This window comes from Clytia hemisphaerica, unplaced genomic scaffold (genome assembly GCF_902728285.1).
Source record: "Clytia hemisphaerica strain Z4C2 unplaced genomic scaffold, Clytia hemisphaerica genome assembly, whole genome shotgun sequence".
Lineage (NCBI taxonomy): Eukaryota > Metazoa > Cnidaria > Hydrozoa > Leptothecata > Clytiidae > Clytia > Clytia hemisphaerica.
Genome location: NW_027103917.1, coordinates 1,128,468 through 1,199,899, shown reverse-complemented (window position 1 = coordinate 1,199,899; position 71,432 = coordinate 1,128,468). Strand labels below are relative to the sequence as shown.

Below are 71,432 nucleotides of genomic sequence, written 5' to 3'. Positions count from 1 at the left end.
AAATAATCAAGATTACTGCTTTAAAGGAAAACCCACCATATTCTGCGAGAATTTTGGTCATTCCCTCGTTTTTTGAAATTAGAAGTTCGGGCGAAAAAGTCACTTTTGGACTATCTCTATCTGTTCAATTTAATCGAATATTTCAATTCGGGATGGGTTTATCAACTTCCAGGCTATATTCTGAGCCTTATTGGACCATGTTTGACTTCCAAATTGTTTGTGACTAAGATTTCTAGATAATTTCCCTTTTTTTCAAATATTACGATAATGATATTGTAGCTGCTATGCTATCGAAAATGGAATGAGATAACCAGCTTTTCCGACTTACTCTAAGCATAGTCAATATAAAAATCCCCGGTCTGGAAAGCTTTTTGTTAACAGTTAGAGCTTGCGTTCGCAAATCGTCTTGTTTTGCATAGATTTTTGATCATGTGATTAGAAATTAGACCAATCCCAAGAGTAGTATTTGGAAACGTGATTAAAAAGTATGCAAATCGCAACTTGCCTTTTATTCATAACAAGGGAAAATTTGACAAAAAAGTTAAAACAATACATTGCTAGACCAGAGTTTTATACAGGGTGTCCCTAATTAAAGTATCGAGTTTGAACATGCGATTGAGCAGAAAAGTTTGTGTGTGTTATCGCTAAAATATAAGAACGTTCTCCATCACACAGGCTTATTACAAAAGGTAGTTACAACGTATAAATTAATCGTAATGACAAAGAAAAAAAAGGGAGAGCTTAAAATACAATTTTGTGAAGGGGGGGGGTTTCAGGGGGTACCTGATTCCGCAATTCCGCCAATTTTTTCTCCAACTTCCGTCAAACCGTCTTAAATTGAACCAAAATTCCGTCACCGAAAATTCCTTTGAAATTCAATATTTTTGTCGAAAATTCCGCAAATTTTGAATATCTTTCACCAATTCCGAAATTCCGCAAATTTTTTTGCTAAATTCCGTTTTTCCGCACTAAAATTGTCTAATTTTCCGTCTCCGTCAGAGAACCCAATTTCCGTAATTCCGTCTAAATTTTCGCCAAATTCCGCGACTCCGTCCGAAAAAAGGGTCGATTCCGCTCCTCCGCCAACCATGAAACCCCCCCTGTGAACACGCACATAAAACTTTCTACTCATAGTTGTGTTTCGACTCGATACTTTAAATAGGGACACCCTGTATAATGACTATGCTCTAAGGGAAGAGTTTGAACCATGCAAAATTTCAAACTCAGTGGCTAATTAAATTTCTTTATCTCACACTATTTAGGTGGACTGGCTATTACGTTTGTAGTAGAGGAGTCTCGGAGGAGTCCTACTCCGACGATCTAGGGGAATCTATCAGCTAACGAAGAAGCTTTCATTTGAAATACACCCATGTGCTACGCACCCAGCTGGACTCCTACTACACACTGGAAAATTTTGCTGAAATTTCGAGAAAAATACCCTACAATTTCAGCCCCACTAGAAAATTGACTGTGTTCTTAACCCCATTTAAAATTCACTATGGAAAAAGCATCAAAAGAGATTGCACTCCATAACTATCCCCACTGGACTTGACCTGGGAACATAGAATTATAATTCCCATTGGGATTTCGATAGAAATTGTCATCTACTGTGGGAAGATGTTCCACCGGGGCTGTGAGACAGGGGTGTTGAAATATTAACACACCCCCTGATATTAGTTAATGGCCCTTTGAATTTAAAGATTTGATAATGAAATTACAAATAACCTTGGGTTTGCGGGGGTATTACTCAGGGTTAAAGAATATCGGATATGGATGCCTCTAAACCTTGAGCCTAGAATAACAAATTCGATGAGAAAATTGACACGCAGTGGAACGTTGAGCAATTTCGTAGCCAGTTGTTTTTTATTTTGTTGATGGACGTGGTACTATCGTGAGCGTTATCATAGTTCGTAATTTTGTTGATGGACGTGGTACTATCATGAGCGTTATCATAGTTCATAAAATAACGAACTAAGGTCCTGGCTTCGAGTTTGTTATCAGAGGGGCTTTAGAAAACTATTAAAAGTGGAAACAAATCTCGAACTAAATTAACTCACCACGCATTTGATTGGCCTTTCAAAGCTTCCGTATTGTTGCAAAGCCAAGTATTTAGATCGTCATTGGTTGGCTGGAAGGATGCAGCAGTATCAAGTGCTGGATGAAGACCATTTGATGGTGTTATTGTTGTTCCAGTTTCTTGGTATAATAACCCGTTCAACACGCTCAAAATGTTTGGGTCCATCAGTGCCATTTTGGATTGCAAGTTTTGATATCTTTTATGTTCTTATGGATATTTTGAGAAAAACCAAACGATTTATTAGGTATGAGAATCACCGACCCGTGATAACTGTGAATTAATAATAATCGGTGAGACGGGAAGATGTACAGAGATCAGAGATATACATCAAAATCATTTCATCCAATTCGAAAAAATACTATATTCGACATTAGAAGAAGAGCCAATTGTTTTTCCAGCGTTAGCAATCCTAAATTACGACATTACGATCCCTATGAAATTCCAAGGCTGGTGAGACGGGGTTGTTACATCCCCCAGTTGCCCAATGGCGAGTATGGCAAAAACTGTTGGGTACAAAAGAATTACACGATTTCTTTTCAATAACATATTATATAGTAGTATCAGAATATTCTTGATGGAATTGAACAAAAAATTAAGAATGTGCTAAGAATGCACTGCTCAAATAAATACCCTGGTAACCAGGGTAGCTAAGAACGTCACCATCATCATATTCATCATTGATGTCTGAACTAGGATTATCCTTTTTAATTTTTTTTTAACTTCAAATTGCCTACCTTCGCACATTGATACACTAAACTTTCACAAATACCTTTTTCCAAAGCATTACGCCAAAAAGAATTTTCATCACGCCATCACACCCACAAAATGATTTTATCAATCACCTATCCTTGGTAAATCATTTAAATCTAACCTGAAGAGATTATCAGTAAGCGAACAAAAGCGTAAACATCCAAGACGTAGAAATTTGTTAAGACTTACCAACTGGCCAGACAAACCAACTCATTTTGCTCTCCTTGAGCGAGAAAGAGGCTGGACTAAAATCTACAAACCCTGTTTGAAAGATCTCCTGCTAATTTCAATTGTGTTTGTTAAACAGTCTAATATGAAAGCTCTCTTGTTTTCAAAAGTTTTAAGTGTACCCACGAAAAGTAAATTGTTTTATCCGATTAAAATTAAGATTCTCAAAATAGAACTTCATTTTTGCGAAATCCTAATGTAAATTTAATTCATTCCTTAAAAACCCAAGGTCATTAGTTTTTTAGGCTCAGCGAAAAGTGACAGTGACCTTTCTACGAGACAGGGATAATTTGCGATCAGTGACTGAGCCGTGTAATGTTTATGTTTATGTTTATGTTTCTTTTCTTTAAAGTTGATGTAAAGTAGTACAATGTATACTTAGCTCGAGGGTAATCAATATAAACTATTATCAACTATTACAAATCTATCTAGAAGGTTGATACTCAAGATCAACCTAGTCTAGAGATCCAAAACTATGATTTCTTCTCTACTGATGGCGAAATGAATAGTATGGTTTTGGCTATGAATTTGAATTTTCCAGCTCCAAACGACAGTTGAAAACACAGCCAATCAAAATTCTTCTTATTTCACTTTATTATTTCATTACTTTCTAAGAAAAACAGCAACTTCCTTAAGTAGTTTTGATTTTTGTCAGTGAGGATAGCGCTAAATTCGAATTTCCTACCCACTTTTAGAGCATTTTATCATTAAATTGCCAATATTCCCCAGCAATGCTAAATGGTTCCACAAAAAATGCCAGATCTTTGAGGTATCACATGCTAGATTTTGGCTGAGTTTGGATCCAAATCTACGAATATCGTAAGAATATTTCAGGATGATTTTTCCCAAAAAGTTAAAAATATTCATGATGAATTGAAAAAACACCATTCTTATAAAAAAAGCGTGTACATTAAAAAATATACAGGGCGGGCCTTCTCTCTATGTAATGAACGAACTTGCGATAAAATAATCAAATCTTAATGGGACTATTCAAAACGAAAACAATTAAAAATCATTAGCCATATAGTGAAATTTTTCCAAGAGTCTAAAGAAAAAACTCCGAGCTCAACCACACAAACAAACAATCAGTATAAGATCTTTTGATAAAAAATCCTGAGAGGCAACCAAAACATTCGAAAAAATAGAAATAAGTAGTTTTTGAGCTCCTTCTTGTAATTTATGAAATCATTCTACCAGTAATGGAAATCTTTAAAAATGTTAATGGAAGAAAACACACTTTCAGAATGGAAGATAAATAACAATAAAAACAGGAAACCAAACATACATGCACAGTGGTCGCGCGGTTAGACAGCGCGTTCGAATCAATACGCCTACTGTGACTACGAAGAACAGATGATAGACGAAATACAAGGTTTAATACTTTATTAATTTGATATAATTCCAGATTTATTTATACCAACAACATATTTTCACTTCTAAAAGCTTCTTTCTTTGCTATTTGTTTTCAAACACTATTCAAAAAGATTTACGGCAGAACAGAATCTTATCTGATGATGATCACATCTCGTTCAACATTAAGCATAAAAGCCATTAAATTATGAAAACCAAGAAATTAACACAATTTACAGAGTGGTTCAAGGCGTAACCTAAAGTTTCCGGTTCAGCCACTACACCCCCTTCTCACAGACACACTGGGATCCCTACCCACTGGAAAATTTTACCAACATATCGTGTCTCCGGTGGAAAATTATCTTCCAATTTTTCTCCCCATTGAAAATAATCAAATAAATCAATCCTCACTGCAAAATATTATGCTATTTTTTCCATCCCCACTAAATTTTTTGACTTGAAAACAAAAGAATTGAATTCCCCAGTCATAAAAAATATGGGAATATCATTCCTCATCGAGTTTCACGAGTCCGTTATTTTTATCCCCGCTGGAAAAATTCTACGGTCTGCGAGAAGGGAGTGTACCACTTCAGAAACTCCCATAGTTGAATTACCAAGTCTCATCGAAAATTAAGGAATGAATGTCATGAAATTTTTATTAAAAAAATAAAAGTTCTGTTCGTAGATCTACCCTTATTTAATTTCAACTTGTGATTTGATTCTTTATGCATTAAGCATTTCTTTTCTCTTTTTACAACTTTTTTCGGAATTATATTTTTCTTTTTTTGTTTTAATTTTTGGCTTGGAGAGCATTATGAGCAAATTTCTTATGTCATGTTCGGAGTTTGTCATGGGGGTAAGTCTTAGTCAGTACAGAGCATGCATCGGATTTTTCAATATTTTACGCCTTAAATATCACAAGCTTAATCCCTCCTGTAGTTTTTTCATCTTACAAAATTTCCTTTTTACACTCATATTTTTATGCCTTATTTTGTCCGGAGATATTGAGGTTAACCCTGGGCCGGAGAGGGAAACCACGCCAAGCATTTGTCATTGGAACCTGAATAGCGTCTGGGTTGAAGATTCTATGGGAGATTTTATTAAGATTAAACAACTTTCTGCATTTCTAAACATTCATAAATTCGACATTGTCTGTTTGGGTGAAACTTTTCTGAATTCTGAGATAAAAGATAATGATCCTAGGCTGGTTATTGATAATTATGAGATCAAAAGATGCGACCATCCCTCTAATAATAAGACAGGAGGTGTTTGTATATATTTTCGAGATCATCTGGGTCTCGATGTGAAACCACAACTCACTACTTTGGACGAATGTCTTGTAGCTGAGATGAAAACCGGCGCGAACCGGTTTTTTCTTTGCGTCTGTTACCGTTCCCCCAGTCAGACTTCTGATGAATTCGATGTTTTTTCTCGCAAATGGGAGGAGACTATAATAAATATCCAAAATTTTTCTCCTACTGCTACAATCTTTCTTGGGGATTTCAATGTCAAGAATTCTGACTGGTGGAGCGGTGATGTCACCAATCCTGGAGGTAGAGAAATTCAAAATCTACTTACCCAGCATGGTCTGAAACAATTAATTGATGGGCCTACTCATTTCCTTAATAATTCAACTTCTTGCATTGATCTAATTTTTTCATCAGCAGATCATTTGGTTCTGGATACTGGTATCCTCCCATCTTTGCACCCTAAGTGCCATCACCAGATAACCTTTTGCAAGCTAAACTTTAAAATCCCCTTCGCTCCATCTTATGAACGAAAGGTTTGGGACTTCTCCAGAGCAGATCGCGTTCTAATACGAAGGGCGGTAGACATGGTTCACTGGGATAGGTGTTTTAAGGGTACTGATATGGATGGCCGGGTCTCCCTCTTGACTGAAACCATCATTAATATTATGTCAAACTTTGTGTCATAACCATCAGGAATAAGGATGCGGTATGGATGACGGCTGAGATAAAGAGAGCCCTACTTGTAAAATCGAAAGTTTATGAGCGGTATGTAAAAAATGGGAGGAGGAAAGAAGATCTCAAAAACCTTCAAGAACATCAATCTAGGTGTAGAAGGGCTGTCAGGGATGCTAAAGATTCTTATTTTTCCCGCTTAGCAAATAACCTTAATGACCCAAACTTAGGTTCAAAGAAATACTGGTCTATTCTAAATCAATTTCTTCATAGGAGGAAGTCGCCAAGGATTCCACCTGTTCGAGATTCCAGCAATAATCTTATTGCTGACGTCGCTACAAAAACAAATATATTTAATCAGTTCTTTGCTAATCAGTGCTCTCTCATAGACACTGATAGTGTTTTACCGCAACAAAAATATGTAACTAATCTTAGAATAAACAATATCGCTCTTGATGAAGCCAAAATCTTAGCCCTCATTCGCGCACTTACGACTAACAAAGCGCATGGTTGGGATGACATCTCCATACAGATGATTAAAATCTGTGATGAATCCTTGGTTAAACCTCTTATGAAGATCTATCAATATTCTTTAGATTTTTGCATTTTTCCATCAAACTGGAAAAGAGCAAATGTTGTTCCTGTGTACAAAAACAAAGGGGACAAGAGCGTGGTAAAAAATTATAGACCAGTGTCTCTTTTGCCTATTTTTGGAAAAATCTTTGAAAAATGCATCTTTGACTCCGTCTACACCTATTTCGAAAACAACAATCTTTTCACAAATTCCCAGTCTGGTTTCCGCAAGGGTGACTCTTGTGTGTCTCAGCTGTTATCCATAACACACAACATCCTGAATGGTTTTGATGTTGATCCACCCCTACACCCATACTCGTGGAGTGTTCCTTGATATTTCCAAAGCTTTTGACTGAGTTTGGCACGATGGTTTAATTTTCAAACTTAAGTCATATGGTGTTTCTGGCTCCCTTCTTTTATTAATCCAGAATTATCTACACGGGAGACGGCAGCGGGTTGTTCTTGATGGTCAAGCTTCTGATTGGACGGAAGTCTTGGCAGGTGTACCTCAGGGATCTATTCTCGGACCGCTCTTTTTTTTGATTTACATTAATGATTGCTGATGACTCATCCTTGTTTTCGCTTATCCTAGACCATATTCGCTGTTCTCAAGAACTGAACAGTGACATGCAGAAGATAAGTGAGTGGGCTCATCAATGGAAAATGTCCTTCAACCCGGATCCTTCTAAACAGGCAGTTGAAGTGTACTTTACCCGGAGGTTAAATCCAGCTGACCCTCCAGAAATTATTTTCAATAATGCAGCCATTGCAGTTCAGGATCATCAAAAACATCTTAGTCTCATACTTGATCAAAAGCTGGCCTTTGACCGTCACCTTGATGAAAAAATAAAAAAAGCTAATCAAGGTATTGGTCTTATTCGCAGACTTCGTAAGTTTCTACCCAGGGAATCTCTTGTCACTATATACAAAACCTATGTTAGACCACACCTAGATTATGGAGATATCGTATATGATCGTCCTGGTAATTCTACATTTTCTGAAAAACTCGAGTCTGTTCAATATGATGCCTGTCTTGCAATTACTGGGTGCTTCAGAGGAACATCCAGAGAAAAAATATACCTTGAGCTAGGCTTTGAAAGCCTGGCAGACAGACGGTTAATCAGAAGACTCGTATTTTTTTATAAAATAATCAATGGCTTTGCTCCTGCTTATCTTACGAATATTCCTCCTCCCAAGAGAGGAGAGGAAGAACCCAATGCAGGGCGAAGGATAAAACCACCACTCGAGGCACCTTTCTGTAGAACCGAGCGTTATCGTGCCTCTTTCTTTCCTTTTTGCATAAATGAATGGAATAACCTCGGAGATCATATACGAAATCTTCCCACTATTAAGTCTTTCAAGCAAGCAATTCTCCGATTTCTCAGACCCAGTGCTAACTCAATTTTCAGAGCTAGTGACAACGATGGTGTTGTTCTCCTTAACCGATTAAGGGTTGGTTTCAGTCATCTTCGTGAGCATAAGTTCAGGCATAATTTTGCAGACACAGTTGACCCCTTCTGCAACTGTCGACAAAATTCAGTAGAAACAACACAGCATTTTTTGATGCATTGCTCTGATTACTCTAATGACAGACTTGTGATGTTTGACAGCCTTCTTCAACTTGACATAACCTTGTTTCCATTTAATCCCAAAACATTGTGTAGAATACTTCTTTATGGCGACCCCGATTTTAGCATTGTCCAAAATCACGATATATTGAGTATAACAATAAAATTTATCTGTGATGCCGTTTTGGGGGACCGTTATTTCAGTCTTTTACTCTAACTGCTCCCCAAGCTCTTTTTGTTTTTGTTTTTTATTTTTTGTTAGTATTTATCCTCTGTAGTAAGTTTTCTTTTTTTTTCCATGCATTTATCAATTGATTTATTAATTTATTGTTAGCTTAGTTTGGGTTCCTTCCTCCTGGCGGTATGATCTGATGGTCCTTTTGCGGGAGGTTAGGAACCCTTAGTTTTTTTACTATTTGTTCGTGTTACATATACTATAGATAAAAAAAAAAATTCAACTTGTTCTCAGGCTTCTTATTTTGAAAATATGATCTTTTTTGATTCATTTTTGATTCTTCTTGTTTAATCTTCAGAAATCCCACCTAAGCCTACTTCCCCCAACTCAAAGTCAAGAATTTCAAGGTCCTGCCTGGTCATTTTTGGCCCAAAAATACAAACTCCTCTCCAGCATAGTGAAGGGGGGGTTGGACATTATGATGAAATCTGCTAAAAATAACAAGCAACATGCTGAATGGACCTACCTGATGATGAAAGTTAGTTAGCAATGCGAAAAGAAAAATCAAAAAAATCAGTCAGAAAATATAGCATTTAGCGAAAATACACAACACCATAAATTCATCATTGATTGTTGATGGGGGGAGAGAGAAGGGTTGTAGGGAAAAAATAAATAGGAAGTTCTGGTCGCAAAAATCAGTTTTACAGTTGGTGCTCTCTAATTCGACGTTCTACTATTCGATAGGCTCCCTTATTCGATGAAATTTAAAGTCCCCTTCAAAAAGAAACTCTCATAAATGACGCTCCCTTTTTCGATAAGCTCTCTTATTCGATGAAAGTCCAATTCCCCTTGAAGATCGAATTAGAGAGCGTCAACTGTATTGACAATTGAATCATGCTTGATGGTGAGCATTGTTATAAATAATGTTTTTGTGTGAAAAACATAGAAATACAAGGAAAAAATCCAATGAAAATCTGCAAAAACGGCAATTTCCGGCAACCGGAAAAAAATTTTTCTCAAAAATCGAACTCGGCCATTTTTTGAGCATTGCGAATACACATCTTTCTGCAAAAAATCAGAAAAAACTAAAAATGAAAATTCGAGAAAAAGTCAAAAAAACCGGTTTTTCCGGCATATTTCCGGCATTTTCGGCCGGAAAAAAATGTTTTTCGAAAATCGGGCTCCGTCACATTTTAGGTATTGTCATATTGCATCAGTGTGCAAAATTTCATAAAATATATAAAGTACAGCTCGAGAAATTCAAGAAATGCTGTCTTTCCGGCGAAAATAGGTTGTTCCGGCGACTTTTAAAATAGTTCCGGCTTCAAAAATCAATTTTATTGAAAATTGAAACATGCTTGATGGTGGGAATTGCTATTGATAATTTTTTTGAATGAAAAAACAACCAATTATGTGGAAAAGTCCAATGAAAATCTAGAAAAATGGCGATTTCCGGCATATTTCAGGCATTTTCCGCCGGAAAAATTTCTTTCTTAAAAATCGGACTGGGCCTTGTTTTGGGCATTGTTAATACGCATCTTTAAGCCAAAAATCAGAAAAAACTAATGATAAAATCTCGAGAAAATGCCAAAAAACCCGTTTTTCCGGCATATTTCCGGCATTTTCGGCCGGGAATGAATTTTTTCGAAAATCGGGCTCGGGCTTAGGTATTGACATTTTGCATCAGTTTGCAAAATTTCATGAAAAAATATAAAGTACAGCTCAAGAAATTCAAGAAATACCGTTTTTCCGGCGAAAATTGGGTTCCGGCGATTTTTAGAAAGTTCCGGCTTCAAAAATCAATTTTATTGAAAATTAAAACATGCTTGATGGTGGGTATTGCTATTAATAATCTTTTCGAATGAAAAAACAACCAATTATGTGGAAAAGTCCACTGAAAATCCAGAAAAACGGCGATTTCCGGCATATTTCAGGCATTTTCGGCCGGAAAAAATTTTTTCTCAAAAATCGGACTAGGCCATGTTTTGCGCATTGTTAATACGCATCTTTGAGCAAAAAATCAGAAAAAACTAATGATGAAATCTCGAGAAAATGCCGAAAAACCAGTTTTTCCGGCATATTTCCGCCATTTTCGGCCGGAAAATTTTTTTTTCGAAAATCGGGCTCCATCACATTTTGGGCATTGCCATTTTGCATCATTGTGCAAAAAATTAGAAAAAACTAATGAGCCGATCCCGAGAAAAGCTGGCAACAGACGAACGAACGAACGGACGGACGAACGAACGAACGAACGAACGGACGAACGAACGAACGGACAAGGGTTAATTTAAAGGACTACCTTAGGTGGGTCCAAACAATAGTTGAACGTACGCAACGCACTGGGCTCAACTACAGTATTTTTCCAAGTAACTCAAAGCCCCGATTGTAGATGCTCAAATAATGGGGCGGAGGAACTCGCATGAAATTTAAAAAAATAACACGCTAAAAAGACTTTCGGCTGCCGAAATTCTCTAATTCAAATTTTCTTGAATGCAACAAAAAATTGAGAACATTTGGCTAAAAACTCGTCCCCAGGCCCCAAAAAGTTCCCCAAGATATTCACCCAAGGAACAAGTGTGTCAAATTTCAGCCAAATCCGACCAGGCTGTCCTAAAGTTTTTGTGTCCGACAGACAGACAAACATTGTCAGGTTCCAGCTCAACTGAAGCTGAGAATACTGGAAATATTGACTTAAATAACGAACAAAAACATTTAACTGAATCGAACTTTTCCTAATATAATAAAAAGGATCAACTCGTCCCCAGTCCCAAAAATCAAAGTTTTCAAAAAATGAAAAAACGCCCACAGATATTCAGCCAAGGAACAAGTGTGTCAAATTTCAGCCAAACCCAACCATTTTTGAAGTCTTCAGGCTTCCCGAAAGTATTTGTGACACATAGACAGACAAACAGATAGACAGATAAAAAATATTGTAAAAATCTTGAGAATACGTTGAGAATACTAGAAATATTAAATAACGAAGAAAAAAAATCTATTAACTGAATCGAACTTTTCCTAATAAAAAGGATCAACTCCGAGACTTCCCAACTGGTGTTCGGAAAGAAGTTAATCAATTATACACACCGTAAAACTTAATTTCCAAAAACCCTTTCCATGGTGTCCTTCAGGGTCTGTCCCGCCTCCAAACCTAAAGTGGAATTCTTCCATTACCCCATTCAGTTTTCCCCACACTGGCTCCCAAAAATTTCGAGTCCCCCCACCTCAGATCAACTTCCGGTCAAAAATTTTAGTGTCAAAAAAATTCCAGCAAAAACAATAGCAATGGGCTCAAAATGCCTTCAATTTTGGATTTTAGATACTTTTTACTAATAATTTTCATATCTGAAAGCAAGAAAAAGGGTCTTTACCCAGAAAATGTTGTTTCCCTCGCCTGGATGATCCTTATCCCCTCCCTGAATTTGTCCCAACTCTGGCTCCAAAAAAGCTTCTTCCCCTATACTTGGTCTTCTTTATAAAATCCATCCCCCTGAATCACCATGCTTCTAGAGACGTCTTTTTGAGGTAAAAGCGGATCTGCATATAATCGAGCAAGAGTACACTATGTGACAAACTATTTCCTTTCATAGTCAAAATTTGTTTTCATAATCAAAATCGCATTTCAAAGATCTTTAAATTGCGTTCAGACAACGTAGAGAAGGATAGTAATATATTGTTTATCTAACTGAGGTTACGAATAAATACTTGCGAAGGGATCAAGGGAGACATCAGACTGTTATCAAAGGATTGGAAACAGTTACTATGCTACTGTGCATGTCAAAAATAAAACATAATACCAAAAACAATTAATCATACCAACGGATTAGAATAGGTGGATTAACTTCTCTCGTTGCTCCCAAGAGAGATCCATTGTCTTCTCATTGTTACAAGAAAAATCTGTAAATGACTCTGCGCACTCCTCGTTTAGTTTTTTCATTGTTTTTATAAGAACAATTTTCCAATTTATACAGTTTCGAAAACGAATTTGTCCTATGATTCGATCAATTTTGATGATTTTGCAAATATTTTAAATCCTGCACTTAAGTTTTAGCATCAACAAACGCTAGACCAGTTTTAATGTAAATTTTTAATCTTTTGTCAATGGCAATCTTCAGATAAGTGAAAATTAACGTATGGTCTATAACTAAGAAACTATCGATGGGTCACGAATGGGTTGCATACTGGTGAAAGAAGACTGTATTTAGAATTAGGAAAATAAATTTCAAATTATTTGGCTAATTTCTGCATTGGATAGAAAGGGCTAAAAAAGTGCATTTTCTTATTTAAAATGTACCACGTGATACGTAATGACCAATGAAAATGTTGAAAGTAATGATTTTTTACAACTTTTTTACAACTTATCAAGTTTTAATTGCTAGCAAACTCGTAAAAAAGTTTGATAACCTAACGAGGAGTGTTTTCTATGAGTTCTTAATCCACCTATTCTAATCCGTTGATCATACATCTTGTGAAGTATGTGGGCATTTCATGACAATTTTAAAGTAGTTTTTTTACTTCAATACAAAATTTCGAGGAGATTTTAAGTCAAAGGAAACATAAAATTAGCTTAATAGCCCTATTTCTTACACAGCCAGTTAATGAGTACCACAAATAGTTGGTAACTTGCCATTACCTCTGGTTAGAATCTCTTCAACTCAAATTCAAAGAAAGCATTATAAGTTAATGGTCAGTCTCCCCTCGACCACCTCCGCTAAAGGCTCAAATATTTATCCAAAAATTGAAAGACAATGCTCATATCTACTTTACCTTCCTATATGAAGGTTTGGAATTCTTTTCATAAAACTTTGAAATCTTATATATATTGCTATGTGCTTGAGTTACAGAATGGTTATTTACAAACTATAATTTATGGTAAAAATTTACAGACCAAAAAAATTAGAGTAAAAATTACATGGAAAACTCACGTAAATCCTCCAAAAAATAGTTTGACTGTTCATGATTATATTCTTGATTGACATGCTCTCCTGAGGTTCAGTGACATATGACCAATGCTTTGCTATGCAAGATGAGTCCATAAATAAATTGACGAATCAAAGTCGACTTGAAATTATTGTGTGATATTACTTTGGTCTCCAAGACACACTATTCAATCCTTGAAATTGTCTTTTGAGTTGACTAGAATCAGACCATGCTGAATTTAAATATGCATCGCTGTCCTCCGTTTCAAGTTTCTGAGACGAAAAGGAAATGGAATGAAAATACATTCGAACCTGCTGAGTAGATTATTCACATGACCAGTGTCGCAATCTAGTTTGAATCTTGATGAAAAAATCAGATTTTTTATTTAGTTGGTCATTTAACCAAAATCCTATCAACTTAGAAGACAGGAATCGAATACATGTTTTTTTCTATAAGCATAACGTTTACAAGCATATAAGGGTCAGTTTTTGGTACCTAAACAATGGCTCTATTGTTTGAGAACAATAGAATGCTAAGCCTAATGCGAGCCTGATATAGGGGTAGACACTTGCAGACACGTATTCATTCGTATCTCAATAGACGATATCGACTTTCCGAATTCTCCCCGAATGATTAACCATGATGCATTGCGCAAAAAAATTACGGAAAGTCAATATCGTCCGTGATTTTTTTTGCGCAATGCATCATGGGTAATCATTCGGGGAGAATTCAGAAAGCCGATATCGTCTATTGGAAGGATTTTCGTTGCGTTAACTTTGAAATATTGTAACATTGCAAACAAATGCAATAAGCTGGCAGTACAAACACCATTAAAGTACATTTTATTTTAGAATTTGTAAATTCAATCAGATTCAATATATGTCAAAAAATTAAAAATCTGTCATTGATAGATCTACAGGACTCGATGGGACCAATCTCCAGAGATGTCTTCTCCTCCATATAAGTGAAGGTGAAAAAGTTACAAATAGCTGGTTTGTGTCGAAAAGAGGCTCACACATTGTTGAAAGGCATTGTCTTATTCATTTTATTACACATTTAAAGGGCGAAAATCTACAAAAAAGTTTTACCTTTAAATCTTCTTGTCGCTTATGATAATACGCCATCATTCTTTTTTGTTCGTCCTCTGAGACAGCTGGTTCACGTTGAGGTGCTCCTTGCCCTTTCTGGTAAACGAGAGATAGAAAATGACAATACAGGGTTTTATACTAATAGTTTGTGGTTCAATGCTGACCACTGTGTGAAATATGGGCTACCAAGATATTTTCTTTTGTTGTTACATTGACCTTTATTTGAAAATTCTCATTGTATTCGGTGTTTGAATTAGAATTTCATAATTTTCTTCCTCAAAAGGGAACAAATTGAAAGTTACTTCCGAAGAACTTAGCATCAGCTTCAATATGTGTACTTATTTCGCATCCACCGTAATCGAGTTACACTTATATTTTCTTTCCCGGCTCTATAATTCGATATTCACTACGCGTTTATCGGATTAATGAGGCTTTCCACTATGCACTAATCAATACACTCCTATAACCAATACCCATTTGAAAATTGCAATAGAGAGCATTTTATCGACAAAATGGACACTAACCTTTTGTAGTTTAACAACGATTTTAGTTTTCTCGTTTTTACCGATGTAATCTTTCAGTTTTTTATCATTAGTCATTTCTTTACTCGCCCACCATATTGACGTATTGGCTTCGTCTAGCACTTCTTTAGAAGCCTAAAAAATTGTACCGTAAGAGGATATTAAATTAGATATAATGACTTAAGCTATATTCTAAAATAGTGCAAAGAATATCCCTTGAGTATCTATTTCTTGGTCTGTTTACATTATGTGCGATTTTAACTGTGATGAATTTAACATAAAAGTTTATTTTGGGTTTGTTTGACCAATCAAGGGGTCACTGGGCAAACTATCATTACAAATCCATACATGATTGTCAGGAAAAGTTTTCAAAGGGCTTAGGATGTAGCCTTAAAACCCTTAAAGAACATGAAAGTAAAAGATACTTCTTTGGGTCAGCTTTCCCTGCTCGATTCACAGTATAGAAATATCCAGTGCTAAAGAATACCAACTTGTGTTCCGGTGAGATCTTCTTCATTATCAAACTCCATTTTGATTGGATCATGGGGAGGCAATCCCATTGGATAAACGATCATGACACTTCCTCTCATCTTGTCAATTGCCTCTTGAACATCTTTCTCTGTCAAACACTTGTTGGCTGTTACTGAGTCCTTAAAGGGATGGAAAGGTTTTTCATCGAAGTAATCGAGACAGTCCTACAAAACTAATCTATAAAAGCAGGCAGTCTACAGAGTATGGACAAACGAAGATGAAATCCAGGTATGGTAATTGAAGAATAAAAACAAAGTCACCCAGTAGAGCAAGGAATTTGCATGTTACAGTATAGATGACCAATAAAGTCATATGTTTTTTTAATTTCAAGACTTTTATACATTATCCTACCAACCTTAAAAGTTACGTATGGACTGGAGAAGTCTTTTTTTAAAGATAACACGAACCTTAGAGACTGTTGTTCTTGCTTCTTCTCGCGTCTGATGAAGAATGTCAGCCATTTTATCACAAGGTGCTTTACCATTTCTCCTACCTACAGGATCCACAGCCGATTTGCTTTCTCCTCCCTGAGGAATACAGGTTTTTGACCATTTGTCTTCTAAGTGTAACTCCTCTATCTGGTCATCTGTTAACCCTTGCATATTGGGTGGTAATGTTGTACCATGTTTCGCCAGTGTCTCCAGTTCTGAAAAGCAAAATGTAAGCAACTAGATATTAACAAGCAACATGCTGAATGGACCTACCTAATGATTAAAACATCAGATGAAAATAAGAAAAAAGTGACAATAATTGTACAAAAATTCAGAATGGAAAAATAAAGCTTGTGTGTTGAATAATGTAAAATGATAAAAAAGAATTTCCCCAAATACGAAAATCACTTAAACCATTCAGGCCCAAAAAACCTTTTAAGCTGTTTTTGGCCCAAATTTGCCCAAAAAAAATTTCCTTAAAAATCTGGCTCTATCACATTTTGGGCATTGCCATTTTGCATCATTGTGCAAAAAATCAGAAAAAAATTATGAGTCAACATTGAGAAAAGCTATATTTTCTTATTTGGTTAAAGGGAATTTCCCCAAAATACGAAAATCCATCTTTTAAGGCGAATAAGAATTTTCCACGAAAAACCACTTCAGCCATTCTTTAAAGAATCTTGCCCTCCATCTTTGTACAAAAAATCAGAAAAAAGTAATAAGTCCAAAAAACCCTATTTTTAGGTAGTTTTTGGCCCAAATTTGCCCAAATAAATTTTTTCTCAAAAATCGGGCTCCGTCACGTTCTGGGCATTGCCATTTTGCATCATTGTGCAAAAAATCAGAAAAAACTAATGAGCCAATCCTGAGAAAAGCTGGTAACAGACGGACGGACGAACGGACATGGGTTAATTTATAGAACCTCCACCGGGGTACCCGGAGGTAGGTCCAAAAATCAAGAACTGAATGAACCTGGGGTACTAGGGGGTACTAGGTTGTTTTAAGCTTGTCGGTTGAGTGGTGACCAGACCTCTAACAAATTATCCTTATTTAAGAGATAAAAATTAACCTGAGACAATTTTTGTAACATTATCCATAGAGAGACTTTTTATTCTTAGTGAGACTATGGAATATGAAAACTTACCATAGAAAAGTCTGTCAATTTTCAACCGGCCATTGAAAATCTCAACCAATTTGTTTATCAATTCTCCAATATTTTCCTCTACTGTTGTTTCATAGAGAAATTGACTTTGATCACCTTTTTTGACATGGAGTTTCACCATTTTTTAACTAACTATTACCTTAAAATAAATTGAAACCAAAATAATGTCAGACAACTATGATAGGGAAACCATCAGTATCTTCTGTTTAAGTGGTCTAATTGACTCTCCTTCAGAATTATTTTTGAAATGCAACCATTCCAGTTAGTAAGTTCGCTTTTCAGAAAAATTCTGTTTCAGTCTGTTCAATATGATGTTTGTTCTACAATAAGTGATTGCTTCAGAGGAACATTCAGGGAAAAAGTTATCTTGAGCTAGGACTGAAAAGCCTAGCAAACTAATAGATTCAAATTTGTTTATAAAATAATTAATGGATTTGCACCTGCTCATCTTACAAATGTTCTTCCTCACCCAGAAAGGAGATGAAGAAAGTGGGACAAGAAAAAACCTCCTTTTGAGGAACCTTTTTCTAGAACCGAACACTTTGGTGCCTCTTTCTTTCCTCTCTGTACTAATGAATGGAATAACCTAGCATAGTTCGGACCCCCCCCACCTTTCTTAAGGGTGGGGATAACACCTTCCAAAAAAGTGAAGAAGGGGGGGGATCAGAAATTTTCATTAAAAAGGGGGGGGGATAGCAAGGAGGGGGGGGGGTGGGTCGTTTAAGAAGGGGGGGGGGCTTACATATATTGTAGATTATTTTCCAGCACTGTTATGAAATTTGGTCTGTATGAAAGGAAGTTCTTTATATTCACTAAAAAGTGGTATTATATTTGCCTGACTTAATTTTTCTTTACTGTTTCCCTTCCCTTTTTACCATAGAAAATTTAGCCCCAAACCCTGGGGGATAGGCATTTTTAAAGGTTGGGGGGGATGCCAAGAAGGGGGGGATCATTTAAGAAGGGGGGGGGGTCACCCCTTTCCGCACTATGCCTGATTGAACATAATACGGAACCTTCCTATTATTAATACCTTTAAACAATCAATTCGAAAATTTTTAAGACTTAACACTAACTTGGTTTTCAGAGTTGCTGACAACGTAACGACAAAACATTGTTTTCCTTAACCGATTAAAAGAGTTGGCTTAAGTCATTTTCGGGAAAATAACTTTATATATAATTTTGCAATTGTGTAATCGACCCTTCTGCAACTGTCAAAATAATTTTGTGGAAACAACATTTCTTGGAGTATCGCTCTGATTACTCTAATGACAGAATTGCGATGTTTAACAGCCTTCATCATCTTCACATAACCTTGATTCCGTTTAATCCTAAAACATTGTGCAGTATACTACTTTATAGAATTAAGTGCTGAGTTTAAGGACACAAAAACACAAGTGTATGCCCAACTGTCTTTCTTTTGAAATTACAATTTTGGTTTCCCTTAGTCATGTTTGATTCCAGGTTTTTTCTTCAGGTAGTCATTTTTCTCTAAAGTTTGTTTTTGTTTTCTTTTGAAAGTCTATGCAGGTCTATAGAGAGTCTTGATTTGATAAAAACCGTGGGAATTTTTTATGTCTATATGGGGATTCAATGAACTGACGTTACTTTTGTTATTTCAAACCGGAGCTAGAAACTTTGCATTGGAGCTGTCAAAGTTGAAGACTGCGGGCATGCACCTCAAATGGTCTAAGGTCTTCTTTTTTTCTCAGTGTCTCGAATGTTTTGATTGCAATGTTGAGTCTTCTTTTTCTTATTTTTGATTTTGGTGGTCGCACTCTGGACGACTAATTTCGAAGCTGATTGCATCAACTTTTTATCAATATTTCAGAAAAACTGTATTGGGCTGATCTTTAAGGAAATGCTTTCTAATATACTCATCATCTTGGAAAAGTATTTTTATGAATGGCAGTTTAAAGTACTTTTTATTACAAAGCTTTTTTTCAATATGTAGCTGTTTTGTATGTCTTCAGCCTCCACCGTTTAACCTGATAACAGCTGTTCATATTTTTCTTACGCGCACGGTAAACCTCTGAAGGCGCTTGACAATTAAACATCTGAGGAAAATAGTCCTCTCGCACAAAATTTTAGAACAAAAATCTTGTTAGTATAGACCTAACTCTTCATCATACAAAAATTACGGGAAACGTATGTTTGGACTTTGTACCCTATGCTGCACGCAAGCACTTAAGCCAAAGTCCTGCAAAGGCAAAAAAAATGCAACACAGAAGATCTTTCAAATTCAGTATGTGAATAGAGCAGTAAAAAATACAACTTTTCTATTTACCTTTTTTTTGCAAAACTTCTAGGGATGAAAATAAAGGGATAATGATAATTGACCACTATCCATTGATGATCTGCGGCACTATCGTAAAGCTAGAATCACTTTGCGTACTTTTCGCTTGAGAAAACGATTGACAGATTGAAGTTTTTCACCTGAGCGGGAGCTGGCAGGCGTTCTGCGAGCGTTCTCGGCTCAATCCTCCGCGCTAAAAATGGTAGACCGAGCTGTGATAGATCATTTCAATGGAAGTTGTTGGAATGTTTACAAGGCTCTTGACAGAAAATTGTTTGTTTTATGTCAATGATGACAATGCAGTTATTAATTTTGTTAGATCTGACAAAATTGATGTTTGTAAGACCAGACGGTGTCAATCGAACGAATCGAACGCCGAATCAATCGAACGCAATTGAACGCAATCGAATAATTGCAATTCGATTGTCGAACGCAATAGAATATTACCCAAGATTTGCTGTTCGATTGCTTCGATTACGTTCGATTGTATACGTTTACCTTCGTTTGTATTTGATTACGTTTGATCGATTCAATTGTATTAGATTTTATTCGCTTTGGTATGGTACTTCAAGCACTCGGCCGCCCACGCTAAAAAGCTCTAACAGAGTGATCCAATTTGATTTAATCGCAATCAAACTCATCAAACATAATCGTAATCGAATGAAATCGAAGATTAATCCAATGTAATTGACAATCAATCGAACCAATCAAACATAGTCAACTATTAATCGAACCAATCTAACCTTACTCGAACGCAATCGAACACAATCGAATATTACCCAGGAATCGGCAGTTCGATTGAGATTTGATTACGTTCGACAATCGAATCGCAATTATTCGATCATGTTCGATTACGTTCGATTGCGATTTTTGTTCGAAGTTGTTCGATTGACGCCGTCTGGGTAAGAGCACTTTGTAGTTTTGATTCCCATTGAATAATCATATTCTGGGTTTCATGTTATTAGATGCTGTTTAGAGCTTTTTAGAGCTACTGTAGCCTGCTTGTCTTGCGCCAGAAAGTCAAAAACTGATACAGCGCACTAAAACACAATCATGGATGGAATTTCTTACCGTAAGTTGGTCTAATATCAACATCCCTTGTCTAATTTCAACACCCTTCTTCAAAGAAAGGAATGTTATAATCACTGATTGAAAAAGGATTATTCCTCTCTGAACACTAAGCAAACAAAAACAGTTTCAACCTAGCTGGGAGACCCGACTTCTCTGTCTATGTGGTTTCAAAAAAATATCAAAGTATAGACGGTGGTAGCCGGGAATTATACAAGATGCAAGAATTAATCGCAGAATTTGATTGGCTAATATCTTATTGTTATGATTTGATAAACAAAAATATGACGTCAAACAGCTCTATTGTTTTGAAAAAGTAACAGTTTTTTCTTTTGTGATTTGAAGTGATTTGAATCGAGTCAATAATTCCATACTATGTATTTCATCGAAGTTGTTGGGATTTTAAAACAGATATATAGAAATATTTTTGTACAGAGTATGGTCTCCAGACTAGTTTCAACCTTTCCATAAATTTCAGCTGATAAAAAGGGTGTCGGAATTAGAGGAGGGGTGTGGACATTAGACAAAGTTACGGTATTCATTTTGCAAAAGTACAAAAATTTCTGGAATGGCCAATTGATTGAAAAAATATGTTGAATTGAATTGAATAGACCTTTTTTCAAAGAGGACGTCCTGTTGAATAATTATGTAGTCCAGCCACAAAAACATTGATAGAGCCATGCATAATTACTGTATCATGCATATTGTAATAATTATTATGATTGTTTTTCTGCTGGACTACATAATTATTCAACAGGGTGGCCTCTTTGAAAAAAGGTCTATTTTGGACGCCGGACATTTATGAAACAAAAAATTAAGAAACACCGGACGCACCGGACTGGTCATGTCCGGTGTTTTGATTGTCCGGTGGGAAAAAATATCCTTCTCTGACACCGAACATCCGACTTCCTTAAGTCTGGTGTAGAAATTGTCTGTGGTAAAAAAAATTTTCATCTTACACCAGACTTTCGCGTGTCCGATGTTTGTTGAGTCAGGTGCATTGGCAGGGTCCTACAAAAACCAGTTAAAAACAAAACTAAATGAGGCACAATGGGCCTACTCATTGCAAGACCCTGCCGACGCACCGGAGTGTCCGGTGTATTTGTCCGGTGGCAAAAAGTATCCTTTCACTACACCGGACGCAATAAGTCCGGTGTCAGTCCGGTGTTGCATACAGGTAATTTGGACGCCGGACATTCAGTTACATCAATATGCCTTCTTACCTGTCTTTAAAAATATAAATAAAAGTAATCACGGAAAGAAAGGACGTGAAAAAAAAGACATAAGTGTGAGAACAGAGTAATCAAACTCGTTAGACAGTGAGGCTGGAACTTTGATTTTTGAGGATTACGATTTTACCAGCTTTTTACCAATTTTTGCCTTGCTAACCCAAACCTTGCAACCTCTTTACCTTTAAAGGAAGATCGAAATTAGAGTTTTTCAGCGTTCCGAAAAAAACGCAAAGCAGAAATTTTTTCATCTTCACAGGATCGATTCTCAACAACAAAATACATCTTTTGGTCTTTGGGTTTGTTCCTGACGTTTTTCCTTCAAAGAATATCAATCACTTTCCTTTTCCCTTCGAGCGCGCGAGAAAAAATGATTAGCTTGCATTCTCGCGCGGGCGAATAAAGATGAGGCGGCAATTTGCACTGAGGGTGCTACTTAGTTTCCGCCCTATTTTGCGCCCACAATAGAATGGTCCAAATACAGGGGTATTCCAAATGATAAATGATGTCGTTCTGTAAGTGTTTATTTTCTAAGAGATACAAATAGTATATTGAATATTATTAACTTATATATTTAAGTATTTTTGAGCCCAAATTTAAATATCTGGTTAAATAAAAAACAAATGATAGCAGTTCTGTTTTCCCTCAAACCCCCGGGAAAAGTTTTTTTGCTGACTTAGCTCTATTTTACAAATTTCGGAAAAGAACTCCCATAGGAATTCCGATACATAACCCGATTGGTTCATTTCGGAACGGCTTCTAGAAAGTCATAATGGCAGATGATTTTAAAAGTTTCTGAGGAAATGTGTGGAATTTATCGATGTTGATGGCTTGTTGATTCTTTAAAGAAAAAAGATAACAGGTATAGCTTTTTCTAATCCTGGAATATCGAGGTTCCAGCTACACTGTTAGAAAAAGTACCATTAGAAGTCATAAAAAATCAACCTGAATAAATGCAATCGAAATTCCAGAGAACTTCATAATTCCCCAAACAACATTACATTACAATGAATGTAAATAGAGACACAGAGAGTACAAGCATATGTCAAACTCCCATCACATAAATTTTACAATTTACGTCAGAGTAGAGGTTTATTTTGAAAGGGTAATTATTTTTTATTATTCGCTTCTTTTTTAAAGATTCGCCGGGTTGGAAAATATAGAATTTCTTTGTACATATTTTTTACCTACCCCAAATATTTAGGAGGCTGAGTTTTAAACGAATCGTCGAGTTGAAACGAACGATACATGTATGAAGGCTTGTTTTATTTACCCCCTGGTGACTTAACAAAGAGACTTATTAACTCGATGTTATACAATCCAATTATTGAAAGTTTGTATATATCGGCCTTTTTATAATGAGCGAGACATACGTTTTCTGATTACGCAATTTTCATATTGACATTTAGCGGCATTTTGATGTAACTGACATTTATGAAACAAAAAAACACAGTGGTGCGTCAGCAGGGTCCTCTTTGTTTTGAAAAAAGGTCTATTGTTTTTGCTTAGTTTAATAGCTGGGAGAGTCTGGGATATCTTAAAAGTATAAAGTTACATTTCTCAAACATTGTAGAATCGGTATGGAAGAATAAAGAATAAAGATAAAACCTTCAAATTAACAAGAATTCATCACCTTTTATCCAAAATTATTCATTAAAAAAATTAAATACTGTACAAAAATATTTACCGATTCCCCTTTTGTTTGATTTTTGCGTATTCGTAACTTCCCTACCATTATGGATCAAAATAAACAGACCACCGTGCGTGAGGCTATTTTGGTCACTAAGGACGAATCGCAGGCTAAAGAAAGTGACAGGGGGTGGTACACGAAATCGAAATTTTCTCTCTGAAAGGGTCATGATTTTCAAAAATTGATTTTTTTCGCTCTAAAAATAGAGTTGAGTTGAATTGAAAATTTGAGAAAAATTCAATGAAGAAAGGGTATGAATTTCACCGATTTTTTGCTGCACTGTAAGGATGCGATTCTCTACAAGCATTTTTTTTGCCGCACATACCGTCAGTTGGTAAACGCGCTGCCTCCAAAACGCATGGTCTCACACAAATGCCGAATTGCAACGTAAAACCCATCGCTAAAATTTTTCTCTCGGCAAATATGCCGCTTAAAGACAAGGAAAGGGCTCTATCCGTCCGTGGTGGTGATAAAGACGAGCTTTATACACCTGCGTTTTGTTGAGGGTTGTTATTCAGACTTGAGACTAGTTCATATTTCGATAACAACACTTCTAAAAAATCTTAATCTAACGTGAGATTCTTATAATCTCTTTGGCGATGGCATCCGATAATACCTATGGGAAAGTCTTTTTGCTATCATTATCAAAAACATCTCTTTAAACGTTGTAAAACTCCGGCGCTCACGAAGCAATTTTCGGACTTTCAGACATGCACAATATTATAACATTGTGAAAACTGAATTCTGTAAAATAGGATTATCTTCCTCGTAAAAAATCTCTAATATCTACAAATTAATCAATGGTACAAAGTTAAGAAAAATGATAAATAGACGTACTGATATAAATATCTATGATTTGATCGAATTGAAATCAAAATGGTCCATTCAAATAAATTGTCTGTGCGTGTATGTATATGTGTAACAACAAAATCATTTCTAAAAACATACAAAATATGGACCTTCAGACGAGAGGGTTATTCTTTCAAATCATATGGTTAGTTAGGAAATACAAAGGGAGCTTCTTCATATTGTCCACTCTGTCTCTCTGATTAGAACTCTTCAAGAGATCAAGTTATCTCTTTGGGTTTGAAAAGAATTTGGTACAGGGAGTCGTTTTAAGACTTAGAACCTGAGGGGGGCCACATTTCACTTAGTATTATAAAATTTCGAATACTGGAAGTTCAAATTAGAGCACGAATAGGAATAAAATAAAACACAAATATCACATCAACAATTCTTAGTCGCTTCTTCATAACTCGGTGGAGGTTCAGAAACTAATGCCGACGGTAGCAAATGTCTTTCAGAACCTGAGAAGGGTTTTATCGCATCTGTGTTACCATTATGAATTGTTCTTTGAACACGTGGACTTTGACGAGGGCTACGTGACCGGTGATGATGATGATGTGAGCGCGGACTATGACGCGGGCTATTGTGCACTGAATGTCTATTAGGACTTGGTGAACGGCTTTGACTTTCCACTTTCAACTGATGTTTAGCAGTCACTTGTTCATTATCATACATGAAAAACCAACTACTACTTCCCTCTCCTTGTTTTTCCGTCAATTCAGCAGATAAAATAAATTGGTATTGCAGTTCTGTGTATTTACCAAGTAAAGCAACGAGGAGAGAACGAGCAACATAGGTGTCATGTCCTTCAAGTTGTTCCCATATACCTCTGTTCTTGAATCGCATCTTCATAAGAAATAAAGAAATAATTTGTACACCCCTGGCTCATTAACCCACCCAGCTGGCACACAACGTTGTTTTAACGTTCAAATAACGTTATTTGGACGTTATGAATGTCAAATAGACGTTGTTTTGACGTTGTGTGCCGGCTGGGCAGAGAGAACTCTTTACCACAAAAACGAAAGAGCTAAATGATATCTATATTTCCTACTTGATGAAACGTTGATCACATCTGTGTTTCTCTGTTCAATTATTATTTATCTGAAAATTTTATTTTTCCAAAATAATCCTTTTAATGATATTCAACGTTGGTCCAAATTTCATGTTTTTGCCATTAGCCAAACTGGAGATATTTAAAAAACAAGTTTTGCTGACGACAGCATTTTTTAGTTTTTGTGGTTTTTCGCGAAAATAAGGGCGTAAACAATTAGGTAACACCCCTACAGCGAAACTTCATCATGGTATCCTTCGTAGTAAATCATTGATTTCCTCATTTTCTGCCGGCTAATGGCCTCTTCAAAAATGATTGCAATTTTCAGGTTTTTGAGACATGCCATAAGTATGTATACTTGAGTATTTTTACCTGTTAGAGATTTCAAAATTTTCCTTCCTTTAATTTTCTTTCGCCTTTGAAAAAAGAGAAACATTGGAAAATGACAATAATCCAGCTGGGGTTGAACGGACTGCAGACTAATATCAAGAGTGAAGAGAAAATCTATCGGTACTAACATCGAGTGAGCAGCCGGGTGTGTCTCGTTTGATTTTCTTCATATCAAGTTTCATTTCTTTGACCATTGCCTCAGTAGCCTATCAAACAAGAAAATTCTGCGTTGAATCAAATAGCTTTTACTTAGAGGCGACCTTAGTACAGTGGTAGAGCATCCGGCTGCGGTTCGCAAGGTTGTGGGTTCAACCCCCAGCCGGGTCATACCAAAGATTCCCAAAATGGTACTTGATGCCTCTCTGCTTGATGCTCAGCTAAGAGAAGGATCAAGGGTAAGTGGAGAAATCCAGGGAGAAAGAGTGGCGCCCTCCCCTACCTTCGGGTGGATAGCTATCGAAAGAGGAGCCTTCGGGTCGCCTCCGACTGCGGTCGCAGACTTACTTACTACTTTACTTAGAGGCTCTTCAAAATATGTTTCAAAATATAATTAACTCCATCTGGTCAGTGTTTTGCAGTCGAGGTTGTGAAAAGTTTTCATTCGAATTTTTCAATTCTGAAAAACCTAAAATTGTCAATACATTTTTATTGGATATTTAATATTTAATACAATGACTGTATTACCTCTTTAATTTCATCTGGGGCATTGACCAATCGCACACAATGAAATTTCGTATTTAAACACATAAACTTCGCTCTATGAACTGGCTTTTGTCTTTTGAAGATAATGCGTTTATCGAACTTGATTTGCGTGAATGAACAGTCTATAGAATATCCGACAGACACTAATTGTTCAAGAATATTGGCGAATAATGAATCCGTAGCTAAACATTCCATTTCTGAAAAACAAGAAGAAGAATTTCGTAATTTACTTCTCCAAAATTAACGAATTTGTCTGAATTTCGTTAGTAAGGCGGTTCGATATTTTACACGAAGAGCCCTGTAATCTAGGACTTTCACAGAGCCCGCGAGCCCCTGGTTTATGGCGCTGACGCCTTGACCGCTCGGTAATCGCTCCCTAAAGATCACGTGGTTTCTGTTGGCGGTTTTTCACTATCACTTTTTCACGATTAAAATGTGACCAGCTCATTCAAACTTCAGACTTACCATTTAAAGTAGAGAAAGGATATCCTTTCAACTTCAACTTGAAACGTGCGCCATCTTCACTTTGTTTTTGTATACCTCCTTTCCAGGCTTCTGAAATAACTTCTACCATGGCGTTGTTGATCACGTGATTTGAATTCTCTAATTCTATTGTGTCTCCATGTAAAAGATACATTGTGAAGAGTTCTTGGTCTTAAAGAGAAAATAATAAGCAGATATTCAATAGGTCAAAGTTGGTTATGTTTATGTTTATGTTTCTTTTCTTTAAAGTTGATGCAAAGTAGTACAATGTGTACTTAGCTCGAGGCTAATCAATATAAACTATTAATTACAAATCTATCTAGAGGTTGATACTCAAGATCAACTATTATTTACAAATTAATTTAAATTCAATCAATGAAACCAATGCCATGGATAAAAGTGCGACAGTTTCGGCAAGGATAAGTAGTGGGCCTCCATTGCTTGATTTCTTTTTTAAATTCATCTAGGTTTTTAAGTTTTTTAAAGTCATCGGGAAGGGTAGCCCAGATTTTAGGTCCCAGGAAAGCTAAAGACGATTTTCCATTCATTTCACTTTCAACTACTCTACTACGAAAGGAATTCCTTTTTCTCGTTTTGATCTTACATTGGTTTTTGAGAAATATTTTACTTTCTGATTCATTGAGTTTTGATTTAAATAGCTCTGTGGATAAGGATTGAATTGCTCGTTGATGGAAGGTGGAACCGTTGTCAAGTTTCAACAGATCATCGAATGATGAGTTGTAGTCTGAGTAAACGATTCTCAAGCATCTTTTATGTAGATTATTGATTTTATCCTCTAGAGCTCTGCTATGAAACATCCATATGAGAGGACAGTAATTGAAGTGGCATTTAATGAAAGCATTCATCAAGCGTTTCTTTTTTTTCTAAAGTGAGATATGTGCTCATTCTGGCTAAGGCGGTTATTTTCAAACTAGCTTTCTTGCAAAGATTTTCTATATGCGATTCAAACGTCAAAAGATTATCGAAGGTTACTCCAAGAATCTTTGACGTTTTGGTATTGAAAACAGTTTCTTCTCTAATATTTAGATAGAGCGAGTCGTCAATGATGTTAACTATTAGCTGACATTTGTCAGCATTACCAACCATTTGATTAATCGAAAGCCATGTGAAGATTTTTTCTGCTACAGAGCTTAGTTTACCACTTACTTCAATCCAGGTAGGAGCACTAACATAGGGTGTCGTATCGTCCGCATAATTCGCAACCTTAGTATCCTCAATGATGAAAAAGAGGTCACAGATATAAATATTGAAAAACAAGGGGCCAAGGATTGATCCCTGGGGAACACCATCCTTGATCTTGATCCAGTTACTCAGTTCGTTGCCTACTTTTGTCCTTTGTTGCCTATTTTCTAGATAACTCTTGACTAACCCAGTGGAAAGGTCATCGAACCCGTATGCACTGATCTTTGCTACAAGTAATTTGTGGCACATGCAGTCAAAGGCCTTGGAAAGGTCGATGAGCAGTGCCCCAAAAACATACTTTTTGTCATTGGCTAGCTTCCAGAGCTCTTCCATTGGGAGAAGAGAGGTTTGAGTGGAATATCCTTTCCTGAAACCACATTGTTGTTCATCAAATTATTGAGATTTATTAACCCGAGGTGATGTTATATCCATATAATTTCCGTAGGCTTTTAAAGCCATCATGGGGATCACAAGTGTAAAATGTTTGTTGATTTGACCGGGATGAATCTATCAATCACTAGAGGACAAAAATTAAAATTAATAAAAAGGGTATAAAACGTACAAAAGAACTAACATGTCAATCATATAAAGAAAAATCAAGTTTCAAACATACCAAAAATAGTGGTTGAATGTTGGAAGAATAACAAGTCGAAACATTTATAAGCACGTAGTGGAATGTGGCCGAATGTTGTGTAATGGTTGTTATAGAGAATTTCATGTAATTTTTGCACGAATTGCCAGGTTTCTTCACCATGCAAGCCCACCATTCCTTTTAATTTATACTGTAAAGAGGAAGATTCAAGGGTTTAATGCCAGCCAGCACACTCAGTACACCCACCCAGCACACACTCAGTGAACTTACATGGATCAAAAAGATCTCACTGGCTGAATCAGGTATAAGAAAGAGGGGCTTAAAATTATTTTTATTATTTCCTGAAATCACAGCCTTAAATTTGTCTAATCTTTAGTTATTTGTTGGAACAGAAGGAATAGAACCTTATTCAAAACTTATTTTTCAAAATTTTCCAACATCAAGTTAGACATCATGAATCTCTTACAATGACAGTTCCGTCTGTGTCCTGTTTGATCTTTTTGATATCATGGTTGAGATGATTCTCAACGACGTACGTTACAGTTGGTATAAGATCTGTTGGTAGGTTATCCAGCTAAAACGAAAGTCAAAAGTCAAATGAAGTAAAAGTATTCTTTCCCCTAAAACCAACCTGTGGACCAAATAACGAAATCTGTGACTCAAAACATTTCGCAGGAGCTTTGAAAAAACATAATAAATCTTTCTTAGGGAAGAAATTTTGGCGGAAATTTGCAGATGGCTAAAATTTCGCGGGCATTTAATTTAGCAGTTAGAGGATTATGTTTGGGCGAATCCATCGAATTTTCTTTTTTCGAATTATTTCTTTCTTTAAGGTAGTGCGCAAAGAAACAATGATGTGTGATTTATACCTGTATGTGGAAATGGTCGATGGCTATGGAAAGTAAAGGGTTCTTGCTAGGATTTATGATCTTCTTGAAGATAAGGATGGGGTCTTCCAAGTTTCGTTGACTCATGATTGTACCAACAATTAACTGAAAAATGAAAAAGGGGAAAATTGAGCACAAAATAGACGTAATAGTCCAACCAAGTGCAAAAAATGCAAGTGAGAATAGGTCCTATAAAATCTATATTGCATCCCCTTGCTTGCAGAAAATGTGCGTCTAGAACGACTTTTAAGTACCTTGTTTATGACAGAAATATGAAATAGAAACTCCAAGAAAAATGTTATAACTAATTCCGCTAATATTTTAAAGCATAATCTGGAATGAATTTAAAAGATTGCTACGGAAAGAAATAAATGCAAGTGAAATTGAAAATACCTTCCAGCCGCGTTTGTAATAGCTGTTGATAATTTCACTGTAAAGGTTACACGCTTCTTTCTTGTTGGTAGAGTTATCTCCAAAGTAATTGAACGGCTCACCTTCCAATTTGAATTGATAGCATTCTGGAGATAAAACCTTTTCATTTTTGATACCTTTTGGCCAATATTTTATTATCGCGTCACGAGCTGCTTTAATTCGCCTGTCCCCTAGAATTATTGTGATTAGAGTATTTGGGAAAAATATCTAACTATTTCAACTGATCAAAACTAAATGGTCTAAAAGAACACCGGTTTCATGTCATCTTAACACGTAGTTCTCTTCTTTTAGTGAAAGTTGGGACACCACGTAGATTTCGTTTAAGTTTCAGCGATAAATTTTCTACGTTATACAATTAAATATTTTACACGAAAAATTCTCCTTTGAGGCCTCCTATATATTATAAGAATGAAATTCAATACCTGCATAAAAACATATAAGCTTGTTGACTCTTCGTGGAAGAATGAAGCACAGTCGCCCAGGTACTTCGGATGGAAAATTCATCACTTTTCAAAAGCTGTAAAGATAGAAATAACATCTTATCGGCCCAAATTAAGCCCATATTTAATCTTGGCAAGGGTCTGATACTCTGACCAAAATTCATTTTTGTCTCCAAGACCTTACTAACTTACTAGCTATGTAGAAAAACCTTTGTCAGCCTTTCTTTTACCTTACTAGGCTAACGAAAAAGTAACGCAAAATATTGTTTTGATGGACTAAGAAGTTTTAACTTACGTTTTACACCTACTCACAATATCTTGTGCTAAATATCTTTGTATTAAATATTCTTTCTTCTTTCTTGTATCGTCAATGAAGTCTCTCTACAAAATCGAAAGTAAAAAAAGAAAGATACATTGTTATGTTTTGAAAGCGAATGACGTCACACAAATTGAAATCATAACAACAAAAATGAGATTGATCAAAATGTCTGGCTCTCATAACAATTTTTTCTCATGTAACCGCATTCTATAAGATTTGAATTATTACGTACGTGTTACGTAGTCATTACGTCATGTTCTTTGCTAAGATCAAGACGATGCGAAACTCGTACCAAGTTTGGAATACGAAATATTATCAAAGCTGAATAAAATAAAAATGACCGTATATTCAGAATTTCCTGTAGCCGGTTAAAATATACTGGACCCATCCACTCACGAGATATGCTAAAATAATCAAGATTTCTAGTGGAAGCTAAAACCAAAATATGCAAGAATAATAAAATTCCTAAGAGAAACAAATATATGAGTGTTGGTTAAAAATGCTGAAATTATCAGATACCCTACAGAATTGGAACATTGACCCAAATTTCTTGATAATATTTACGGGACATTTTATGTAAAATATTGATATGGATACCTATCACAGCAGATTCAGTGTGCTGTCTCATCTCCCTTCATCTAGTGTCTGGTCTTTCAATATTTATCTAAGCTATTTCATTTTTTATAATCATTAAACCTCTAAAAAGAGATCAAAAGAAAGATTAAAACATAAAAAAGTAAACTCATTATGGGTCATATACCACATTTTATAATCTGAGAAAAAAATCCACTCTCCATTATGTAAAGAAGACCATATATGAAAAGTTCCTTTCAGAAAACTATAAACAGCAAAGTGGACGAGCATTTTGAAGAAGTGCCAAATATTACTGATTTCTTATAAAACTATGTAAGCTTTGAGACGAAAATCAACGAATAAAAGAAATCAATTCAAAGGCTCAGCATGGTATTTCAAAGCATTCTGAAACTTTTATATTTGACCGTTTGATGAAAAGACCTCTCTTGTTTTCGTTATTGGATCACGAGCGAAAACATTGCGAGGACCAAAAAAGAATTAGGCCCGAAACAGTATTAGTTATTCTCAGTTATTCGAATCTCGAAAGGAAAGTCTAATCTAGGTTCGAATTCTGGAGGGAATTTTACGAGGGTTTCCCCTTGACAAAAAGTGAGAATTAGTTTGGGAGTACAAACTTTCGCGATTTTCGCGAATTTTTTCCTTTTCGCGAAAGTAAATGACTTTGTAAATTCTTGAAAGGTCCACTTGCAAAAGTTTATGCTGGCGAAAAGTTCTTCACAAAATAGAAAATCTGTAATACTTACAACATAAAATAAAATGTAAGATTTGTGGCCCTTTTTAGCCTATTTAAAAGCCTCAAGTCAAAATACTAAAGTTTTAACCCAATTCAAGTATAGTGGTATAGGAGTATTATGTCCCTCGAAGCTATTTTTTCGTGTGAAAATATTAATTTTTATGTCTCGATTGCGAAAGTTTGTACCCGCCTCCTGGGCCTAAAGTCGTCTAAATTATAGAAAAATTCGGAAAAAAAAGTTTGAGAGCCCACTGTATTATTTTGGGGATATTTCAATTGTCAAACTCCAAATTCTGCAATTGTATTTCAATATTTGTACATATTCATTCTAAATTTTTTTATATCTTGTATATATATATATGACAGAAATGAAAAATAAAAGCACCAAACAAAAAATGTATGAGGAGAATACAAAGTAAGTATTGAGCGAGCTCACTCAAAAAATAAATATAGTATGGACATAGTGGATTGAATATTAGAAAAAATAACAAAACAGAAAACGTGAGAATTATCAAATCTAGAAAACGGAAATAAAATTAATTATACAAAAATTACAAGACACATTGTATATTATACACAAATACTACTAAAGACACTTATACTACTAAAGATTATATTTGAGTTATATATTCGATAATATTACCTTACAAAAATATTAATATCATCCTATTTCTAACTACCCCCTCTTGAACATGCATCAATACCTACCAATCAATTCCCATTTTCAAATATATTTAAAAACGGTCAGTTTAATTTTTCAAATTTATTGTCAACCATCATACCATCATAATACTGTATATGAACATAACCTTGGAATTTGGATATCCAGAACCAAAAACATAATACCATTCAACGTCCAAGCAAATGAAATTCAAAATATTCCATTTTGAAAACAACCAAATCTTACTGAGGTAGCATTGGAGGTGGGGCGACCTGATTGTAACCTGGGGGCGGTGGGGCGTATGCTGGTGGCGGTGCATAATAAACAGGTGGCGGGCCACCCTGAACAGGAAGGGTGGGATATAGTAATCCATATTGTTGATGCATAGGTTGACGTTGTGCGAGAAGGCTTGGGTCATACATGAAATACCAACTGTGTACATCAAGAGGATAGTCCGGTCCTTTGTCCTGGTGAACATACTTCGCAGAAACATCAGCTGATGTGACCAGACGCCAACCGAGGTCAGAAAAAGCACCTAGTAATCCTAATAATAAAGCACGTCCGTGGTAACCATCTTTGACCATCATATTCGACCATGGGTTTCCGTTCAATTTCACCTAAAAAGTAAAAATATGGAATTACAGGGTAAATAATTTGAGATGAGAAAATCAATTTCAGTCTAAGATAATGAAATCAATGCAAAGTTAAAAAAACACATCTTCACTTTGATAAATCATAGAGGCGATGAATGCAAAATGCTTGAGTTTTCAAAATGTATAACATTTCCACCAAAGCATTTTTGTTTGAAAGATAATGAAAACTATAGTATTCTTACTTGGTAAGAGCAGCCAGGTGGTAGTTCAGCTGCCGGCTTCACTTGATGTCCTAATACCCATAATGCAAAGATTCTTTGAGCAGCCTAAGAGTCAATAATTGTTGATACTTTTAGATAATTTTGTTTAATTCTCAAAGAATTAAACCAATGACAACATACAGAATGAAATCACAACATTTTCAAGATTGGATTGGTTTCATGTTCTATGGGCTCAGTCTTTCTATGAAACCTTGTCCAACGCCATCCAGAGATCTTTTTTGTGTGTATACACCACTTTACTTGGTGTATGCGACGCTTGATGGGCTAAATAAATATTCATAAAGCTATTGAATGAAATGAATATCAAACCTGAACAACTTCATTTGGAGCGTTTATAAGTTTGACTTTATCAGTTGAATTCAAAGAACAGACCAAGAAGCGAGCTTGCATCGGAGCACCCTGTCTGAACAATAACAGCGATTTATCGTTATCTTTTCGTGTAACATCTAGACCTGACACAATGTAGTATCCAATGCTTGCCATTGTTTCAAGGATGCGGCAAATGAGGAGTCGAGCCGATACTCCTTCCTCCCCTGAAAGAAATTGAAAGAGTTCAAAGGGTTAACAGTTACTCCTGTTACCAAATGTTCAGTACTGAAGCAATTAGTTTATTAGCTGCACCTGCACCTAGCTTCAATTAGGAACCCTAAAACTTTATTAAATCTCTAATACCAGTACCCAAGCCGATTAAAGCTAGATAAAGAATATTTGCTTTACCTAGTTGGGGAGAAATCAGAGTAACCAGAGAATTTGAAAAGAGATATCTCTCTTTGTCAAAACTTTAAAATCATATACACGCTATAGTTGGCCGAGTAAGATTTTCTCGTCAAAGATTTGGTCACTTTCCCATTTTCCCTGGTAAATAGAACAATTTCAATTACCATAGCACCACCATGGATAGCCTCTCAACTTCAATTCATAACACAAAGGTCTTTTATCTAAGACTTCTTGTACCCCACGAACCCATGTTTGACGTACACAATTTTCAATGGCAGAAACAACGTTGGGCTCCATATGGATCAATCGAAGTCGATCCATTCGATTCAAACTGACAGTCGTAAATTGCTCAGCTAAAATTCATAGATAGGTTGGTAAAATAAAGGTTAAAAGCACGTCAAATGTGTATAGTATAGGATAGTCAGTACATAGGATCGAATTATTTTGACGCTCGAGACTGGTTCCTAGGCCCAGAAAAAATTCAAAAATTTGAAAAAGACCTCGATGGATTCACCCAAGGATCAAGTATTATTAGACACATCTGATGATCGTTTTTTAGGTCTCCAGCTTTAAGGGGACAGATAGAACGACTGACTGGCACACATTTTCAGATTATAGCTCAAATAAAGTTGTGAATAGGTTATACTGCCACCTGCCACCATATTTTTAAATTCACTCCATTTTTTCTATGCATCTAATGCAAATCCTAATCAAACATTGATTCTAGCTATAAAACCAGTTTCAGGTATTGTTGGGTAGATCTCTGGCTTTTTGAAATTGACGTGCTACTACAGCATGTAGACTGAAGGTCAGTAAATGGTATTTATACGTTTGTACCACAAAAGGTTAAGTCATGAGGACCAATGTTACCTTGCTGGTTTGGAACATATCTGAAGAAAAAAGTATCAGCCGTGGATTTGAGATTAGTATTCCCGTAAAGCATCACTTGATATCCAGTTAAAGCACCAACAATTTCACGGATCATCAAACGAGATGTACATGATTGAATTTTATCCACATAGCTCCAAGGAGTGCCATTGAATTTTATCTTAAAAATTTCAAATCATTATACTAGCCAGTAAAACGAGATAGGAAATAAAAAAAGGTTGTTTTTGATTTTAATAAAAAAAGTAACTTTTGCTTCCCCAATCTACCTATCAAAAATTGGTAATGGGAATCGTTAAGAAAGCCCAATTTTCAATTTTTAAAAAATTTCAAAAATCTTACTACTACTGTTTAATCATGGAGGTATAAAGAGAGACAGGAGATGAATTTATCGGTAATTGGTCGTTAAAGTCTTTTGATTTCTTTTATGTAATAAATCAAAAGAAATTCTAGGCTCGCCCGATGAAATACGACTTTTTAGTAGAACTCAAGTTTTCTCTGAACATTCTTACTATCAACATCGAAGATTTCTAGCCTTCTAATATACGATAATAAAATAAAATTTAGCTCCACGAAATAAGTTTGCGTTCAATTTTGTCATCCATTAAATTTTGTTTTGAAAAAATGTTTTCTCCAGCCAGAAAATTAAAAGTTATAAGCACACACAATTTCAGACCCAATTTGTAGACAAAAAGTCGCTGGAGAATTTTGGAGGAAAGTATTATGCAATAAAGGCACCTTGAAGAAAATGTTGATCGAAAAATCTTGTCATTTGATGAAGGATTGCAAAGTTTACAGGCCTTTTTTAATCCAAATATTTTCTTACACCAATGTCAGAAACAATGGATCTCGTCTCATCTAATTTCTACAACTGAAATAAGCCAATAAGATTTCACCTATCAACAAAAGAGCTCATTAAAAATGCACGATATATGAGATTATGAGCATGCATACCTCGTAATTTTTTTAATCGTAGGGCGAGCATGGTTACAATAGCATACTTCTCCTATTTCTTTATACCTCTATTGTTTAATACAGACATATCAAAGAAGGTAACTTATTTCTGGCATATTACCAGGTGTAGCTACACAAAAATTGTGTAAAACTTGTTTTTAAATGACCAGAAAGCCATTTTAAAAATCTTATGGATTCTTACTGTGTATACATTGCCATCTAATGATTCATTCTGAATTCCTGATGCCCATGTTCTTGTACAAACATCTCGGATAACAGAGTGCAGGTTTGTTGGACAATCAATGATCTGAAAGTCAGATATTTGTCAAGGCTCTTGTACTTGGACTCAACTGAATATAAAGCCCAAACTGAATCTTTTATTAGTAAAAGCATGGGAATTTCTGTTTGGAAAAAAACTCTTATTCCTTATCGCTTGGTCCATTATCTCTACCAATATAAGAATAAAGAATGAACCTATACTAAGATTGAATATGAGGATGAAAATGTTAACAGAAACTTACATTAAATTTGTCGTAGCTGGAGATGCCGATACAAAACATTGGATATTGCATGGGTGCATGAGCTTCCTTTTGAAAGAACCACGTACCCACATCCATTGTTCGACTCAAATCACTTGATACAAGCAACTATTATTGATAAAGATATGTGAATATTCAGCTAAAGATGATATTTTTTCTTTCCTTTTACATTTTATTCTATTTTAAAATATTTACATACTCTATGTTCAAACACTCCAGTGTTTCTCATCATAGATTTTAACAAAACTAATGAAACTATCTGAGGTAACATTGAAGCCGTCTGGAAAACACACGCAGTATTAGCTTTGGTTTTCAAAGTCTTATAAGTGATGTTACACTCTGATCTGTTTAAATTGGATAGAACTAATGAAAACAGAAGGATACATTGAAAAAAAGCTCTCAAAAAGTTACTACTACCAGTGTAGTGGTCTCAAAACTATGATATTAAACATCCAAAAATATTCAGCTGTAGCATGTTTAAAGTGAAAAGCCTAAAAATGTAAACTCACTTTCCATCCCAAATTATACAGTTCAAAAAGCATTGCAGTAGCCATTCTACGAACAGCTGTTGAGTTCTCTTTAGAACCACCAATTGTGAACGGGTAACCAGTCAACTTGAATTTATAGCATTTCGGTTCACCAACATCTGGGTGCTCTTCGTCCAGATTTTTTGGCCCCTCTCTTTGTATACCACCTGGCCAACATCGGAGGATCGCATTCCTTGTTATTTCCAATTCAGCTTTACCTGATTTAAAAGATACAAGAATAACATATTTTAAAAACTATTTCAAAAACTATTTTAATAAAACCTCATAATATAAGTTATTTTAAAGGTTTTTGGATTGTGTTTGTTAATTATTTCCTCTCCACAACAAAGGAGAGGTTTACTGAAGAAAATATAACTGAAAACCAATCTAATACTATGGACAAGATATTTTAATAGTAAGTATTCTCTGGCTGTGTATAGTTGCTTGTAAAAGTTCCTTTAATATCATGAAAGCCAACACTATTTAATCAAATTTTGATATCCAACGTCCGGATGGAGACGTCTGGAGAAAGTAATTGCTCTTGACTTACTTGCATAAAAACAAACAATTGAATCATTTCGAAATGACATTGCCATGATATCCTTGTAAGGAAGATCTGGTAATGGAGCTGAACATCCAGAACCCATCTTGTGGAATACTTTATTATTTTAATACTAGATCTAAAAAAAAAGGAAATGTAATCAGTATGACTTTGGCTGAATTTTCCTTAGGGTAGCAACCATAAACCCATTGTATGATCTGGTGGATTTGGGTGCCTCTTCTTAACACTGCCAGTCTAGACTTAAACTTGTATATCAAGATTATTATTATTATTCATTTTCGATTTCAAGCCAACATCTGAGCAACAGGGTACTTGCTCATAGTTACAGGGGTTTGTGCAAAATACTAAACATAAAAAAATTTGTCAAATCCCCTTTCATTGTAATCTGCGGTGATTTCAACATCCCTCATACCTTAATCAATGACAGATACACCCCAACTGAAAATTGCAATAAACAACTTTTAAATACTTTACAAGATTTCATGATCCACCTAAACCTGAATCAATCCATTCACAAAGAAACTCATTCAGATGGAAATATTTTAGACTTTCTATTGACAAACAATCATGAAATGATATTTGATTATGATGTTATTCCTACAGTTCATTCAGATCATCACATAATAGACATTTTAACACATTTGACTTTTATTGAAACAAGAAAGGTTGAAAACAAAAAAAACTTTGAAAAGCAAATTCGATAATTTCAATTTTCTTAACAAAAACATAAATTGGGAAGCCATAAACAATGATTTACAATGTATTGACTGGCGTAAGACTTTGCACTCAACCTCAGACCCAGAGAAACAATACAAAACTTTTATTGATAAGTGTATATCAGTTATTTCAGCAAACAAAGTACCAGCTTGAAAACCAAAACATTCTTATAAAATAATCCCAAGAGACAGACTTGTTTTAATGCGTAATAGATCAAAATTGAAAAAAAGGCATCGAACGAACAAAACCGCACAGAAACTTATCGATATTGAACTCAAGCTTCAACAGTCACACATAAATGAAAGACAAAAGCAAGAACTTGATGCTACTTCAAAAATTAAATCTAATCCTAAATATTTCTATGCCTATGCAAAGAAGTTTTCAAAGCATAAACCCGAGGTTGGACCCTTAATAGATCCGTCAACAAATGAACTTACAGATGACAGTAAACGTATGGCTAACATACTTCAGAACCAATACAGTTCTGTCTTTACTCAACCATTGGAGAGATACGACTTGAATGAAAATGACAACAACACTTCTCAACTATGTGATATAGACCTCACAGAAGCTGATTTTATCAACGAAATCAACACCCTATCTTCAAACTCTGCCCCTGGACCTGATGGTTTCCCTGCCATCCTGCTCAAAAAAGCCAGACAACAACTTGCAACTCCTCTTTGTCTTATCTGGAGAAATATTCTAGACAAAAGTCAAACTCCCCATCTACTGAAATCAAGCTACATCACACCGATCTTCAAAAAAGGCAATAAAGGTTTACCAGAAAACTATAGACCAGTCCCTATAACTTAGAATGTCTCAAAATTTTTGAAAAAATTGTCAGAAGTAAGATACAAAAACATCTTGAAGACAACAATCTTTTTAATTGCAACCAACATGGTTTCAGATCTGGTAGATCCTGCCTGAGCCAACTTCTCTCTCACACAGAACGACTTATCCACCATATAGAAAACGACAATAATGTGGACGTGATATACCTTGACTCTAGCAAGGCTTTCGACAGAGTCGACCATACTATTCTTCTGAACAAAATTAAAACCAATGGCATCAAAGGCAAACTGCTTGCTTGGATCAAATCCTTCCTAACAGGTAGAACGCAACAAGTCTCTGTTGACTACACACTATCAGAAAGTTCAGAAGTCATCTCTGGTGTTCCCCAAGGATCTGTGCTTGGACTACTACTGTTTCTGATAATGATACCAGACATTGACAAAAAGATATTACACTCTTTCTTATCATCATTTGGTGATGATACACGTCTAATGAAAGAAATCAAAAACCATGCTGATATCATTCAGCTCCAAGATGACACAAACGCAGTCTATGAGTGGACTGGATTGAATAACATGAAATTGAATGGACTTAAATTTGAACATCTCAATTATGGTAGAAATGAAGAACTTAAAGAACTCTCCAAATACTTCTCTGATACCCAAAAGGTGATAGAGACCAAGACTACAGTCAAAGAACTTGGGATCACTTTAGATGTGGGTATGACATATGACAATCATAATATAGAAAATGTAATCGACAAAGTCAAAGGCATCATGGATATACCGAACTTTCAAAACAAGGGACCCTACTGTAATGCTGACCCTATGGAAGACATTGGCAGTCCCTCACATTGATTACTGTTCACAGCTATGGTCACTATCCAAGAGACATCAAATTGAACAACTAGAACAGCTTCAAACATCATTCCTAAATGGAATATTCTCTTTACAAAAACTGAACAATTGGGAACTTAAAACTCTAGAACTATACAGTCTGGAAAGACATAGAGAAAGATATCAAATCATCTATACTTGGTATATCTTAGAAAAATATTCTCCAAATTTCAACCACTCTGAGAACAAAGGGGGTATCACCTACTACGAAAACCAGAGGCTCAGACGAAAATGCCACCTTGAAGAAGTAAATTCTAAACACAAAAACATTTGGAGAGGCTCACTATCTGAAGAAGGACCTAAGCTTTTCAATTCTCTCGCTTTCTACATTCGTAATATCACAAACTGCACAAAAATTAAATTCAAAAGACAACTTGACCTTTTTCTTTCCACACTGCCAGATGAACCACTGCTCCCGAATTATTATCCCTACAGGAGAGCGGATTCAAACAGTGTGAGAGAAATGGTGAATCATCGGATTTCCAAGTTGGATGATTGAGAGACTCAAAAAACCCATCAAAAGTATCACAAGTAAGTATCCTATTTCGATTAGTGCAATGAAAAATGAAACTTTTCTATGTTCAGCTATGTTTCAGTTTTTTGCACCAATTCGTCAAAAAAAAGCTTTGAATGTCTAATACATCATATCTCATTTTATCTCCTTCGTCACCTTGGGTATGATACCATCAACTACTCTAACTTGGGACTATCTGACAAAACATGGGACAGCAATTCAGCCACCATTTCACCGAACCTCCAAGAGCCTCCTAAATTTAACCTGATAACAGCGCTGTTCGTAATTTTCTTACGCCACGGTAAACCTCTGAAGGCGCTTGAAAATTATACATCTGAGGAAAATACGGCTTTTCATAAATTATTGCATAATACTTGAAAGCGAGGCTAGCGATGTTCCGATTTTTAAAAATGGCGGTTTCAGTACAAAAACACAAGGAAAACTGGCTGACTGACTCGAAGTATCTTGTCTGAAATTCAAACTGTTATCATCAAATCATTGCTCACAACTGTTATTTTTACAACAACTATACAACTGTTATTTTTATAACAACATATACAACTGTTATTTTTATAACAACATAAACCAAAACTCAACAATGGCTCATAGCACATTGGACATAGAGAACCAGCAGCCAGAGGATTATGAGCTGGAAACTGAAGATTTTGAAGAACTCAAAATCGTTGGTGGGTCAATTTAAATATAACTGAATCTAGATTATGCATAAGCTTCACTACTTCAGTCAGCTTACCTTCTTCTGTCTGGGACTCTGTCTGAATGATCTCTGATTCTGATGTTACGATCTGATTCTTTTCTCAGGGTAAGGTTTGTTGTTTGACTGATGTACATAACACTAACACTACTTTTCTCTCTTTTCTCTACAGATGCTGAGTCTATCAAGTTGACTGAAGTAGATGTTGACGATCCACACGTTCACGTCGACATGTCAGTATTATCAAAATACAAGGTTGAACATTTAAAAAGGTGGCTGCTCTATCGTGGTGACAAACTCCACAACATTGAAACATTAAAAAGTGCCCAAGTCAGAGTTTTGGAATATTTTGAAAACAATACGCACGACATAATTATAGATCCAACAACGGACAAAAAATGGATCAGAAAGAAAGCAGATTCGATGGGAGTGATATTGAGCCCCATATGGAAGGTTAAAACTTTACCATCTACACCGTCTATACTTGCTGATCAAAAGCTAAACGCAGCTGAAACAAATATGGATGGATGGTCCAAATCTCTTGATGGTATGCCAAATTTTACGGTTGACAATATCAAGGTGTATAATGAAAAAATCACCAAATTATTTTGTCAAAAATCGACAGCAATCAAAAAACATTTCATTAGAGGAACACAATTTTCAGAGGAGAGGTTCATTGACTTACCCTCTACATTTTCCAAGTCAGACGAGGATTTATTTTGTGTAAAAACTATAATTGGCGCTAGCTTGAAAAAAGACTGTCGCTGGGCTGTCGTCGCTCTGTCAAAAACAGATGGGGAGATAAAATTTGCTAGTTGTGCCTGTGTTGCTGGAAAAGCTGGGACATGTTCACATAGCTATGCATTAATGAAAACAATTTTGAAATGGGTTATTGATCGCCGCACCATAATCCCTGAGGAGAAAGCTTGCACTTCGGCAATCACAAATATCTTCATCTCGCGTACTTGTTGGCTCTAAAAAGTGAGTCGGTTGGTCAGTCGTAAAAATTTTCGGCTTTCCATTTTTCTATCCATTTTTGGAGTGCATTCTTGGAGGAAACTGCCAGCCAGCCAGCAGCCAAAACAACCGCGTGTAATGGGTGGTTTAAAATTATGACCTTTGAACACTGTGACCTCCGACCCCAAAATGGCACATGTAATGATAAACAAAGTCAAAATGCTGTGAGTGCGCTAGAAATCGCTCGCAATAAATCGGCAATATTAAAATTTTTGAACGAAGGAAAGGTCATTGACAGAAAAAGTCCGACAAATTTACCGACTCGCCGACTCAAATCTACTCAATTTTTGAGAGTCAGTCGGGCAACGCGAACTGAAGATTTGTCATTGCCCCCTACAGTACTGTAGTCCTCCCGCAGAAAATTCTACGACAAGAATCTTGTTGTGCACCAGAAAGTCAAAAACTGATACGGCGCCCTATTCATAAACACATCACGCAACTTTGTTGTCATTCCCCTATTCCTTGTAGACGAACGCGGTCCTTACAATTAATTGAGATTGCTTATTCGTTAGATTGTTTGTTTTTACACATCCCTTTAAAGCTTTAGCGTGGTGTGAAGAAAACAATCACAATCTGATCTCAGGTTACCTAAATTTGAATCATCATAAATTTCAGGATGGCGGGAATTTAGCATTTCTCTGCTCCTCCATGGCTGCTGGACGTGCAACCCCAAATTTAATAAACATAATTATGCATGATATGATATCACTTATGATTAGGAGATATACTACATTTTAACACCCACAAATTTTATAAATCAGGTTTGGTTGTTTTGATTTAACATTCGACATTGTATTTTAATGACCAGAAGGGTCTTCATTTGAGGGCTATGCATGTTAGCCTCCACTGAACTGATGCAAGTTTACCAGGAAGCAGACTTCACGGTAGTCTGTGCCCTGTCCTGTGGAATGACATGGATTTTCTGAGACGACGCCACCGTGGGTGCTGTCGGGTGTTTAGTTGGGTGCTGATATTTCTATATTTGTTGCAAACCAAAAACACCCGACACGACACTTAACACTCGTTTTCTCCCGCCGTAACAATTAACTTTTGAAAAAATTCAGGATTTCCATATACCAGTATACTACGGATACTGTCTGACTGTATATATCTACTGTGTAAGACTAATAGACATTCAAGATTTTTTAAGGAAATTATATGGATTTTCTGATACAGATGACCAAATAATTAGGAAAATCTTGCATTTTCCAGAGAGGAAAATCTTGCATTTTCCAGAGAAGAGCCTTTTACAAAATTTTTCAGCTCAGGATTTCCAACAAGTGAAAAAAAATCCAAAAAACCCTGTCGTCGTCGTTCCAGAGCTGCTGAAAGGAAGGGTAATGGTTTTTTTCTGGAACTGCCCAATTAACTTCCAAAGCCCATCAAATCACGAAGTCAAACAAACCAAGGCAGATACTGAAGAATTTAAATACCTTTCCTGGTGCTCTGATTACTTTGATGGTGTTTGGTTGGTGGTCTGCCTGGCCCTGGTGCTCTGGTGCTGGTGAGGTGAACAACCGCTTTTAATGTTTTGCTTAAATTTAGATAGGGCCTTATTGCCAGTAAGAGTCTACATGTACATAAATTTTGCAAAATCTGCGTAAATTTTTGACGGCGCGGTGTCACAGGAGAAAAAGTGCTGACGCTGCTGTGATACGGAAGAAAATGGCGAGCTTTTCAGCACCTTACAGCACTTTCGTTATTTGAAAGAGAATGATTACTTTTCATTTTTAATATTTCTGAATCAATTTTTCAGCGCGATAAGCAAAATTGGAGACTTTCAAAACACTTATTACTCGACTAGGGGGTGATGGGACCTTTTACGCTGTTCTGAAAATCACATGCCGAAATCATCTTTCGACCTGTGACGATAACGAACTTTTTTCAAACTGGAAACTAGTCTAGCAAGCTAGACGACTAATTCATACATAGTAGAAATAAAGCAAAAAGTAATAAAGAGAACAATTTTAGTCGTCTAGAAACCTTTGTGCACTAACTTCAAACAAAAGAAAAGTGTCAATATTTTGCAATTACAAGTTTTTCCCGCTCAAAATAATTCTTGAGAAAAACATGTGTGTGGATTTGTGTATTGAAAGTTTTTCATTTGAGTTGATTTTGTTTTGAGAGTTTGTTATTGCTTGATAAATTGTTTTCTCGCTGCGCAAGTTTCTGCGTAGCTAGCCCCTGTATCTATAAGGCTGGAACACCGGATTCTTCCAGTCGTTTATACAAACTAAATCCCGTATTATTATTATTATTAGTATTGGTATTATTAGTATTACACGCATTATAAACGACTCCAGTCTAACTGGAAACAGTTTGTCGATTTAAATAAAAGAATAAAAGAAGACACAATCGAACGTTTTTTCTAGCAGTGCAGAGGGTAAAAAATCACTATGTGAGCACAAGTTTCTTAAGTATTTTTTAGTACCCGCTATGTATACATATCCAGAACTTTCATGATGGCAAATGGCTCGAAAAACTTTAGCGTGTTCAATCATCATAAAGATTTGTCAAAAATAGAGATGAAGAACTAATTTCAAAAGAACCAGAAGAACCAGGAAAGGGAGCAGTAAATTAGAGACATTGGGCGTTATTTTGTATAAAATATTCAATGCAAAAACACATGGACCGAAAAAAAACAAAACATAAAATTACCATATAAATCATTATCCAGAAAAATACAAAAAGAATAATTATCCTTGGTAAAAAAATACATTATTTTTATATTTACATCATATTAAAAGCTACATAATCTAGAAAAAAAACGATGAAAAATTCATCAAACATGTGCTAAAATTTGTGAAATTTTGCTGTGAAGATCAAGTTGAATCGGATGTAGAACATTCTTCTCTTCTTAAATCGACTTTCAAACTGAAAGCGAATAGAAAGAAAGCGTCTCATATATCTAGGGGCGTTATCTAAGCCCCACCCATACTCTTGAAATTCAGTTTCGAATGTTGAACTGCTGATATAAACAGAAAATGTTTTTGCTTTATTGTGAGGAACAAAAATAATAAGCTAAAAAATAAATATTTAATATTTCTTATAATTATACAAAAAATATTTTTTGGTAAATCTCTGTCACCAAAGTTTTTAGGCCCTGGTCTTGGACAGTATGGTGTTTACGTAAAAAGCAGTGGACAATTTCTGTAAAACATCTATTCTACTGTTGGCTTTTATTCTATTGGCACTGTTCTTTACTTTGCAAAAGGTTTTCAAAATTAGGTGATTCACAATTCAACATTTTGAAGATAAAATCATAATCCTTGTTTTTTACCAAATTTTGAATTGAAGAAATTGAAATTCAAAAAATTCCTTCAATGTGATAATCAAAAATTAAAACGGTTACAACCATTTCAAAAGCTTTTGCTATTATTTGATAATATTTCATCTCCAAGTGTATGAGATTCAGTCTCGCGAAGACCGAAAAATATTTTGGAATAAGTTTCTATATCAACAAAACCATTCTTGATTATAAACCAATAATATGTGATCCAATCCAATTTAAACCCACTTAGAAATTTTCCTTGTTATAATAGAATTTGGTCGTTTCGTTGCTATGTTTATTGGACATCTCGTGTAAAGTGTGCGAAAGGATGGCTGGCCCACAAAAGAACACACCAACATCAGATCTAGAAACCAGAGATGAACAAAAGTTCAGTCTTAATTTTAAACACTTTTTCGAAAGATTAATCAAACCCAGTTTAATTTTTCTTGTATTATCGAAAGGATTATCCAAATATTAAGCCTATTTTTATATTTGGAAGAACAATTGGGCTCCCCCCAAAAAAAGTATGGGGGCCTTGATGATATCGCAGATATCTAGGGAGTAAACACATGATAAAAAGTCTGAATATTCAGAGGGATTAGTCGAAGATAAGGTCGTTTTTGTGGAGGTCGAGAGAATCATTCGCCAAAGCTCATGAATGATCCTGGTCGAGGAGGTCAAAAAGTTCATCGATCAATATGACGGAATATTGAACATTTTAAAATTGAAACCATTCTCGAGAATGAAGCAAGCGTAAGAAGAAAGAATAAAAACTCCTATATACCAAATATCAAATCACAAATCTAAATATTTTCCATAAATTGAGGTCCTCAAAAACCTAAGACAATCTTTTCTGGAAAGGCCCAAAACACAATTCCTACTACACCATGCTGCAGTAAACTACCGTGGCTGATTTAGACAAGTGTGTTTGTGTTCTGTTTTAAACGTCCGGCCGCGTGTCTTAAACGTCCGGCCGCATATCTTGAAAAATCACAAAACATCCGGCCACGTGTCTTAAACGTCCGGCCGCGTATCTTGAATAATCTTAAATGCGCGGCCGCGTGTTTTAAACGTGTGGCCACGCATCTTGAAAAATCTTAAATGGGCGGCCACACGTTTAAAACACGCGGCCGGATGTTTTGAGATTTCTGGTCTGCAAATTTTACGCAAAGTTCCAGTCAAATCAAAACAGTCAGCCACCCAGCATTACAGTGCACAGAGCACTCAGCACATCATCGCGAGACGACGATTTTCCAATACTTACCTATATTCTTACCTATATTCTTACCTAATTCGTATGCTACAAGTATCTTGGCCTACATAATACCGTTCATTATAACAGAAGGAACGCCCAAAATGGAAAGTATTGGCTCTATATAGATGTTATAGAAGAATTTTGAAGAAAATTATCAGACCAGAAATCGCCAAACGTGCGGCAGTGCGTTTTAAACGTGTGGCCGCGCATTTAAGATTTGTCAAGATGCGCGGCCACACGTTTAAAACACGCGGCCGCGCATTTAAGATTACTCAAGATACGTGGCCGGACGTTTAAGACACGCGGCCGCACGTTTGTGATTTTTCGAGATGTGCGGCCGGACGTTTAAGACACGCGGCCGGACGTTTAAAACAGAACACAAACACACTTGTCTAAATCAGCCACGGTAGTAAACTTAGGTGTCAGAAATATGTTTAGCAAAAGTCTAAAGAATGTTCTAAGGGCCTGATCTTGATGCAATATCTTACCCTTTATGTTTAATAGCAGTAGTTCTGAAAATCTCATCCCAGTTCGGACGTCCGAAATTTGTTTTTTGTTTGAGACCTGTGATGACGTCCTCTTCATCATTTTCATGCAGAATAATGTTGCGTGCCTGCAAAGAAAGATGAAAGATATATATTGCACAGTTTCTGTTTCAAATAATCGTTCAAGTTATGGAAGGATACAATGACGCAAGACAGATTGATACGGAGGCTCTTCAAAAGGATCAAAAAAAATACTCACATCACCCTTTCCCCAACCTCTGGTCAAATAAATATTATATTCCAAAAATCCCATCTCGCCTTTCTCCATCATCTAATAAACAAAAAATAAAATTGAATTATTCCTTATCATATCAAGAAACCCCTGGTTCGATAAAAACTTTATGCGAAAATTCCAAACCATAAATGAAGTAAATGTTGCTTTCGACAAAAATCAAAAATGACTACACAAATTCTCTTCAAGCTTTATTTAAATCGGCGTGGTGGCTTGTACGTTGAGTCGGAATGGAGAGTTCATCTAATTATACTAGGTGAAGGAAACCGAAATATGTCTTGTTTGAGCATCACAACTACTCAGTTCTTTTTATCCTCAACTTTTTATTAAAGAACAGAGCCGTTTTATTAATAGCTATCGTGAATGGAAAATATGTTTAGAATACAAACCTGTTGCTCAAGAGATTGGAGGAGATCGGAGAACCATTCAAAAGCATTAGTGTCTGGACAAATCCAATAGAAATAAACTTTCTTGATTCTCAGGGTTGTATCCTTTCTCTGTTGACGGTACCTTTAAAGAAGAGCAAGAACTTTAACAGAAGAGAGAGTCTTAAACAAGCTTGTAGAGTTGTTATTTTCCAATATCAACTCAGTGAAAAAATAATAAAGGGCTTTTAGATGATCAACTATATTGCGAGGTTTTATGGGCAGCTTGACCCACTATCTAACGGAACGAAACACTAAAGAAGGAAGTTTGGAATGAGGCCTCATAATCAATCACTTTGCTTCTTAACATCGAATTAATTTGTACTAGAAACGAGTTTAGAATTTTGAATATCTTACCAGATGGATTTGAGAATGGAGGCGAAGGGCGTGACTCCAATACCAGCTCCGCAACAAATCACATTTTCATGACGGAAGACGTCCTACAAAGAAAAATCGGTGGAATCAATTTTCTAAACATATTTATATATTTATAGCTTTGAGTATTCATATCTATGATTTGTTGATTTTGGGCCTTCTGTTGCTCTTAGTTCGTGGACCTTTTTTGTAATTATAGATGTCCAGTTGTGAACAGAGCATTCTAGGCTCTATGGCTTAAAAAGCCTACTGGCTTTAGCGATATTGGCCCACAGTTTGGGCGCGAACCACCAGGGAGCAAGAAGAGTGGTCATCCAGAATGTATTACGGAATCGATGTCTAGCACAGTCACCGATAGGCTTCTTGAGTTTTTGTCTACCCGATTTCCCTCTCATGGTATGGGTTGACCTGGGAAAAGGTACATTCTTTTCCAGGTGAATTACAGCACCAAGTGTCGATCGAAATCCACCCTCCTGGACGGCAGTCAAGATCGATACCCATTACACTACTACACAATTAATGTAACACTTACAGTACTAGCAGTTCCGAACGGTCCATCACATGCCAATCTGAAAAAAAGTAAAAAGAAAAAAAAGCGTCAAAAACTACAAAGCATAATCATTTATCTTTTCCAGATCTAACATCTAATTATAATCTAACTAACAGATAGACGACATTTCTAATTTCGAATAAATAAAGTATATAGGTAGAGTTACCATCAAGGAGAAGTTGTTTCGTTTACCTTGGAATTTTGGAGACATCGACGTTATCAGTGTCATTACCACAAGAATTCGACAAAGCCTCTGTTTGGAAATTGAATGATAAATGTTTATATGTTGGGTATTAGGAAAACAGTTTTAAAAAGGATAGATAGAAGTTGGTTTAAAACATCCTTTTGTAACATTAACCATTAGACTTACAACTTCTCGTGAGAAAATCAAACTAAATAATGAGCTAGGTCATTGTCATTTTGACGCAAACTTTATTTTTCAAGCCATGGATGATAAAAATAGAACATAGCAGGCGATAATGACTTACGAGTCCAGTCCCCAACAATACGAATATGCACCGAAAAGAAATCTTCTTCTGGACACTATAACGAACAGGAACGATATTATAACACTTTTTATTTGTTTTTGTTAATTTTCCCAAACAATGACCTCTAAAAAATTATAACCAAAACAATTCCTCTTTAACGATAATACGATTTTCAAACAATTGCAATTCTCTCAAGGACAATTTGATGAATCTCCTGATAAAATCATCTTAAACAGACGTTTGGCTTGAATTTGAAAAAAAAAAAAAATTTAAGAAAACGACATTCTAGAAACAGAATATTCTCCCAGGCCTTTTTAAAGGTTGGATGTAAATGGTGAAAACATGGTGAAACATAAAAATGGAAAAAAATTCAGTTCCCCATATTAGTTATAATGTATGAAGTTTTGTAATTTTTGATGAAATATGTAGTGTAAAGTATATAAGCAAATTTACGTAATTCACAATTAAGTCAAAAATACAATTAACCTCCTGCTAGGCCATATGACGTTATTATTCGAAGAGTTTAGATTAAAATGTTATCTTTTAAATATTTAATACTCACCGATGTCAGAGTAAACGGATGCCATTCCAAAGGTGAGATACTTGGACAATGTAAAAAGATGTACTGCAATATAAGAAAAACAAAAATCATGATTACACAAGGATACCATCTCGACCCCTTAAATCAGCCAAATTTTTTTTTTCTTTTTCGTAAAGGCAAACGATAGCCCTTGATCCAAGTGTAATATCAGGAATGAAAAATAACTTCAGCCTTAGCCCAAAATTTGGGGCTGCTTATAAAGAGAATGTGTCATAACAGTATGCACCGTATGTAACATATATAGTCTTTAAAGATTAATTGTGCTTACACTCTGTGCCTGTGGCAGAAGATTAGAAAAATGTGAACGATTTCTAACCACTGTGTGATAAGCATCTATTAAAATTATACTAGACTTCGCAGTAGGATGCAAGAATGCCTCACTGTCAAAGTGTGACTCACTTACTATAGAAAATAAACAGTTATAAAGTGAGGTGACATTCATTCTATTTCTGCAGAGAAAAACTCAATTAGAATTTTGCATTTATTGCAACAAGCGTTTATGTCATGTTCCTTCACATCAAAATCACTGAAATATTTTATATAAATTCCTTATACTAAATCAGCCTTGAAAGATGATCATGTGTGTCGCTGTAAAAGTCCCAATATCTACAACGACTTCAAGTTCATTCCCAAAGTTTGTCCTATTTTGACATTTTCAAACAAAAAGATCCACTCCCTTTCCTTGTGAGTGCATCGCAAAGTAGTCTGGTTCGCAGACCTCTATAGATATAGATCATGTTCGCACATGACGGTTCCGTTTCGCTCCGAAACGAAATGAAGCCATTCTATTGGTTAGAAGTGACATAACACTGAAATGTAACCAATAGAATGGCTTCATATCGTTTTGAAGCGAAACAGAACCGTCACGTGCGAACATGGTCATACTTCCTATATAATCCTAAATTTCTAGAAGAAACTTTTTCGTTGGAGGACGAGCATAATAACAAATAAGACACATTTCCATGCAGACTTTTCAACAGTGACTGCAGCAAACACAGACCATGTGCAACAGTTCAGGATATGCACCACTGCAATGTCTTCATAAAAATTTCCAAATTTTCCACGCAACACGTCACTTTTACGAAATATGATTGGTTTAAAATGACGTATTGGGTAAAAAAATTAAAAAAATCTCTTAAGACACTGCAGTGGTGCATATTCTGAATAGCGACCTACCTGGCCAGCTTGTGCTCTGAATCCAGGCTTCCTCATTTGAACTTCAATGACTTTCGATGGATGCTTAACAACCTAAAGAATGATAGAATTTAACAAATGTACAACATGACAATTTCTTTTTAACATTCACTTGATGGATTTATTGCAATGAGTTGCATGGTAAATAAAAGCAGTATACAGTAGCAATAAAAGAAAATATGTATAAGGTTTGATAAACTCAATTTCGCCAATAAAGAGTATTTACCTTTTTAACCTCACAAGTTTGGAAAGACCTGTAGAATCGAATGCAACGTTCAATCAAGTACAACCCCATCGGAGCAATAATCCATTTCCAAGACTATAATGATTGAAAAATATTTCATATCTAGTATTCTATTCCCTGAAATCTGTTACATATTCTACTGGATGATAAGTTGCCATCTTGGAAAGAGATACCTACCTGTTCAGGTCGGTTAAGTGGAATTAATGACCCCTCATACTTAGAATATCACATGATAGAGAATTTCCGAATACGCCTACTATTTTAACCCAGAAATGTCATAATTTTGGTCCTGTATTGGTAGGACTATAGCGACCCATGCTAAGATCAAGATAAGATCATCCCAGCCAAGAAAACAAAAAGGTATTGAAAAAGTGTCAAAAAAAAGATTCAAAATCTCTCACCTGTGGTCCTGCAGCACTGAATCGTGGAGGTTTCTGACATTCTGAGTCAGTATTGTATCGGTCATCTTGGGAACAATATTCAGGATTGTGTTCAGACGTGTTGTTTTGGGATCGTAGAAGTTCACTAAAAGGGTGCAATTTGTTCATAATGATATCAATTTTTTGTTGTGTCGTAATGAGATTCTGATTATTCGAAGGTTTAATCAAGTTTGACCTGGTGTTCTCATAAAAATGTTTCTTTAAAAAGGTAGTGGGGTTAGTTGAAGCATTTTGACACTGCAATGACTCACTCACATGCACGTTTTGCCTCGGCCAGGGAAGGAGAAGCTTTATGCAGTGTTTTATATATGAATGACTAGTCCAAAATCACTCCTTCTGAGAATATCAACTCACCCGAAGCCATGGAAAAGCATTCCGATGAAAAAGACAACAAACAAATGATGGGTGAACCAAAATACTTCAAAATATGAACGTCTAAAAAATAAAAAAATCTCAGATAAATATCATAAGAAAATTATCCACCATAAATGGTTAGTTTTCACATGCTGTCAGACATCCTGGAGGGAGGCGATGAGGTGGAATTTTTTACTCAAGAAACTGCACAATAAATTCTCAAAGAAACTTTTAAGTCACTCGAAAATGGAAATTCCTAATATATACCTGATCAACTCGGTTGAAGAAGATACCTAAAAATGAAATTGAAAGGATTTATAGCTTGCTTTAAAATTTGTTTTGTGAGTTTTGAAGTCCGAATATTTTGTAATATAGAATTTGTTTATGTACTAGACTATTCTATATCAGATTCGAAACAACTTTGCTTTTTATCCTTTGCAAGATGCCAGAGATCTCAGGGTTGAAGTAGTATGATAAAAACCTGAGAAAACTGGGTTAGAGAGATTACCATGTAGGGTTGCTGTCAAATGTCTGAAGTCGTTGTATTAATTTTATCACAGACTTGAGAGAATTTTGACATCAATCCTAACCGGTAAACTTTAACCAAGTTATGTGTTTTATGGTCCCATCACATCTGCTACAAGGTGCAAGAAAAAATTACACATAGCCCTCTACTTTCATCAATTCTTCATCAATATGATGTTCTCTTACCATAGTAATAAGAGAAATAGTAATAATGACTCCTGTGATTCCAGCCACAGTTTGAAGTAACTCCAAAACAGGATCCTAAAATAAGAAATAATACACATGTATACATCATGTAAACAACAAAATTTATGTTGAGAAAGTTGAAAACTTTGTTTTACTTGTACATCAATAAATTTAATGTGATTACTATAAGAGAACAATAACAATTCTTCTAAATTTTTCTTCTTCTGATTTGAGCACAGGAAGGCAGATTCATATAACAAAGAACTAAAACCAACTCGATCAAAAAAATAAGAAAATAAGAGTTTTGACCTACCAATCCAGCAGATTCTATGGGATTTAATCGGTCTTTATCTTCGCCATCTTTGAAATCATTCAAGTATTTAGTTAAGCCAGTAGTTGCATCTCTACTTGCAATGAGATATTCAAAGTTGAAGATATGTGCACCCAAATGTAAGGCTAATATAACAAGAAAAGGGTGAATATGGTGAGGTAACATGTAAAAGAATGGATAGATGAGATTTGTCTACCCTTTCCCTTAATAAGGAAGACTCCCTCCTTGATATCAAATACTTATACTGAGTATGAATGAAATTTTGAGACAAACACGAGCTAACAACTAACAACTGATCTTCATTATGCAAGTTAAACGAGAAAAATATCTCGAAGGAAGACCTACCTGTTGCAAAACAAATCATGTAAGCAATCATTCGATGAAACGTGATATTTTTGTCCATGATACGCCCAACTGCATGTGGCAAAAACTAAATATCAAAGAAAAGTAATTGTTTTTTATTCTATTTCTAAAAAGGAAAGGAAATTCTTACACTTACATTTCAGCTTTCATGACTTTTTTATGGCAAATGAATATAATTTCTAAAAACTTTATAAACACTGAAAGCAATTGAAAAAACTGTAAGTAGAAACATGTGTTACTTACTGGGAAATCTCTGATCAAAGATAGAAGATTCCTACAGACAGGAAATAGAATTAACATGCAATTGAAATTCAACATTGCAGCTGAACCACGAGCAACAGGCAAACCAGTCTAAAATGTATTGATGAAATTACAGCATATTGTGCACCAGATTTTGAAACATACGTTTCTTGAAAGAGCTAACAAAACAAGTAATCTCTTATGTTGAATCAAAACAAAAATAACCATTGTAATCATACCTTGACTATATATTTCAAGTAGAAGTACTTCTTTTCATCATCAAATTTGATATAATCCAGTGCAAACAACATAACATTGATTCCAAGCCAAATAAACTATTAAAATTGAAAAAATATAGATTTGAGAAAAGTCAGCCGTTAGAGTATGTTTTGTTGTATGGTTGTGGTACTGCATACCTTAGACTACATTGCTCCATTGGTACTACGCCGTTGGAAAGAAATACTTCTAGAATAAAAAGTACTCTAAGAAAGAAATAAAGATTAAAAAGCAGGGTATCTTGTTAAAAAATTTATGTAAAACATATATATTGGGTTAAGATACACCAAAATGAATAAAACTCACCAATACAAAATATTTCGGAAATTCATTAACCCAGAAACCCATTTTGAAAAATTAATATTTTTAGAAGAGCAGCAGCAGATGTAATATTTGTTGACAGTCTAAAAGTTTGAAGACAGAAATGATAAGATTGACAAAAATTGTCCAATGATGAGAGTTGAGTGGGATTGATTGTCTGAGTGGGAGTGGGAGAAACCTTTTGCTGTTGTAAGTCACTTTCAACTCCTTCTAACTAAGAAGTTACAACTGAAAAATGTGTTGTAAGACTTTATGTCAGTTTTGGTCTCAGATTTCATAATAAGTGTTTACATAATCAATAAAAAACATTTTTTCGTGTTTTACCTTTTTTGAGTTTGAAGCATCAGACAAATCTGACTGAAATGTTTACAATAAATTCTTTTATTTGAATTTTTCACAAGCCCGGGTCGTCCTTAAATTAAATAAAATTTTCTAACCCAATATGCCCACTATGAGTGTTTATAACAAAGTAGATAATGTACCAGATAATAATGGATAATATCCAAAACAATGATCGAAAATAAAAAATATTTAACTTTCCAGGGATGTTACTGTTACATTTTAGTTTAGTCTTAAAGTCTAGAAAAATGGTTATTATTCCAGCCAAACTTTGCAAGTGATGGATTCTGCGGCCCGCAAACAAAGAAGCATCCCTACGTGGAATAAACTGTTGTTTGAGGTGGTAGCTGCTGTTTCCATAAAAGGCTTCAAAGAAAAGTTGAAAGAAGCATGGAAAAGCCATCCAAAGAAATTTGATACACAAAATTTGTAAATTGAGATTGGTTTAGAGGCCCACTGAGTGCCTACAACCTGTAATATTTATTTTGATAATAACAATAATAATAAAAATAATAATAATAACTTAGAAGACTGTTACTCTTACATTTTAGTTCAGTCTTAGTATTGTCTTGAAAAATGGTTATTATTAAAATCAACTTATCAACTTAGAAGACCTTTAACAATGAAAGTCAGATGTAATAATTTTACTGCAATTTTTTGAGGTTTTTAAACTTTGTAGCTCAATTTTTTTCAAACTTATAGACTTTTGACCTACACCAACAACCCAGGTAGGCTTATTGCTAATAGTAAGTAAGTAAATCTGTGACAGCAGTCACAGACAGACCAAAGGCTCCTATTTCGATAGCTATCTACCCAAAGGTAGGGGGAGCCACTCTTCCTCCTGGGATTGCTCCACTTACCCGGATCCTTCTCTTAATTGCTGAGCATCAAGTAGAAAGGCATCAAATACCATTTTGGAAATCTTTGGTATGACCTGGCTTGGGATTGAACCCACAACCTTGTGTACCATAGCTCTACCACTGCACTATGTTCACTTTAATTGTTAAAGCTAATTAGACTCCCCTAGCGGTAACTCTGATCACGATATCACACAATTTTTTGTCTTCAATCACGATCACGCAAATCAGGAAAAAACTTATAATAATAAGCATCCAAGCATAATCAAGCATCCCTTTGAAAAAATTCCAAATTACGCATCACAGCTCAAAGATTTTTTAAATCACAATCACGTTTTGACCTAGTGATCATGTATTCATGAAAAAAATCCAAATCATGTGATCACGCTAGAAAAAAGTCCCTATCACAACATCACACAAACTGCAAAGTTTCCTTTGAAATTAGAAAATTGATATTCTACTTAAAAAAAACAAATAAGATCAAATGGGACAATAAGCTGCCAAAGATGAACTCTGAAAATGCTGTAAAACAAACTCAGATTCAGCAGTTCTCACTATTACGGTACTCATAGATGGCAGTTAAAATTTTAATGAAATAGTAGGCCATTAAAGCTAAACAAATTGATGAATTCCTTAAAACAAGCAATAAAAAAATTCAACTTCGGACTATCTGACAAAACATGGGACAGTAATTCGGCCACTATTTGACCGAACCTCTCCAAAAGTCATTTAATTAACATAACTGTGATAGATAATGTGTTGACAAATAATGTGTTACGCTACTCTCATCAGGTAGGCTTAACACCTCAAAAGGAACAAATCTTTCCAACGATAAAAAAATGACATACTTTTTAACAACTTTTCTCTACGCCATTTTTTGAAGCCTCTTCGTAGGAGAATGTGTCTTCCTATAAGGAATTTCATAATACTTCATGGCAGATTTAAAAGACGATCAAAAAACAAAAGCTTCTTCGTTTTTCATTTTCCTATTTATGGGGGAAGAATGAAATTTTCAGAAGATGCTTTATTCGCTATGAGGATTCCCATTTCCGTAAAATCGCGATTTCCCATGGTTGGGAAATGGTGGTTATGGGTAATTCCTTTGTTCTTTTGTTCTATGTGACGTAAAGACACTTCACAAATCGAAGTACTTCCACTAACTGACAGATATAAAAAAAAGTTTCTTCCACAGAAAATTGTGAGATCTATTATGGACACTTGGTAACTTTGACATGTCAATGCACGCTGGCTGGAAAAAGCGTCGCTAGGAAAAACAACATAAAACAAATAATTGCGTCAAGATGTGATTAGCGAGTGTGTGATTAAATTGTTAATTACTTCTTCAAATTATGTACTTTTAAAATGCTTTAAAAATACATTTGGTTGTCATTATGATGGGATGGTGAAAGTTTGATTGATAAACTTGGTTTAAGTATCGAAACAAATTTGTTGTCAAAGACATTTAAAAAATAAGTGAAAATACAGGCCAGATATCAAAAATCCCATGTTGTGACGTCCTAAGTTAGAGCTGTTGATGGTAGATGGGGCAGGGGTTGTCTGATTCTCCAATAGGTGTCTGACCAAAAGATTCATTCCTGGAATCGCTAAGCAAAGAAAAAAGTTTTAATAAGTGATTCTGACCTTCCCACTATTCCTATCTCTAAAGAAGGGTGTCGAAAATAGAAGAGAGGTGTCGATCAAACTTACTTTTGCTGTTAGTTTGTTGGATAGCAATTTCATGAATGATTTACCTGACTACTGAACATAAAGACTGAAAGAGTCTGGCTCAACCAGTCAACCTCTTTAGCTTACCTTTTTATTTTTATTTTCAATTTTTGAAATGCAAGATCAAAAAATCAAGAATCAAAAAACTTACAAATTCAATCTTTATCTATTCGCCTACTTCAATGTTAAAAGCAAAGTCACTTCCATTTACAGTAAATGGAAGTCTCATTTACATTCAGACATTTACTTATGTCATTTGATACGAAAAAGCAAATCATTATTGTTCATTATCGCATCGTGATGAGATGAGTATTTTTCGCGAGTTCACAATTTAAAATATTTTTTTGATCTTGGACTTTGATCTTTTTCATAATTTTTGCACCGCTTTTGAATAGGCCATTTCACGGTCGAAATGGATCATGGGTAATCAGGACTGATTGCGCCTCCATTACGGCTTCCCGTTGGCTAGACGCAAAAATCTTCAATTTTTTTCAAAACTTTGGACCAATAGTAAGTCGTTATTAGCGCGCAGTGGTCCTGATTACCCATTACGCTTTGCGACTGTGAAATGGCCTATAAGTAAACATTTACAAAATACTCGATAGTGGTAACAAAATAACATTTTCCCGCGCAAAGGCTATTTCACGGTCAAAATGAATCATGGGTAATCCTGGGTAATCAGCAAACTCGTATCATCCAGTCTCTCAGCTCACGCTCAGGTGGTACGAGGATTGGGCAGCGTGAAGCAGGGGTGGGGATAACTAGGTTACAATTGAGAGGGAGATTTTCGAGTTTACTACCTTTTTTGGACTTCCATTTCCAAAGTCCCGCTAAGGGCCCGGGGGGGGGGGGGGTACTTAGGCAAAATGGGTGCCGGGTATGTGCGAGCCATAAGGGTACCTTTTCTCATTCCTCGAAAGTCTCTCAAAGGGGTAAAAATTCAAAAGTTCGTCTCTGAAAGGGTCCCAAAATCACAAAAATCAAAAATTTCTCTCTCAAAGGGTCACGATTTCCAAGAATTTTGACCAAAATTTGGTGAAAATCAAACCGAAATTTGGAAAAAATGGACCAAAATTTAGGAAAAAGTCTCTCAAAGGGTCCCAAAATCACCAAAATTTTGTCTCTCAAAGGGTCGATTTTCGATTTTCGGCTCGGACATACCCGACACCTCGCAAACCTAGTACCCCCCCCCCCCCCCCCCCCCCCCGGGGCTAAGGGTCGGAAAAATCAGAAAATCAAATTTCAGTCCCACTACAAGGGTCGGAAAAATAGCAAATTTCAACTTTCTAAACCCCTAAAGGATCGAAATTTGGACAAAATTTGTCAAATTTGTCCCGCTAAGGGTCGTAAAATTCCCCGGGGGGGGGGTAGGGGGGGTACTAGGGTTGCGAGCTGACGGGGGGGGGGGGGTGCCACCCGACTTTCGAGCTTTGGACCCTTACCGGGACTAAAAAGGAGAAAACAAAGGAAAATTTTGGGAATTTTACGACCCTTAGCGGGACAAATTTGACCAATTTTGACAAAATTTCGATCTTTCAGGGGGTAAAAAGTTGAAATTTTCCTATTTTTCCGACCCTTAGTGGGACTGAAATTTAATTTTCTGATTTTTCCGACCCTTAGCGGGACTTTGGAAGTCCAAAAAAGGTACCCTTAAGGGCGGCACATACCGTACCCTCCATTTGCCTAAGTACCCCCCCTCGGGTAAAATTCCCAAAATTTCCTTGGTTTTCTCTTTTTTAGTCCCTATAAGGGTCCAAATTTCGAAAGTCGGGCGGCACACCCCGCCCCCCCCCCTCCGTCAGCTCGCAACCCTAGTACCCCCTGGCGCTCAGCCCCTCCCGGGGATATGGTAGGTATATAGAGTACTGAGGCTGATGAAGTCACGAAAGATGACGAAAATTTCTACTAAAGCAGTCGCTTCATTTTTTCTGTTTTACAGTATATAGGTCAAACCATTCACCAAAAATCGAAACTCCAAAACCACAGATAGTATATATATGAGAGTAAGGAGCCCCAAGCCAAATCCGTTAGTGGATGCCAAGGAGCTAGTCTGAATCGCAGACCTCTATAGATATACTTCCTACATAGGTCTGCTTAATGGTGTATGGCCTGCCTTCCCGCTACGGTGGCTCTTAAGGTGGCCATAAGAAACTTTTTTCGCTTGAGGATGAGCAAAAGCCTACCAAGGAGCCTAAGGCAAAAACAGGTGCTGGGTATGTGCGGGGACGGCGGAGACACGGTTAGGGTCGCGGTGTTTGTTTACCTTTCCAAGTCTCCCTGTAAAAGACAACAAATAGTCAAAATAGTCTTTCTAAGATTCGCTTTAAGAAATGGTCACTTTTTCGCTGATGTCTCTTGTGGGTTACCTTTTCACAAATCTTTAGTCTCTCTAAGGGTCCGGGTCCGATCTTCTTAGCACAGACACGATATTCTCCAAAGTATGAATGCGTTAGTGAATTGTAGTCTACCTAAAACGACTTCCCATTAAGAAAGTCTTAATCATCAACGCATGCACTCTAAAGAGAATGGTTCCTAATCCATATGCATTTAGCTATCGAGAAAATGGTAATTGGTTATGAGATTACTTTCCGTTGGTTACGCAATAGAAAGTTAATTAACATTAGTTTTTAGAGCAGCGTACTGGTCCTGATTACCCATGACTCATTTCAATCATAAAATAGCCCACTAAAAAATAAGGGGAGCGGTAGAAAATAAAAGTGTTTTGAACGTGATATTCGATAAATCTCAATAAATTTCAATAAATCACGTGTGAAAAAGAAATGGTGACAATATGCACGCACATCGTGAAGTCGTGAGTTGTGATTATAGTTTGCACTAACGTTCGATTCATTTACACAATGCCTGAGTTTTTTTTTTCAACCGTGTCTTGATAGTTCGCGAAATAGACGTCAAAATATGATGCAGCATAAAAAGTTTTATACATTGAATTGAGCAAAAAAATTCAATCAACGATTCTCCAATGATGAGAATTCAACTCTATATAATACCTGTTCCGCTATTTTTCACACTGTATTAAAAGGAACTCTCAAAACCAACTAGCAGGATTAACGTTTGAAAGACTTTGAGTAGCAGCTGAACACCAAAATAAAAAAGTTGTTACTTTAATGGGATAAATTTCGCTACTCTGGGTACCAGAGGCGCAGAGGCCAAGTTTTCAAAGAGAAAATATTGCTGGTATTTTTTTATTGATGATATATTATTTATTTCGCGGGGTTTAATTTCCGCGGATTTGGGTGTTTATATCCGCGAAATTAAGTCCCAATTGAAATTTGGAAAGGCCTTATCCGCAAAATATTTCTAAACAAAACTCAAAAAAATGTCAAATAAATACAATAGATGTCAGATAAATTTTGAATAGTTACTGGCATCAAAGAGACGCTAATAGTGCGTATTACAACAACCATGATTTGACAGTAAAAGTCACAAAATCGTGAAAATATATTGTCACCCAATAGTGCCAACCGCGAAATTTAGTCCCCGTGAAATCTCAAAATTTCGCAGTTGAGCTCAACCACGAAATTTAATCCCCGCGAAAATAAAAAGGTGGACTTTGATGTTTCCACCTCTTTCATCAAATTTCAAACCTTCAATTGCTTTAATAAACAGAATGACCAAATTCCAATCAATTATTTTAGGATGACAAATAGTTTTCAAACTGGAAAATCCAGATTAGTCACTCCATAAAAAACTATTCAATTAAAAAAGATGACATGATTTGTCATACAAGATAAATCGACTTGTGAAAAAAATTATCTCATAATGTAAGACTCTCTATCAAAAGTATTCGAAAATATAAGCAGTCAATAAAAGCTAATTCTAATTCAAAAACCTCCAAGATGATAAGTCAACAAAAAAATAAAATACGATCTAACACGACATTGCCACAACTTGTTTGCATTCAAAAAATATCAAAACCCTCATCTGTCGCAGAAATTGTCAAAAAGACGAGATTAACAGAAACGTATATAAACGCTTTTTCTTTTTTCGTAACTTAAAAAAACGTAGCATAGCTTGTATACTGCGAGAAAGAAAAAATGGTATTCAATTATTCCATTGATCTCATTTGTCAAGCTTACCACTCATTTTTTTGTTATTATCAGATTGAATAAAAATTTGATAAAAGAAAACGCTCATGTCATGCTTTTCTCAACAAAAAATACTTTTGTTTCACGTATTTTAGAACAAGGACATACCGCAGCGAACAAATCACATTTTTTGTGTCCAAAATTCCGAAATTGAAATAGATTTAAAGAGATTCAATTCAAAGAGGGGGCGGGCTAAATTACAAGCTTCCAACGCTCACAATTATTCCTATATTCAAACGAAAGATATAATCAACTTAAAATAGATTATATTAAGAAGTGTATTGATGTTTATTTTATCAAATATTTATTTCTACAATTAAAGTAAATTCCGCAAAAAAAAAAAGAAATCTTTTACAAATATATATACGCCTTATTACCCTCGGGTGTTTTACATTTCATCATTTAAAAAAAATTCAGCATCATCAGTCAATTAGTATAAGTTCATTGAGATGTCAAGTTTGAGGAGAAACAAATTCAATTTTCCATAACATTGATGTATAAAAAATTACAATACAAGATATAACTTAAAAAGGTAGATCTCTCAAAAGCTTTCAATGCTCAGTATTTTACTGGTTCAAAACAGGATATATGAAGGACAACAGAAAGGACTAAATTAATAAGTCATTTTTCCATGACTGATTTTTGATCTATATGCAAAAAAATGATTTCAACGTCGAATAATATGAAAGAAAACATAAAAGACTTGCTTTTGTACCAAAAAGGCAAATTCTTTGAAAAAGTCATTTTGTCATGATTTCAACCAGTAAAACGAAAGTGAAAGCTTTTTGATTTTTACCTACACAGTTTTATATTGAGTAGGAAAGAAAGACAAAAATGACATATCTAGCTACTTAAAGGAAGAAGAGTGTGTTTTGAATTGATTCACTGTGTGATAAAAACCTACTACTGCGCATGCGTAGATTACACGTTTCGTATTTTACCAGGGACGTAATTTTTATCGATGATTGCTTCTTGTAAAAAGATGTGAAGGCAACGTTCGTTTTGTGCCAATGGATGGCCAGCAACTCTGCAAGAAAATTAGAAAGATCGTCTATAATGTAAAAATTGAAAAGACATATGTTCCGTTGTATAAAAGTAAAAAGTGTTATTCACCTAAGATAAGTTTGAAAAACTGATTGGGAGATCGTTGATAACCGTTCTCAAATATCTTTTAAAAAGAGTGATCAATTCAATGATTTCATAATAAGGAGATCTCATTTCAGCATCACCCTTACAATTATATTCATTTAAAACAGAACATACACGAGAAGAAATCCAATTAAGACTTGATAATGAACGGAAATGAATAGCAACGATTACATGAAATACACAAGATTAAAATTATGAAAAAAGATATGAAAATTTAGAATTAAAGATATGAAAGATTAGAATTAAAGAAAGATATGAAAAAATTCACTAGGTAATTCACAAAAAAAGTAAAAGCCAATTAAGATGAGTCTTAAATATTGATTTCGTAAGATTTAAGTCTCAATCGAGATATCTGATAATTGTCAAAGTAGTTCAAAAGTGTTTGTAACATTTGTACCCACGAAAACAAACATTTGCTTTAATATGACAAAGAAACTAAATTTTCACCTTAAAAGAACAATCATACAATCACACTGCTTACCGTATGATATCATACGGCGAATAAATTAACGAAATCATAAATTTTCTTGGCCAATTATTATTAAGCAATTAGCTCCACGAGTCGAGCACTTGTTGTAATCAATACTTAATAATCATTGTTAATTGTTTCAATGTGGTCAAGGTTTGAAACGTGAAAACATCACAGTGACGCATGCTCAGCCAAAGTAAGACGCGAGACAGAAAGCAAAGAAAAGCTAAATGTAAATCAATCGAATTAGGCCGTAATTAATTTCAGTTCCCAATTTCATCTATTTTGACCAAAAATCCACCAGGTATTCATTTCAGTTAATTAAACAAGAGTCATTTGGGTTAAAAAGAGAATCTTATGTTTGAAGATAGTTTGAAGATAGAATTTTTGTCATAGTAAATGACACTTTTACAAATTGACCCTCTAACCGTAACGATAGGTATTTTGTGTCTGTAAAACATTGAACTCCTTGGTCATTCAAGTTATGGATAGTCTACTGTATGGATTGCTTACCTGTTAATGAACCCTTCAAGGCCTTGTCTTCGTTCTTCAATGAACTCGTCCTCGAAAATACCTGAAAAGGTGACAGGTTATTGTTTGTTTATAAAGGTAGTTTGCGAAGATTTTATGGTTGTTTTTGAAACCCACTCCATTTTTTGATAAAACAATTTTGTCGAAGGATTCTGGTCATCTTACCATAGACTTTCCAATTTCAGGCGTGCGATAAGAACTAACACCGTAGTAAAACCCTTATCCGTGACGTCTGATTAATCGCACTCATCGATTTCCGTACAAAACTATACTATTAAAAGTCATACTTACCATCGTCTGCGCGGAACGGTAACATTTTCTTTAACGCTTTACCCGGTAATGATGGGACTACAATCTGTCAAGAAGAATTTTAAAAAGATTTGCAAACAAGATTTTGTAACAAGATGAATGAATTGAATGAATAGAAACACCAATAATTGAACATCTTCAGTATTGTAAAAAGGTTTTACGAATCTAGACGTAAATGATTGAAAGTTTTTGGTTTAAAATTATTGTCCGAAATCCGTCTACCACGAAAGATGGGTGACTCTATTGGTATCTGACGTGAACGGATATCATCTGCAAGTGTAACACTAGTTTGATGTGTTATGGTGTTTGGGAAGAAATTTCGATAGGCGCTCTTCACTAATCTTTTCTCTCAAACCGGCTGATGATTGTGAAGTATCGTTTGACGTCAAACAAGCTTAATAAAGCTCGCATTTCAGATGTAGAACGATAAACTCGCGGGTATACACTGGTTGAAGTCGTCTTTTTAAGAGAATTAATTCGTCAAATATGAAAGAATACTTACTTTACTATCCCGTTCTAGCTCCGATCGCACCCATTCGAAATCGCTATATCTTCGACGCACACTGGATTCTTTTTGTTTGAATATCGGGATATTGGTCTGAAAACAAAAAACATTTTTTAATGAGTAAAAATGAGTGGACATATCTTTATACCTTTTCGATTTGCTTAGATGCTTCACATGAGTAATATGTGGGTATGATGCTTGATGTAAAAGAGTTTTTATTCTTCTTTCATCTATAAGTTACTGAAAAGTACAATCCTTTGGCCTGGAAAACATTACTCTGTACCAGAGTGTATCTCACGATTAGATTATCATAGCGTAGTTCATTCTGTGCGCATTGTCTGTTTGATAAAAATTTTCCCGTAAGGAGACCTCTTCGATGAAGTATAATTTTAACAAAAATGGCAGCCAAAGCTACGACAACTGTAAACAAAGGGGTGGGGTCCATGATTGAGGGTCACTTTTCTAAACATGTTTTGGCTGCTTTTTAGTTTTTAATGTTTTTGAGCCAAACTAAAAGCTGAAAAGTAACGAAGACAAAATTGTCCAACGAAAATTATTTTCCCATTACCCTATATTATAAACATTTTCTACAAAAGCCATGCCAAAAAAACACTATAGCCACTCTACATAGATTATATGCCGTAAAAGTAATACTGAATTTGATCATAAAAACATACAGAGATACTTTGAGTATATTCTTTTGCAAAGAACTGAAGTTAAAACCACTTTAAAAACAAGATTCCAATCAAACAACTTCTTTCTCACGTTCGTGAACTCAAAAATCCAAAATGTAAACAAAAAACATTCGATTTGTGCAAAAAGAGTTATTTTGCAATAGAATGCCTTCATTTAGAGCTCTCTTCCATTCCAATTAATAAAACATAAGAAGCCAGTTTTGTTATGAAACACTTTTTTTCAACAAACTTCTATACTTTCTGACAATTCTGACGGCCATTTTCTCTTATTGCCTTCATTTTTCGCCAAACCTCAACAGCACTCCATCGCAGCGCTTGGTTTGAAAAATCTCAAACGAGAAAAGACAATGACAACAGACCCTCAGGTCTGTGTACAGACTAAGAAAACATTTGTCAATAAAATCAAGCAAGACAAAGACATCAAGTCCTTACTATCCAACAAGAAACAGGGGCCGATAAAGCAACTAAAAAATTTAAATTTCCCGTTTTAAATGGGTAAATATGCTAAAAAACTCCTTACTCAGCAAAAAATATCGATAAATTGCGGTAGCCTGCTGCGTCGAGAGTGGTAACGCCAAAACACCCAATATGATCAGCCATCAGAAGGCAAGTAAAAAATTAAATAATTGATAACATCAAAATGAAATAGTTTTAAGCCAAATATGAGGGGCAAATTTTCAAAATTTTCTACCCCTCAGCTTGAACCATGGTTGCTCTTCAGGTGACACTAAACACGGTCTAAAATAACCAATCACAATGAAAAAGCTTATTTCGACCACTGTAAGCTCTGTGGTCGCTCATGTCGGCATATGATATGGCACACCAAACCAAAAATAAATACTATCTTTTTAAAATGACAGTGCTATCTTTGTCAAAACAATACTATCTTTTTTGAAACGATATTATCTTTGATGAAACGATACTATCTTTTAAGCAATAACCTGATTTTCATTAATTTGTTTAACTGGCCTGTATATTAACGTCAAAGCCCCACAAAGGGGCTATATTTGAAACTAGTATTTATTTCCACTTTGGCGCACCATATCGACATCTATCGTCAAGGCAAAAAATGGTAAAAAAAGACGCTAATGTATGTTTTTATGAGTGCAGTTATGATTTTTTTGATTGCAGCCGGTTACAGGCAGCTTGGGAAATTCCCTGTGTTTTATTTTTGATACGAATAAGCTCATTCACATTCATCCTGACGGCTGACAATTAGACTAGGCTAGACGTACCTCTTTTCTCTTTTCTATTCCAACAATATAATAAAAAGCTTACCGTAACTTGGTCTAATGTTGGCATCCCTCTTGTAATCCTGACACCCTTCTTTAGAGATAGGAAAAGAAAGGTCAAAATGGCTTATGGAAACTATATTTCTTTTCTTAGCCACCAGAGAGGAAAAAATCTTTTGTCTATCAGTGATTCCGACCTTACTATTATTCCTATCTAAAACTGGATGTTGGAATTAGAAGAGGGATGTAGACAATAGACCAACTTACGGTACATAGTTAACAACAGATTGACAGAAGTATTCCCCACGCAATTTTTATATTGAAATCTGCATTAAAAATTCGCTCCATCAGAAAGTTTTTTTAAACTGATGAGATTGCCGTGTATAATGAAAGTTAACCTAATTTTTGCCACTAATGGCTTTTCGGCCAGTTGTCATATAACTTTATTTGTTTCAATCGTTGATTCTAAGGATTGAATTTTTTCTTATCTTTAGTTCTCAAAACGAAAGCGGGAATTTGATGCGAGTGTGATTTTTCAAAGAATCCTTTCTGATTTGATGATGCTTTACCTTAAGTTACAAGTTACACAGTTGTTATTTGTTAATCCCATCGGGCAATAGGCAGTTAAGCGGTGGGCGTTGTCTAATTCTGCAATCGGCGTCCAGTCATTTTTAATGAAAGCAAAAAAGTTAAAAAGGGCGCGCTATCAGTGAAAGTTATCGTGAAATGCTATGACAGAAAGTATGATTGATAAACTTGGTGGAGTTATCAAAACAAATTTGTTGTCAAAGAGATTACTGTTAAATTAACAGTAAGTGAAAATACAGGCCAGATATCAACAGTCCCATGTTGCGACCAATCGTCCCAAGTAAGAGCAGTTGACGGTAGTAAGTAGAGGGTTACCATATTTTTGTTGCAGAATTTCTCTGCGTCATGTAGTGTAGATTGGCCTTTACGGCTTTAGCGAACTGAGCACAAGCAAGCGAACTGCATCTATATCTATCTATATATTTAAGTAGCTTTAAACATGAATGTTTATTATTACATATAAAAGCATATGAAAAGAAAAAGAATGACTAGGCTGTGAAATAGTTTACAGCCTGGATATCCCGGCTAAGACCAGTACAGTCAAGTATCAATATTTGAGCTATTACGAAAATCGCTATTTTTGATGAATTTTTGCGGTAATCACTTTCGTTTTTAAAATAAGGTCTTAGCAACGGGTGCCCCGGGCATAGTTACAGTTTTGATAAGCAAAATACTTACATACTATTGTTTACTTTTCAGGTATTCATCCAATCAGAATTCAAGCTCAGAAACTTTCAAACATTCAAAGTTCAACCGTGGCGCAAGAAATTATCCAATCAGAATCCCGAAGCTAAAGACTTACAGCCAATCAGAATTTGTTAGCGAGCGGTATTCATCCAATCAATCCAATCAGATTCGCCTAACACGAAAGCGAAAGTAAAGGCGGAAATATGTTCTTTTCTCAACGTGATTTGCATATATTAGAACAGAAAGAAACGCCAACTTGTCAAAGATTTGTTTAAAACCACCTTATTTTTTGTTGAGTATTGCCTAATTTTATTGAAAAAATACGCATTTCAACATTAATCTCTTAATCAATAAAATCTCTTTATTGTTAAGTAGCCCCGGGGCTCAACGTCGAAAGGAAAATAAGTGGGCGGAACTGTCCTCGTAGTTTAATCCCGGGATTGAAAAAACCTGGAGAAAACCTTTTCCGTACATATAATGTAGCAAAGGAATCTTAAACACGGCATTTAAAGTGAAACTAGATGGCAGAGAAGTAGGGATTGGAGGTTTTTGTAATTAGACAGCATGACAAAGGTTTGTTATATTTTAGCATAACAAAGACAAACTCAGGAGGTAAGGTAAATTGCGTTTTGACTTTTTTTTTTTGTAAGGGGTTATTAAGGAAAATTGTTTGGACGCGTGCGCAGTTGACACTACTAAACGATGTATTACCCCTGACTTGCATGTCATTTCTTTAAATGGAAATACACAGTATTTCCCAAGCTGAAGGGAACTTGCCAAATGTTCCTAACTGACATCAAATGAACAATTGTAGACATAAACTTATTGATCTGCTATCGTACTATTTGATGTATTTTGTCTAATTTTCTATCCTATTCTATTTATTTTCAGTCAGGGTCAATAAATAATACTAAACTAAAACACAATATTGACATATTATTCTTGGCGACGAAGATAAAGTGATCATTCAGTTGATGCAAACAAGTCGATCCCTATCTGGTTAGTAAGCAGCAGACCTACAATCTGGTAAGTCATCTTATTAATTATTAATCGCTGATCGCAGAGATTTGGCAACAGGAATACTCCACAACCCAAACGGTAAGTCAATTCAATCTACAGTCTTCACCGACTGGTGAACTACCAGGCAAACGTTTGGTCTGTAGCATTCATATACAGCTTTCACCTGTCCGTTGAACCACCTGGTCAGCGCACTAGATCTGGGGATACAGCTTTCACCAACTGGTGAACCACCTGGTCCGAGTATCAGGTCTGTTGACTCAGCTTTCAACGGCTGGTGAACCACCTGGCCAAGGAGCCAGGTCTGTAAATATGAATTCAAACACAACGCAACTCTACTTTGACCCTGACTGCCATCCGGATGACACGCTCAAGGCATTCACGGAATTCACCTTTGATTATGAATTGCGGTATGCGGCAATGTATCCGGACCCGCCTAAAGTGTCATTAGATTCGGCATTGCAGAGGTGGAAACTGGGAAACGACAACAGGAATCCCAACATTGAAGAATACGATGCAATCATCGATCAATGGAAGGCAAAAGACATGGTGGCAAAATTTCTTGGAATATATTCCTCACGACGCCTTGTAAACGACTGGACGATGGCCGCGCCAGTAGAAAAGGCAAGAAAGGAAGCCACATGGACACAATTTAAAGAAGCTATGCATGCCTATTACAAACCAACAGAAAACCTGACCCTCAAGCATTTTCAATTCCGGTCCTTACACCAAGTTAAGGATGAAGCCTTCATTGCTTTCTGCAATCGCGTTGAAAAAGAAAGTAACCATTGCCAATTCCAATGTGAGAATGCAAATTGTACAGGTGCAACAACCGCAGTCCGTGATCAAATCATAATTGGTACACTGAATGGAGAAATTAGAGAGGAGGCACTGAAAAACTCATGGGATCTAAACTCACTCCGAAGAGAAGGAATGCGTCTCGAAAGCGCAGTCCACGGAGCATCGGAAATTGCAGGCGAAGGAAGCATCAATAGGCTATATGGGAAATACTCCAGAAAAAACCCGCATAATCCGAAGACACCATCACAGGCCCCAAACAAAAACAAACCAACAGCATGTTTCTTCTGTGGAATAACCGGGAAGAGACAAGATATCATCACACATGCAAGAGCATGTCCTGCAAAGACATCTATTTGTAGCAAATGTGATAAAATGGGCCATTATTCAAAGGTCTGCAGAAGCAAGCACAATGAGAAAAATGCGGTGAACGAAATGCAGGAATCAGAACCAACAGAGGATGAAAACACATCAGTATACAATGTCAATCTCTTTAAGATCACCCATCCAAAAGGAAACAACGAGGACTTTAGAACAGAGGTACTAATCAACAATCATCTGGACATGGTACTAGCAGACACTGGCGCAGGAATATCGGTGTGCAGCCTAGATACAGCCAAGAAATGGAACATTGCAGAGAGGATGTGTGATACAAATTTGAAGATTAAGCCGTATAAAAGTCAATCCATTCCAGCCATCGGAGTAAGCATGTGCAGTGTATCATTTGGCGATAGAACTGTCCCAGTTCAATGGTACGTTATAAAGGAGCCATGCGAGTCCGTCCTTTCTGGTACCAAAGCAAGCCAATTGAACATTGTCAAATTCAATCGCACTCCAGAGGTGCTAATGCCAGTCAGGATGATTGAGCTCAAAGATAGTACACTGAAAGAACATCTTCAAGAAATCATTGCTTCCAAAACACCATTGTTCAAAGGAATTGGTAAGTTAAGGAATTATACTGTAAAGCTCCAACATAATGATTCTGTTAAACCAGTGGCAGAGCCTCCAAGGCGTATCCCTTACCACTTGAAGAGTCGCATAGAAGAAGCCGTCACCGACATGATAAAGCAGGATGTGATTGAGGAGCTTCCAGCTGGTCAACAGACCCCATGGATTTCTAATATGGTCATAGCACCAAAAGATGATGGAAATATTCGGATCACACTTGATGCGAAAAATGTGAATAAAGCCTTGCTATCATCAAACTACCCGATCCCAAGATCAGAGGATATAAAAGCACAACTATCAGGAAAAAAAGTATTTTCCAAGCTTGACTTAAAATCAGCATTCTGGCAGCTTGAAATAGCAGAAGAAGCCCGAAATTTAACAGTTTTCCACATGAATGGTAAGCTGTATCGATACAAAAGGCTGGTCATGGGTTTAAAGCCCTCACAAGGTGAACTAAATGCAGCCCTTCAACCCTTGTTTGCTAATCTTCCTGAGGTACACGTGATCCATGACGACATAATTGTTGCCACTGATGATGAAACATCACATGTGAAAATAGTTGAAAAGGCACTCTCCATTCTACAAGACAAAGGCCTAACATTAAATAAAGAGAAATGTAAATTTGGAGCCAAACAAATAAAATTTTGGG

The 71,432-nt window shown here is 35.7% G+C and overlaps 6 protein-coding genes across 12 annotated transcripts in view; all 6 read right to left on the bottom strand.

The window, feature by feature from the left end:
- Positions 1-2,282, bottom strand: part of LOC136809364 (protein quaking-B-like) — a 10,836-nt gene extending 8,554 nt beyond the window's left edge. For all 4 annotated transcript variants that reach the window (XM_067065888.1, XM_067065885.1, XM_067065886.1 and 1 more), the window contains exon 1: positions 2,058-2,282. In XM_067065888.1, the coding sequence (XP_066921989.1) occupies positions 2,058-2,251 (194 nt within the window). In that variant the 5' untranslated portion in view covers positions 2,252-2,282. The remainder of the gene's footprint in view (positions 1-2,057) is intronic.
- An 11,347-nt stretch (positions 2,283-13,629) lies between these two features.
- LOC136809363 (cilia- and flagella-associated protein 298-like) lies at positions 13,630-17,437 on the bottom strand. The gene is made up of 6 exons (XM_067065883.1): positions 17,276-17,437; positions 16,108-16,346; positions 15,661-15,819; positions 15,173-15,304; positions 14,649-14,744; positions 13,630-13,832 (listed from the first exon to the last, which is right to left on the bottom strand). The coding sequence occupies exons 1-6, from the start codon at positions 17,412-17,414 to the stop codon at positions 13,722-13,724; spliced, it is 876 nt and encodes a 291-aa protein (XP_066921984.1). The 5' UTR covers positions 17,415-17,437; the 3' UTR covers positions 13,630-13,721.
- Positions 17,438-24,311: 6,874 nt separating this feature from the next.
- Positions 24,312-31,612, bottom strand: LOC136809361 (uncharacterized). 4 transcript variants are annotated; one of them, XM_067065879.1, is made up of 12 exons: positions 31,516-31,612; positions 31,151-31,239; positions 30,895-30,980; positions 30,582-30,676; positions 30,121-30,329; positions 29,710-29,832; positions 29,307-29,414; positions 28,862-29,030; positions 27,028-27,216; positions 26,545-26,759; positions 25,989-26,066; positions 24,312-25,265 (listed from the first exon to the last, which is right to left on the bottom strand). In XM_067065879.1, exons 4-12 carry the CDS (start codon positions 30,661-30,663, stop codon positions 24,801-24,803), a joined length of 1,638 nt encoding a protein of 545 aa, XP_066921980.1. In that variant the 5' UTR covers positions 30,664-30,676; positions 30,895-30,980; positions 31,151-31,239; positions 31,516-31,612; the 3' UTR covers positions 24,312-24,800. The 4 variants fall into 4 exon arrangements, with proteins under 4 accessions (XP_066921980.1, XP_066921982.1, XP_066921981.1 ...); XM_067065881.1 differs by having other exon boundaries at positions 30,912-30,980; XM_067065880.1 differs by lacking the exon at positions 31,151-31,239.
- Positions 31,613-32,747: 1,135 nt separating this feature from the next.
- Positions 32,748-44,215, bottom strand: LOC136809373 (uncharacterized). The gene is made up of 10 exons (XM_067065897.1): positions 44,046-44,215; positions 37,953-38,082; positions 37,385-37,620; positions 36,858-36,983; positions 36,539-36,643; positions 35,368-35,545; positions 34,662-34,850; positions 34,090-34,313; positions 33,742-33,825; positions 32,748-33,523 (listed from the first exon to the last, which is right to left on the bottom strand). The coding sequence occupies exons 2-10, from the start codon at positions 38,047-38,049 to the stop codon at positions 33,149-33,151; spliced, it is 1,614 nt and encodes a 537-aa protein (XP_066921998.1). The 5' UTR covers positions 38,050-38,082; positions 44,046-44,215; the 3' UTR covers positions 32,748-33,148.
- A 974-nt stretch (positions 44,216-45,189) lies between these two features.
- Positions 45,190-54,917, bottom strand: LOC136809360 (cytochrome b-245 heavy chain-like). Its single transcript, XM_067065878.1, has 20 exons — positions 54,814-54,917; positions 54,471-54,566; positions 54,235-54,342; positions 53,974-54,058; positions 53,611-53,753; positions 53,298-53,372; positions 52,854-52,879; positions 52,587-52,667; positions 52,194-52,317; positions 51,775-51,867; positions 51,531-51,602; positions 50,316-50,378; positions 49,754-49,808; positions 49,458-49,518; positions 49,248-49,284; positions 48,698-48,780; positions 48,305-48,425; positions 47,883-47,954; positions 47,627-47,751; positions 45,190-46,247 (listed from the first exon to the last, which is right to left on the bottom strand). Exons 1-20 carry the CDS (start codon positions 54,853-54,855, stop codon positions 46,130-46,132), a joined length of 1,680 nt encoding a protein of 559 aa, XP_066921979.1. The 5' UTR covers positions 54,856-54,917; the 3' UTR covers positions 45,190-46,129.
- Positions 54,918-62,115: 7,198 nt separating this feature from the next.
- LOC136809359 (sorting nexin-12-like) overlaps positions 62,116-71,432 on the bottom strand; it is a 21,215-nt gene continuing 11,898 nt past the window's right edge. Inside the window, exons 2-5 of the mRNA XM_067065877.1 lie at positions 64,816-64,911; positions 64,296-64,359; positions 63,987-64,047; positions 62,116-62,882 (exon numbers count right to left, since the gene is read on the bottom strand). Coding sequence (XP_066921978.1) covers positions 62,777-62,882; positions 63,987-64,047; positions 64,296-64,359; positions 64,816-64,911 — 327 coding nt within the window. The 3' untranslated portion in view covers positions 62,116-62,776. The remainder of the gene's footprint in view (positions 62,883-63,986; positions 64,048-64,295; positions 64,360-64,815; positions 64,912-71,432) is intronic.

Excerpts from the sequence above, each read along its gene's own strand:
- LOC136809361 (XM_067065879.1), bottom strand. The coding sequence starts at position 30,663 with ATGAATTTTCCATCCGAAGTACCTGGGCGACTGTGCTTCATTCTTCCA. Across the intron at positions 30,330-30,581 it reads GCTTATATGTTTTTATGCAG|GGGACAGGCGAATTAAAGCA; the intron begins GTATTGAATTTC and ends CAATAATTCTAG. Across the intron at positions 29,415-29,709 it reads TCGACCATTTCCACATACAG|CTGGATAACCTACCAACAGA; the intron begins GTATAAATCACA and ends CTTTCGTTTTAG.
- LOC136809363 (XM_067065883.1), bottom strand. The coding sequence starts at position 17,414 with ATGGTGAAACTCCATGTCAAAAAAGGTGATCAAAGTCAATTTCTCTAT. Across the intron at positions 15,820-16,107 it reads CAAGAACAACAGTCTCTAAG|GACTCAGTAACAGCCAACAA; the intron begins GTTCGTGTTATC and ends CATCCCTTTAAG. Across the intron at positions 15,305-15,660 it reads AAGATCTCACCGGAACACAA|GCTTCTAAAGAAGTGCTAGA; the intron begins GTTGGTATTCTT and ends ACAATTTTTTAG.
- LOC136809360 (XM_067065878.1), bottom strand. The coding sequence starts at position 54,855 with ATGGGTTTCTGGGTTAATGAATTTCCGAAATATTTTGTATTG. Across the intron at positions 53,373-53,610 it reads CCATAGAATCTGCTGGATTG|GATCCTGTTTTGGAGTTACT; the intron begins GTAGGTCAAAAC and ends TTCTTATTTTAG. Across the intron at positions 52,880-53,297 it reads CTATTTCTCTTATTACTATG|GTATCTTCTTCAACCGAGTT; the intron begins GTAAGAGAACAT and ends TTTCATTTTTAG.
- LOC136809373 (XM_067065897.1), bottom strand. The coding sequence starts at position 38,049 with ATGGGTTCTGGATGTTCAGCTCCATTACCAGATCTTCCTTACAAGGAT. Across the intron at positions 37,621-37,952 it reads AATTGTTTGTTTTTATGCAA|GTAAAGCTGAATTGGAAATA; the intron begins GTAAGTCAAGAG and ends CTTTTAAATCAG. Across the intron at positions 34,314-34,661 it reads CTATCCATGGTGGTGCTATG|GGGAGGAAGGAGTATCGGCT; the intron begins GTAATTGAAATT and ends AATTTCTTTCAG.